At 40.4% G+C, this 68,559-nt stretch overlaps 9 protein-coding genes and 1 pseudogene across 11 annotated transcripts; 4 read left to right on the plus strand and 6 right to left on the minus strand.

The window, feature by feature from the left end:
* Nucleotides 1-702: 702 nt before the first annotated feature.
* LOC126627226 (uncharacterized) lies at nt 703-4,014 on the minus strand. The gene is made up of 7 exons (XM_050296682.1): nt 3,847-4,014; nt 2,858-3,197; nt 2,618-2,711; nt 1,939-2,060; nt 1,491-1,640; nt 1,227-1,325; nt 703-1,066 (listed from the first exon to the last, which is right to left on the minus strand). Exons 2-7 carry the CDS (start codon nt 3,179-3,181, stop codon nt 992-994), a joined length of 864 nt encoding a protein of 287 aa, XP_050152639.1. The 5' UTR covers nt 3,182-3,197; nt 3,847-4,014; the 3' UTR covers nt 703-991.
* A 5,240-nt stretch (nt 4,015-9,254) lies between these two features.
* On the minus strand, nt 9,255-16,354 carry LOC126595455 (uncharacterized). Its single transcript, XM_050261760.1, has 2 exons — nt 16,341-16,354; nt 9,255-11,587 (listed from the first exon to the last, which is right to left on the minus strand). Exon 2 carries the CDS (start codon nt 10,670-10,672, stop codon nt 9,998-10,000), a length of 675 nt encoding a protein of 224 aa, XP_050117717.1. The 5' UTR covers nt 10,673-11,587; nt 16,341-16,354; the 3' UTR covers nt 9,255-9,997.
* A 1,148-nt stretch (nt 16,355-17,502) lies between these two features.
* LOC126619193 (digalactosyldiacylglycerol synthase 2, chloroplastic-like) lies at nt 17,503-20,913 on the plus strand. Of its 2 annotated transcripts, none has more exons than XM_050287491.1 (5): nt 17,503-17,673; nt 18,091-18,458; nt 18,881-19,147; nt 19,449-19,798; nt 20,191-20,913. In XM_050287491.1, exons 2-5 carry the CDS (start codon nt 18,177-18,179, stop codon nt 20,690-20,692), a joined length of 1,401 nt encoding a protein of 466 aa, XP_050143448.1. In that variant the 5' UTR covers nt 17,503-17,673; nt 18,091-18,176; the 3' UTR covers nt 20,693-20,913. The 2 variants fall into 2 exon arrangements, with proteins under 2 accessions (XP_050143448.1, XP_050143449.1); XM_050287492.1 differs by having other exon boundaries at nt 18,119-18,458.
* Nucleotides 20,914-21,066: 153 nt separating this feature from the next.
* On the plus strand, nt 21,067-26,513 carry LOC126619202 (uncharacterized). The gene is made up of 5 exons (XM_050287503.1): nt 21,067-21,684; nt 23,102-23,358; nt 24,445-24,546; nt 25,660-25,768; nt 26,132-26,513. Exons 2-5 carry the CDS (start codon nt 23,287-23,289, stop codon nt 26,269-26,271), a joined length of 423 nt encoding a protein of 140 aa, XP_050143460.1. The 5' UTR covers nt 21,067-21,684; nt 23,102-23,286; the 3' UTR covers nt 26,272-26,513.
* A 133-nt stretch (nt 26,514-26,646) lies between these two features.
* LOC126619198 (elicitor-responsive protein 3-like) lies at nt 26,647-28,330 on the minus strand. The gene is made up of 5 exons (XM_050287494.1): nt 28,147-28,330; nt 27,452-27,517; nt 27,244-27,370; nt 27,010-27,133; nt 26,647-26,893 (listed from the first exon to the last, which is right to left on the minus strand). The coding sequence occupies exons 1-5, from the start codon at nt 28,211-28,213 to the stop codon at nt 26,807-26,809; spliced, it is 471 nt and encodes a 156-aa protein (XP_050143451.1). The 5' UTR covers nt 28,214-28,330; the 3' UTR covers nt 26,647-26,806.
* A 1,486-nt stretch (nt 28,331-29,816) lies between these two features.
* LOC126627725 (glycine-rich protein DOT1-like) lies at nt 29,817-32,409 on the minus strand. The gene is made up of 5 exons (XM_050297280.1): nt 32,223-32,409; nt 31,348-31,413; nt 31,112-31,238; nt 30,772-30,889; nt 29,817-30,506 (listed from the first exon to the last, which is right to left on the minus strand). The coding sequence occupies exons 1-5, from the start codon at nt 32,287-32,289 to the stop codon at nt 30,024-30,026; spliced, it is 861 nt and encodes a 286-aa protein (XP_050153237.1). The 5' UTR covers nt 32,290-32,409; the 3' UTR covers nt 29,817-30,023.
* A 6,583-nt stretch (nt 32,410-38,992) lies between these two features.
* On the minus strand, nt 38,993-40,948 carry LOC126627802 (16 kDa phloem protein 2-like). Its single transcript, XM_050297385.1, has 6 exons — nt 40,890-40,948; nt 40,636-40,843; nt 39,818-39,886; nt 39,562-39,688; nt 39,288-39,411; nt 38,993-39,192 (listed from the first exon to the last, which is right to left on the minus strand). The coding sequence occupies exons 2-6, from the start codon at nt 40,700-40,702 to the stop codon at nt 39,178-39,180; spliced, it is 402 nt and encodes a 133-aa protein (XP_050153342.1). The 5' UTR covers nt 40,703-40,843; nt 40,890-40,948; the 3' UTR covers nt 38,993-39,177.
* Nucleotides 40,949-44,500: 3,552 nt separating this feature from the next.
* Nucleotides 44,501-46,715, plus strand: LOC126604280 (uncharacterized). The gene is made up of 3 exons (XM_050271505.1): nt 44,501-44,819; nt 45,419-45,565; nt 46,433-46,715. The coding sequence occupies exons 1-3, from the start codon at nt 44,571-44,573 to the stop codon at nt 46,574-46,576; spliced, it is 540 nt and encodes a 179-aa protein (XP_050127462.1). The 5' UTR covers nt 44,501-44,570; the 3' UTR covers nt 46,577-46,715.
* A 153-nt stretch (nt 46,716-46,868) lies between these two features.
* LOC126604207 (uncharacterized) lies at nt 46,869-47,790 on the plus strand (annotated as a pseudogene).
* Nucleotides 47,723-59,828, minus strand: LOC126604088 (cell division protein FtsY homolog, chloroplastic). 2 transcript variants are annotated; one of them, XM_050271292.1, is made up of 12 exons: nt 59,440-59,828; nt 59,243-59,347; nt 58,948-59,018; nt 58,805-58,863; nt 58,525-58,562; nt 58,296-58,416; nt 58,096-58,164; nt 57,917-57,999; nt 48,848-48,916; nt 48,530-48,592; nt 48,273-48,393; nt 47,723-48,148 (listed from the first exon to the last, which is right to left on the minus strand). In XM_050271292.1, the coding sequence occupies exons 1-11, from the start codon at nt 59,743-59,745 to the stop codon at nt 48,280-48,282; spliced, it is 1,098 nt and encodes a 365-aa protein (XP_050127249.1). In that variant the 5' UTR covers nt 59,746-59,828; the 3' UTR covers nt 47,723-48,148; nt 48,273-48,279. The 2 variants fall into 2 exon arrangements, with proteins under 2 accessions (XP_050127249.1, XP_050127175.1); XM_050271218.1 differs by having other exon boundaries at nt 48,269-48,393; nt 59,440-59,827.
* Nucleotides 59,829-68,559: the final 8,731 nt, after the last annotated feature.

Here is a 68,559-nt window from a genome sequence, read left to right on the forward strand (position 1 = left end):
AATTGTATGGAAAAAAAAGTACATTAAGGTCAAATGAGTATACTTCAGGATATTCCCCTTGACTTAGACAAAACTTCCAAATGAGAACTACAAACATTGCTAATGAGATAGTTATGTGTACCAATTCCTTGAACAAGCTTATGGAAGGTAGACTTTGGCAGGGAAGTTGTGTAGAGGTCGGCAAGGTTCTTCGGATTGCTTGACTTCAATCTTTTGATGCTTTGCTGATGTGATCTAAATGCAATATGTCAATGCATTGACTTCGTTGATGTATTATGTGTTGGTCTAGTACATGCGGCATAATCTTCATAGATTATCGTTGGGACTCAACAATGGAAGAAAACATGTACTTTGAAAATGCTCAACAAGAGCTTTTCTGCTTTATATGTTCATTTCTCTATTTAATTTCTTTATGGTCTCGTAAATATACTGATTAACTTAGTCAAATAGACTAATTTGAGCATTGGAGAATACTGACTAAATGTATCAAGTTAGGATTCCGTCGGTAGAAGTGGATGATGAATTGGCCCTTTCACTCAGTGGACCTTCATCTCTTTGGCGAAGGCTAAGAAAAATATCCTCAAGGGTCCTTTGCATATCATGATATAACATGGCCCTATGAAACAATATTCATGACCAATTCGTAATGAGAACCCGAAATCTTTGAGGTTTCTTCCCTTTCGAAACATAAACGAATGCATCTTAAAAACTGAAATTTCATACAGTGAATTATATCTATGCAATATCAGTCAATGAGAAACTACAAAGATCGTAAGAAACTGCAAATCTCTACCATAAGATAAACAAAAGGGAATCTTGATGAGCCGCTGTTCAAAACGCTTTTAGGTTGCAACATCTTGTACAGCTACAACAGAGGCAACCGGGGAGCCATTAGTAACCCATTCCAATAGTTACAGACACATACAGAAATATTTATACATCTCTCTTCTTTCACTGCTGTTTGTTGTTTGTTAAAGGTACATCCACAGGCCTAGCGTACATCTGACTTCATTTCAGTTGAGGACTCGGGGTGTGCACGGGACTTCTCAATTAACAACTCGATTCTCTGTTAGGAAGATGAGTAGTTTCAGAAAATAAATAATTGAACACCTATAATTAAATAATTTGAAGTTTGCAAATCATTAATCAAGCAGCTATCGAGATGAAATCATTTTATTTTTGTCCGCTCCACAGAGAAAAATAAAATAAAGGGAGGGTGAAGATACCTTCACAGATTTATTGACTTCGTCAAGTTTATTAAGTAGTAAATCCCCAGGTACTATGCCTCTGCGTTCTATTGAAGCATAGCGTGGTGATGCTGACATCTGCATCATATGGGCAAAAACATGTTTAATCAATACACCATCGATCTACTTTACAAAACTGGACAGGGATTGTGAATTGAGTGCGTTGTCAATAAAATTAGAACTGAAACAAGTTTGACAAAGACGGAAAAAAGTTCTTATTGCAGCAGTTTCATCAACATATACCTTTAAGCTTTTAGATGGCGATCTCAAAACAAGAGGTCCCTCGGTCAATGATCCAGTACGAGCCATGCTTTCCCCTTCAGCAGTGGTGGCAGTAGGCTTCCAACTTACACCACTTTCTCGTATGGCTTTTGAAGCTTCTGTTATGATTACCTACTAGTCATACAACAACAAACACCCAATTTATACTTTAACATCACAAGTTTTTCAACGGTTGTAAGACTAAACAATAGTACACCACCAAAACACATATAAAAAAGAATCTGATTAATTTTGCTGATTCAAATTAGAACACAACTAAAAGGCAGTTTTAGTCACCCACTTTAACATCACAAGTTTTTAAACGGTTGTAAGACTAAACAATAGTACGCCACCAAAACACATATAAAAAAGAATCTGATTAATTTTGCTGATTCAAATTAGAACACAACTAAAAGGCAGTTTTAGTCACCTTCCTCAAACCACTAGGGTTAGAAACCCCTTGAACCTGTAGTTCATCTACAGCTGCGGCTTTTCCACATGCTATACTTTCAATTCTAAAGGTATGAATTCCATACCTTGACTGCAAGCAACCTATGCATAATGCAACAGAAGATACCATTAGTCTTTAAACTTTCACTTGTTCTGGCTACGTCATGTAGTTTTGCTAACCCAAAAGAATATTGATATCAAATTTATAATCAACATGCTAATGTGGAGATGTATGATGCAAAGTTCCAAACCAATGTGCAACTTTCCATCCATTACAGTTCACATTATCAAACTTTTATACAGTGTTAGGCACTGAGAGACCTTGTGCTCTCTGGAATTCTACTTCTAGCTGTGGTAACTTCATTTATTTCTGCATTAAATATCCATTATGCACTTAATAAACCTGGTTTTGCATGCCAAATCCTTATCCGCCACCTTTTTACAGGACTACTTACTCCCTGCATCTATCTTGTTCGACAATGCAGCTTTGGAAATATAATAGTTTCACGCTAAACACTGATGACTTGGAAACAAAATTATATGCATGAATTCAAATTGCAAACTAACATCAACAATTAAAAAGATTAATCATGTAATACATGCAGGCATATGAATCAACGGAAGTAGGTTATAGAGCACAGTAAGGCCAGTATCATTACCTTGTTCTATAATGATGTCAATCACCAGGGAAAGGGGTACATGCTTCTCAATTGTAGTGATGCCCCAGAAGGGTATGAAAGATGGCCTCGAAACCTTTGTGGAAAAAGGACGAGAAAGAGAAGAAGTATTACCTCGATGCATTGTTTTTCTTTCGTGTGATCAACGATGCGAAAATAGAATAATTCCATTTAGTTTAAAGACAATTAGAAATATGGGAAGAATTCAAGTAAGGTGTGCACCTTGTAAACTACTTCACTTGGCGTAACATATAGTTTTCGTGAGGAAACATCCTTCTGAAGAACATATCTCTTAAAGGGCAGATATAAAAGCATGATGATGCCAACTCCCCAAGCTAAAACCAGCAACAGCGATATAGAAAGCCATATAACAGTGTCATACTTAACGATATTCTTTGCAAGCTCTTCGAAGGAGGCCGTGTGAAGAATTTGCTCAGAACAGTCTGCAGTGTCAACATCATCTAACTCGGATGATTCAGCATAAGGAAGTAACCGATCCTTGGATGACCGAGGCTCAGATGTACCGTCTGCATGACCCATCAACATCTCTTCCAACTCAAAACTAGCAATCAGAAACATACAGCATCATTATTAGCACTAAAATTTCAAAGGATGTCAACTTTTTCATTTGGATGCAATGTTTCTTTCTTAACACCATAATTGCTGAAAGCCCAAAAAGGTTTATGAGAATCTGAACTGACAAATGATGACAAATTGGGACAAATAATGAGATAAAAGGGTTGCAAACTTGCAGTGCAGTATAAGACACTGAAATTATTTGCCTGAGGAAATTTCTTCTAACTCAAAGAAAAAGCATAATAAAAAAAAGCACTTTTTAAAAAGTGCTTTCTTAAAATCGAGTTTGAAATTATAACTTCCAGATCAAGCGTGCAGTTTTTTTCAAGATTTCGTTTTAGACCAAGTAATTAGCTTCCACTACAAAGTAAATAGCTTGATTATAACGCCTAATGATTAATCATCTACGTAACTTAAGCTAAAGTATTAAACTTTGTGATGATTGAAACAACGGGAAGATGGAAAAGGGCATCATTTTCCGTCGATTTTCTGGGCAACCAAACAAGAAGGAGAGTACAAAGCAGCTCCCGGATAAACATTACCGAATCAAAAAACCGAGACCAAGATAGAAAGGGAAATATAAATAAGTAAAATTGTGGGGGGGGGGGAAGGAAAACGAAAAGGGATAGTATTACCTGGAAAATTTTCGATTTGCAGAGGTCAGTCCTGCCTGAATCTGGGGATTTAGAGGATTTTATGTTGGATTTTTGGGGGGTGTTTTGGTAATTTAAGACGGAGTTGGGGTGCTCGTCAAAGCATCAGCCGAAACAACCGGTCCGACCGTTCTGTTGCTTTTTGGGTAGGAAGTTTCTTCACAGCTTGGTCTCTTCACTTATTAAGGGAGGGATTTGATTTTTTTCTATGCCGAATTTGAACCACATTATTATTAGAATGTTGTAAGGTTTAACTCACTTTTACAATCCATTATTGTAGATAATACAATTTACTTAAAAATAATAATAATAAGAATAACCATAACGAAATTAACAATTACTACACAATTAAAAAAAGATTCCCAACTATGGGAAACGATGTAATGTGCACCGTCCAAAGAGATTTTGTAGTATACTTGAAACGCAAGTTTGTTTGTACCATACTTGACCAATCCCGAAACTACCGAGCACCGGCCAACGCTATACTGTCAAGGACCCAGAAGAGTTCCCCTCCGACCAGGAGGCCAATCACTACTCGACACGTGTCAAGATTAGAAGCCAATCAGAGCGCAGCACGTGTCAACATCAAGAACCAATCATAACATGACACATGTCAATGTGACAAAGCTACAAGTTTTTCTATAAATAGGGGTCATTCCCCCACAATATTGCCTAATGCCATTTTGTGTTAAATCATTCACAAGAACTCACTAAATTGAGAGCTTGATCCTTTGTACTTGTGTAAGCCCTTCACTACTAATAAAAACTCCTCTACTCCGTGGACGTAGCCAATCTGGGTGAACCACGTACATCCTGTGTTTGCTTCTCTGTCTCTATTCATTTACGTACTTATCCTCACTAGTGACCGAAGCAACCAAGCGAAGGTCACAAAACCTGACACTTTCTGTTGTACCAAAGTCTTCGCTGATTTTGTGCATCAACATTTGGCGCCGTCTGTGGGAAACGACACTTATTCCTACTCTCTTCAGCTGTGTCAAGCTGGTTTCTATCATTCGTACACTTTCTTTTGATCAGGCATCCCTCTCCAACATGGGAAGCGAAGGAAGCCACAGCACACAGAATGACACCCCCTTGCACATAGTGCGAAACAACGAAAGAAGGAAGGAAAACGAGTTTTTCTTCAAGCTAAAGTCGATGAGTTGGAAGCTCAGAACAACAAGATAGCAATGAGGAATGAGGTCCTCCAGGAGCAATATGAGAAGCTCTTCGAGACACTCCACGAAGCTAGGCAAGCTCAGACACGCGAGATTGTTGCCCCCGTGGAAGTCAACCATCAACTGGGTGCCCTCCAACATGGAGGGTCACATGCATTCGACATAGATATCCCTGATAGGGAACAGATTACCCCTCGACTTGATAATCAACATGAGGCTTCTCTTAACCCAGTTGCTTCGACCCGAACCATGAGAAGTGGAGGGAGACACCTCTTTGCTGAAGGGGCAGAAGGATCGAAAGCCGTCTTTCGCGATTGTCGGGATTTCCTGAAGCAACGTCGAGAGAATTCCATCCATATAAGCTCAAAGATTAATGACCCAAGGATTTCTGAGAGACTCGGTCCCCTGCCACGGCCCAAGCCGGCCACCAATTTGGGGAAGGGGCAACAAGTCCCAGAGAGACATGAGGGTACAGGGGACTCAGAGGTGTTCCGACAGACATACCCTGGAAGCCAGTACAGCGAGTCCAGGGAAAAATCACATGCCCTTGATCAAACCTTCCTAATTCCAAGAGGAGATGGAGATTTACGAAAGAAAGCTCCAGTGACACATAACTCCGCTCAGGACCCCCTTGTCCTACAACTTCTTGAGGAAGTAAACAAGTTGAAGGCTGAACGTCAGGCTGAAATACCTGACTGAAACCAACCCAGGCCTGGCCCTCTTACAAGGAGGATCCTCAACACCCCCCTTCAAGCAAAGACAAAGCAAAAGCTTGGCTTGCAACTTTATACTGGAAAAGAGGACCCGATTGAGCACCTTAACCTCTTTGAATCCACCATGGCATACCGGATGCACACCGACGAAGAGCGATGTCTTCTCTTCCCCTCCACCCTCTCTAGTGAAGCTCTAAATTGGTATTGTCGTCTTACACCTGAGACGGTAGACTCATTTGAGGAATTGAGGAAACTATTTGTTTCCCAACACATTTTCCAAACCGATCGCTTGCACTCTGCAGATGACTTGTACACTATCCGCCAGAAGCCAGACGAGTCATTACGTATGTATGTTGGCCGCTTCAGCCATGAATACTCCCGGTGTGCCGAGGCAGACGACAAGACTGCCTTCAAAGCCTTCACGGCAGGCCTACGTGATTGTTTCTTTAAATACATGATCAATGCCAATACTTGGAAGACTTACTCTGAGGTGATGGCGCAGGCTTATAACCATGCCTCCGCCGAGGCAAAGACATATCAGGAGAAACCCCCTACAACCATCCTTTATCAACAAGTGGGAGGTGGAAGCCAGACTCACCTAAATGAGAAGACCTCGACTTTCCAAACAACAGTGGCACCTCCCCATGCCTTGCATAATGCTTCACCGAATCAACAGACATATCAATTTCAAGGCAAGAGGAAGGATTTCCATCCTCACCACTCTCCTTTCAGTAAAAAGAGTAAGGGACACTATCCCGATAACCAAGGGTATCGCCACAATAGCGCTCGCCCCCAGGCAGTCAATGCAGTGGGTCAAACCCGCGTCAAGGGTATCGCCACAATAGCGAGGTTTTAGCCTGCCATACTTAAGGTGTCTTACGCCTGCCGAGGCGGAAATCGTCCTTCGGGAAATACATGAGGGAGTCTGTGGAGATCATGCTGGATCTCGGTCCCTAGCACACAAGACTTTTCGCCAAGGATATTACTGGCCAACACTCCACCAGGATGCCATCAAAGTATCCCGCTCATGTGACAAATGTCAACGATATGCAACTATTCCTCATTCCCCTTCAGAGCCTCTTACTCCTATGATCAGCCCTTGGCCCTTCGCCCAGTGGGGACTTGATTTGATCGGCCCAATGCCGGCAGGGAAGGGCAAAGTCTGTTACGCAGTCGTTGCAGTGGACTACTTCACAAAGTGGGCCGAAGTAGAACCCTTGGCAACCATTACTGAGGCAAAGATAGAAGACTTCGTGTGGAAGAACATCCTTTGTAGATTCGGCATTCCCAATGCGATAGTCACTGACAATGGGCGACAGTTTGACAACAAGAAGTTCAGGTTGTTCTGCTCTAAGTTCAACATCAACTTATGCTTTGCCTCTCCAGCTCATCCCCAGTCTAATGGACAAGTTGATGCCATCAACAAAATAATCAAGCGCACTTTGAAAACCAGCTTGGACAAAGCTAAAGGCTGTTGGCCAGAATTTGTACCCCAAGTTCTTTGGTCATATCGCACTTCATATCGAACTTCAACAGGAGAAACTCCATTCTCACTTGCCTTTGGCACAGAGGCGGTTGTCCCTGTTGAGCTCGAGTAAGCAACATTCCGAGTCCAGAACTACATTCAAAGTGAAAATGACAAACAACTCACCCTCAACTTGGATTTAGTCGAGGAACACAGAAACCAAGCTCACTTGAGGAATGTCGCCTACAAGCAGCGCATCTCCAACTATTATGACTCTAGGGTCAAGCCTCGTTCTTTCAAAATAGGAGACTGAGTCTTAAAGAAAAGATTACTCTGCGACAGAGTCCCGAGTGAAGGCACACTTAGTCCAAACTGGGATGGACCGTATGAAGTCATTGGCATCAGTCGCCCTGGCTCTTACACACTTAGAAGCTCTGATGGCAAGACCCTTGGCCATCCATGGAACGCTGATCACTTGAAGTACTACTACAAATAGACTCACGATGTACAAGTGTTGAGCTATAGCCGTTCGGCATCCTATGTAATGAAGGCCATTTGGCAATGAATTCAATAAAGAGGTAATTTAGCCAACTCAGCCCTCACTCTTTTACATTCATAGCAAGCGATGCCAGAACCCTTCTCAATCAGAAAGCAATCCGTCTTCCACAGTCACTACAAAACAAGCAAATGAAGACCGTGTCAAGCGCCAAAAAAAAAAAAAAAAAAAAAGCTTCACCCGAAAAGCTTCACCTAAAAAGCTTCACCCACAAAGCTTCACCCAAAAAGCTTCACCCGAAAAGCTTCACCTCCAAAGCTTCACCCGAAAAGCTTCACCTAAAAAGCTTCACCTAAAAAGCTTCACCCAACAAGCTTCACCCGAAAAGCTTCACCTCCAAAGCTTCACCCACAAAGCTTCAACACCAAAGCTTCACCTACAAAGCTTCAACACAAAACCTTGCTCCAAATAAACAAATTTTGTTCACAAAACCCAAGATGCCCTTGAACTTGTACAAAAACACTTGGGTAAACATAAACATTTTTTGTTTTACACCCACAAGGGCCCAAAATTTTCCTTCTTATTTATTCACTTATATATGTTCCCAAACATATTATAATAGATCCAACAACAAGCCAAAGTCCCAAATTTCATAATGGACAAAAGTACAAGCAATTCATCAATAATGAAGGTGCTACAAAAATTGGAATCTGCCCCAAAATAGAAATCCAACCCAAGAGACTTTTTCTCTCTCTCCCTCTTCCGCCTCCTTTCATCTATCAAATTTCTGCAACCTCTGCTCTTCTCCAATGGAGCTGAATTTTGGACACCCTATAGTTCTTGAGCATATGAACAACTTTCAAGAAGGAACCATTTCTGTTTGAGCGACGGAAATTAAAGTGTTGAAGCTCCAAACATGATAGTCGGCTTCTTGCAGATTTCGAAGCTGTTGTGATGTTTCGAAGATCTGGAAATATTTAACCGTTAGTTCATCCTGAATTTTTGATATGTTATGAAATAGTCGATGAGGAACAACTTCAATGAAGAAAGCATACCGATCTGAACAAGAGAAAATGGAGTTTCGAAGCTCACAACAAATCTGACGGGTTGACAGAAAAATAATAACCAGTCATTCATCATACCTGAGTTTCTTGAGTTATACAGCTCCGAGGGATCTCAAATTTGGATATGTTGTAGTTCACAAGCTGAGGAACAACTTCAATGAAGAAAGCATACCGATCTGAACAAGAGAAAATGGAGTTTCGAAGCTCACAACAAATCTGACGGGTTGACAGAAAAATAATAACCAGTCATTCATCATACCTGAGTTTCTTGAGTTATACAGCTCCGAGGGATCTCAAATTTGGATATGTTGTAGTTCACAAGCTTAGGAACAACTTCAATGAAGAAAGCATGCTGATCTGAGCAAGAGAAAATAGAGTTTCAAAGCTCACAACAAATCTGACGGGTTGACAGACAAATGATAAACAGTCACTCATCATACCTGGATTTCTGGAGTTGTACTGCTCCGATGGCTCTCCCATTTGGATATGTTGTAGTTAAGGAATTAACGAACAACTTTCATGAAGACAACTTTGTGATTCGACCTACAGATGATGGTGTTATGTTGAAAAACAATTCCGGTTGTTAGGGGAAATGAAAAACAATTCCACCAAAGAAACATCATTATGATGTTTCATCATTATGGTGTTTTCATCATTATGATGCTTTCATCATTGTGATGCTTCCATCATTGTGATGCTTCCATTATGATGTTAATGCACCAACGGTTACACCTTCTGCAATTCCACTTATTCGGGCCTAGCAACCTTCATAAACAAAATCTATGAAGAAAAAGTCCGGGGCTACCACTTAGAAAACAAAAGAATGAAGTTTTGGTACTTACGACATGGACTATTAGCAAGACACCTCATTCGTCAACTCCCTCGACTAGAGACTTGGGGGACTCCCACCATATGCTACTACGCCTTGGTACTCAAAAGTTCGTGACTACTCAGTGACTTGGATTTTTCAAGTCTCCAACCGAGAAGTTTTCCTCACTCGGGAAATTAAGGGAACACTACCTCAAACTACATGCTTCACTCACAAAGCTTCAACAATACAAGTTTCAACAAAAGCAAAAATTCAAAGAACTTTATGAAGAAGGCTTTGGTGTATTTAACACAATATGTTGAAATGAAGCAAAGCTTATTTATTAATATTTTCGATAAGCCACAAATATGTACATATACATGAGTCAAAATAAACAAACAAAAGGGAGCCTTCACAAAGGTTGCTTAGGGGAAGTCTCAGCAGTCGGTAGAGCCCCAGAAAGAGAAAGCACCGGAGGGTGGTTATCCGGAGCCTCAGTACTTGACAAAACCCCAGAAGGAGGAGGCATTGGAGGTTCATCATTTGAAGCTTCATTACCAGGTACAGCCCCAGAGGACGAAGGCAATAAATGCCTTTGGAACAAACCCACAAACCGCTGATGATCAAGTAAAACCTTACCATCAGATTCCTTCATCTGGTCAAGCTTCCTCTTCATGTTTGTAGCATAGTCATGGGCGAGCCGGTGCAACTGCTTATTCTCATGCTTGAGCCCTCTAATCTCCTGTTTGAGACTCATCACTTCAGCAGCCAATGATTCAACTTGGCGGGTTCTAGCAAATAGGCGTTGGGCCATATTAGACACAGAACCTGCACACTGAACACTAAGAGCCAGAGAGTCCTTAACAGCCAACTCATCAGACCGTTTGGAAAGTAGTCTATTATCTTTGGGAGTGAGAAGGTTCCTGGCCACCACTGCAGCGGTCATATCATTCTTCATCACAGAATCCCCAACGGTAAGAGGACCAGTAGGGGATATGAAGGATGGGCGCCATATGTTGTCTGGAGAAGGCGTGGCTGTCTCTTCTCCAAGGTTCAAGTCAAAACGACGGTCGGAGGGTCCATACATTTTCAAATGTGTTGAAGAAGGAAGAGGTCAGACAAATCAAGATCTTAGAAGTGCAAGAAATGAGCTTCTACTGGTAGAGATTCAAGTGTGCTGTGGAACTTAATGCCAGCCTCTACAAAAATCTGCACTCGACGGAGCTTCAGAAATCGAAGAGGCGTTTGCTTTCTCAAAAGCTGGGCTGCTCAGAGACCACGAGGGCCGATCTCAGAAATCGAAGAGGCATTTGCTTTCTCAAAAGCTGGGCTGCTCAGAGACCACGAGGGCCGATCTCAGAAATCGAAGAGGCGTTTGCTTTCTCAAAAGCTGGGCTGCTCAGAGACCACGAGGGCCGATCTCAGAAATCGAAGAAGCACCTGCTTTTTCAGCCTCGTCAGCACCTGTCACATGCACACTCAGCTTTGCGGAAATTACGGGCAATCTGTCGAAGATTTCTGGTGAAGTAGAAAGCACGTGAATCTTACTGATCAATCACCGCTCTCCATATGCACCATCAACTCCTCGGGTACCACATATAACTTTGTCAAAGATCTCTGACAAAGTTTAGGCACGAGAATTTCGAAGTGCCAGCTACCCTACTATTACCCATAAGGGTAAAGGAACAGCACCACTGCTTGACAACTGGAAAGTCCCTATGTGTGTCGACCTCCGTGTTTTGTGGCAAGACAGGTTGGCAAGAACGACCAACCTTTACTCACATTCGAGAAAAGACTCCCAACATAATTACTTTCTCAAAAACCGGAGTAGCACCGCTTTCCGAATCTCGAGAGTCAGATCCTCGACGGGATTGCTTGTTCGAAAACCGAAGAGGCACAACTCTCAGAACTTCGAGAGCCAGATTTCCTTAGATAAAGCTTGTCTGTAATCTCCACACGTAATATCAGCTTTCCAGATACCACATACCACTTTTTCAAAGTGCTCTGACAAAATTAAAACACGTGAAGCTGGCAGCTCCCACTACATTGCTGTGACCAAGAAGGGTAAAGGAATAGCATTACTACTTGTTATTGGGAAATCCCTATATACATTGACCTCCCTCCTCAACGGACAGGCAAACCTGCAAAAATGCTCAACCCTTTCTCACATTCGAAAAGGCACCCTCAACATAACCTCTCGAAATACTCAGCTTTATTTCCCCCCGATAATACCTCAGCAAATAAGCCACACCAAGAATAAGAGTATCTCATATCATCAGGGTCGAAAGCAAGAGTATCCCATATCATGCTTTCTCCCTATCTTTGTCTTTGTCCTTGTCCACACCTGCAGGATAAGGAGAAAGAGAGCAGTCAGTCGGAACCTGAAATCAAACCTCCAATTTGGAACTGACTGCCTGGAGCCTTTGCCTGGTTGCTTACTTAGCATTGCTCTCGAGTACTCATCCTCAACTGCTGTCAAGGTCACGAATTCCACCGGCAAATACCTCATGACAGTTGATCAGATATTGGCTCTTTACACTGAAGCTGCCAAGCGTGGATGAGTCACTATGAAGGAATGTTCTGAAGGACCATTTAAATGCAAAGGTTGCACACCACTTCTGCCATGCAAAAGATTGAAGCAGAAGGTTCAACGGTGAGCTGAAACAGATCACTACAGCACGACACCTTTCCATACCACATTCATTATTCCGTCAACAGCAAAAGTATCCCATATCATCAAGGTCGAACGTACTCTAGATTTGATGGACTTGTTTTGACCCTCAAATTTTTGAGTCGGCCTTATACTCTGAAGGGCACCAGAAAACCCTCCAGCACAGTTCAAGAATAAGCTTGTGGAAAGTTACTTCTTCAAAAGCAAAAGTATCTCATATCATCTCTTATCCATTTGCTTCTCCTTATCCTGGCAGTTGAATGAGAGACAAGGAGAATGAGAACAATCAACCGGAAGCCGACGTCAAACCTCTGATCCTGGGTTGCTTACTTGGAAGTTTGACTGCTTACCTTGTCTGTCACCTCTTTCGGCAGATCTCCTAGCTCGGCGACTTGGGGGACTCCTACTATAGGGTTTGTATCACACTTGACTAAGCCCGAAACTACAACTAAGCTTCAAGTGAAATTGATACATTACCTTGTGCGTCAACATCAGCTAAGTACACCATTCCCGGATGGAGGAAAGGTACTTCCAGAGAAGGGCAGATGAAGATCAGACCACACTTCGGTACTTAGAAGTTTCGTGATTACTCAAGGGATTGGATCTTGCAAGTCCCCAACCGAGGAGTTTCCCTCACTCGGGAACTTAGGGGAGCACTGTTTGTACCATACTTGACCAATCCCGAAACTACCGAGCACCGGCCAACGCTATACTGTCAAGGACCCAGAAGAGTTCCCCTCCGACCAGGAGGCCAATCACTACTCGACACGTGTCAAGATTAGAAGCCAATCAGAGCGCAGCACGTGTCAACATCAAGAACCAATCATAACATGACACATGTCAATGTGACAAAGCTACAAGTTTTTCTATAAATAGGGGTCATTCCCCCACAATATTGCCTAATGCCATTTTGTGTTAAATCATTCACAAGAACTCACTAAATTGAGAGCTTGATCCTTTGTACTTGTGTAAGCCCTTCACTACTAATAAAAACTCCTCTACTCCGTGGACGTAGCCAATCTGGGTGAACCACGTACATCCTGTGTTTGCTTCTCTGTCTCTATTCATTTACGTACTTATCCTCACTAGTGACCGAAGCAACCAAGCGAAGGTCACAAAACCTGACACTTTCTGTTGTACCAAAGTCTTCGCTGATTTTGTGCATCAACAAAGTTCAACATCATGCGTCATAAGACAAGTTTTTACATCATATTAAAAAACAAACTTTATATTAATTATTATGATACATAGTGTATCAGTTTGTGTTTATAGTACATAAAAAGATTTCTCCACCGTCTAAACAAAAAACTTATCATTTAATGGTTTCTCTTAAATCGATACCTCATACTTACAACAACTACACACGTAGTTTGCCCAAATTCTGCAAATTCTTCTATAGTAAAACCCAGTTAATAAGAACTGTTCACTAACAGTTAAAAATTCTTCTCCATGTCCCGTTCCTTTCTCAACTTGGAACGGTTAAATTATCAAACTGCGCATGTTATCCACGTGTCGATCATCATGGATGGCTCTGCTTCGAGTATAGACTATGGAGCCAAAAAATAATCAAGAGGCGACACGTGGATTTTTAGGTGAAAAGAACAAAATTATCCTCGAGACACACCGGATTTCCTACACTTGAGCAGTGGAGAATCATCCATCAACCGAGTCAAGAGTGCTCAAAATAGGTAACAAGTTCAAATTTATCTCATCCATATTTACTCCATATCCTCTACAAGGAAATCATTCCATAACCTTCAAAACCTTCCATATAAATTAAATTAATTAGGCTAATTAATGGATTAATTACTAATTAATCTATTAATCACCAAATTAATCACCATTACACCCCAATGCTCTATAAATAGGACTCCATTTTCTTTGAAAGACTCCAAAAACTCTCTAAACATTTTTCTCTCTAAATTCTAACTTTGGCATCAGAGGTTCTTCGGCCAAAGCCTCCCCTCATTCATCGTGGATGCGTGAGGCTTTTGGCCTTGACCCGAAGGTGTTAATTGTTTTGTAGGTGCAATACTGTCCAAGATCAAGAGTCACACACTCATAGAAGACTCTCGCATAAAAATGTTTTTTTCTATTTTCTAGTTCACTTGCATTTTTTTTATACGTTCTTATTATTAGAATTTTTTTATTTGCAAAGATTCTTTGATAAAACATAAAAGAGAAATACAATGGCTAGAAATTTAAAAAATTTCATGAGTGAAAATTTCAATATTCAAGAAATGGGACCGCGGCAATCCACGAGACTAAATGTGATCTTAGGGGGAACGGCACCACCACCACAAGGTTTCACCACGGGAACCACTGCGGTGGCTACCACGATAACCACCCGTGGCGAGGTCCATGGTATCACCACTACCATGACCCACGTTGTGCTACCAAAGCAAGCCCAATGCGTTGCCAAGCCGAGTCCAAGCCTAGCCCTCACGTGCATCATGCATCGAGCAACCCACTCTTGCGGCCCAGCCTGCTCATACCGAGCAGCCCACTCTCGTGGCCTAGCCTACTCCCGCCAAGCAACCCACTCCCGTGGCGCAGCCTACTCCCGCGGCCCATCCTGCTCCATCCGGGCAGTCCATTCCCGTGGCCCAGCCTTCTCCCGTAGCCTAGCTTACCCCCGTGGCCTCTCAAGCAGCCCAAGTCGGCCCAAGATTATCTTAACCATCTAGACCTACCATCAAGCCGGGGGCATTTTCACCACATTTATTTGCAGATTTGACATTTCCCAACTCAAATCTCGCGCCCGGAGCCTACCACACTTCCACTGCTCAAAGAGGCACATTCCTTCCAAGCTCTTCCAATCTAAATGACAAACAACACTTGTCTCGACAAGTCATAGAGTTGACGAGCGTCCTTGCACAACAGACAAGTTTGGTGAATCAACTCTTGCAATGCACCGAGATCCAACGTACCTCGGATGAGGTGTCCCGAAGTAGGACAAAGGCAGATGAACTTCTCCACCAGCGTCCCGACAAGCAGCCCATCAACCAACCACGATCTGAGCGTTCTGGCAATTTACACTCTCGTCTGGATCTTTGGGATAGCGTATACTCTAGTCTTAGCGCACGAATGAGCATGCATTCCCGATCAAGCACATGGACGAGCATACAATCGCGATTGAAGTCACACTCTGATTATCAATATAAACAACCTTCCAGGCGAAGTGTTCATTCACAACTAGGCTCGCAAGGAGTATTCTCCACCTCACATTGAAGTAAGCAGCACGGTAGACGGAGAGAAGCAATCACTCAATCAGACTCAAGTTCAACTGACAGCTTATGAGCAGCATGTTTACCTGCCAGGAACATGCCACATGCACCGCAGCCGAAACCCATAGGTCACGACCGGGAACAGCCAAAAGTTCCATTGCCCCAGCAGAGGCAAATTCAAGAAGAAGTTGGGAGGCTCCTAACTGAACGATTACACAATTTCCAACGTAACTAGCCTGTTGATGATGCACTTCAACGAGACATAACCAACATAAGCATGTCACCATTCATGAATGAGATTGAGCGGACATATCCACCTCGCGAGTTTACTATGCCTCACTTCACTCCGTACAAGGGAGATGAAGATCCGGATCGTCATCTCAAGCACTACCATGATTCTCTACAGGAACAACGACGCACTTATGTGCAAAATTTTTGCCACAACTCTACAAGGCGAGGTTCAAGATTCTTCGATGAGTTTATTGATAAAGGTATTGGACGCCATTGATGAAGATGGTTTTTTTCTGGATTTTAAAGTATGGTTTCTTTTCTGGGTTTTGAGGGCAAATGGCAAGAGATTCGAGAATTTTGAAAGTGTAAAGTTTGGACGAAGGAAAGTTGAGTATTTATAGGCATTTTGGGAGAAAGATCAACAATTTGGTTTTTGAATAATGGGGGGTAAAATCGATGGATAATTAAAGAATCCAGGTGAAGGGACCGAAGAACTTGTGGATTGAGGATGCACGTTTGCGTGTGACGGTGAAATTAATGGCGAATAGACGTTTCGATAGTTGCACGATTCGAATGTCATTATTAAAAACTGACGAGTGAGCTGAGGAATTGCCACGTGGTAGGACATCTGACAAAATTAGGATTGTGTAATTGTGTTTCATAAATGCACATGAGTGGTTGAAAAATTCGAGACGTTTTAGTGCCTTTCAGAGATATGCCAAGGGTTTGATTTTGCTTCTTCAAGGTCGAAACTCGGCCAAGGATTGTAGGTCGAGGACCTCAGAAGCAAAGAGGCAATGTTTGGGCCCAAAATATTTTGGGCCGAGTTTAGGGTTGTTCTTGGCCTAGTAGTCTTTTTCTAGAATTATCGTGGGCCGTCTAGTTATCGTGGGCAGTCCAATCAGGATTGGCCGAATCCTATTGCAAGACGGATTGGTTTAGATAAAGATAAAGTAGTCAAGACCTAATGCAATAAGGAGTCTTAATAGGCTAAGGATGTTGAGACTCAGGAAATGAACTTAGTTTGTTAAAGGAGGTTGGTTTGAAGTCTTAATGGAATTAGGATTGACCGAGACCTAATTAGATTGGGTTGAGGAGTTCTAATCTGAGTATGGTTCTAGCTCGGCCATGAGAGGGTTTGCTGCTATAAATAAGGAAGGGAGTGCATCATTCAAGGCACACTCCAATTCAACACACAAATTGCCCTGCGTAAACCTCTCAAACACCTTGAGATTTTTATTTTCTTTTTCAGCCAACACATCTTCAATTTGGATGAATAGCATTGTGCAAGCAACCGTCGACATCTTCAGTTTGGATAAACAATACTGGAGCCGTAAAATCAGCGGACCAATGAGCACCTTCGGTTTGGATAAACAGCTCTGCTTCAAGACCGACTAGTTATTTATCCAAGTCTCAGTCGACAAGGATTTTCGAGTCCTTATTGATAGAGATCATCTCATTAGCCTTCTCGGCGAAGTGAGGTGTTGCAGGATACTACGCTCGGCACATTGAAAGCCGAATTTGATATTGAACTTCACAAAACTAGCAGCCTTGTCTTCAGGCTCTAAAACCCGAAGGCCGAAACGTGTTTCTTCCTCAACTGCAGTCGCAAGATCAAGAAGTCAGCAGCGAGCCCAACGCGACAACAAATGTCTAGGGAGAGTTTAAATGACAGGTGTTTTAATATTGGATCATGTCTTTGGAGAGATTTTTTTAATCTGACTGGTGCACAATAGTACATCACTTGTCACGGTACAAATAGAAAAATATCTGATGTCTTTGGGTCAAACCGCGTGAAATTCCACTGACGGATACCGTATATTCCCTCTCCGCCTCCTCCACTTAACGTATCCAACCAGGCAACCAACTTTCCTGTCCCCTTCCCCCTCTCTCTCTCTGCCTGAAATCCCTTCAAAACCTGAGCTTCAATTCCTCCCTTTTTCCCGGAAAATTTATAAGGTACTATTTTCCCAGAAACTTTTTAATTTTATATACTTTTTACGCTTTTAATTTAATTTATGAAATTTCTGTACCTGTTTGTGCTGTATCGTTCGAATTAGGTCGCTTTGATATTGCATGTTGGATCATAGAAATTTTGAGGATATCGCCGAATTCTTGTCTAATTTTATCCGTCTCGATAAAATTTAATCAAGTATTAACCGTAAATCATACTTATAATCAATGTTTAATTGTCCCTTTTGTGTGTAAAAGAATCATATAACTAGGTGTGATTGGAAATTAGTATCGAATTCGCAGCAAAGAATACAAACTATGCTGAAAATTACCTGGGCTGCTTCGATTTTTAATGTGTTGCAACGGTCATTGTTCGTTATGCAACTTGAGTGATAGATCATGTTTTTTTTTTACTTACTGCAGTTTACAATCTGTTTGGTCAAATTGATAGAGAGTGCTGAAGTAGTGTACAGAGCTGATTGGTTTTCGCATGCATTCCTGATGATTGGATGGATCAAAAGCGACATATTGCGATATTTACTACTGCAAGCCTTCCATGGATGACTGGAACTGCCGTCAACCCTCTATTCCGTGCAGCCTATCTTGCAAAAGATGGGGAGAGACTTGTCTCTTTGGTTATCCCTTGGTTATCGTTGAAAGATCAAAAACTAGTATATCCTAACAATATCACATTCAGCAGACCTACGGAGCAGGAGGCTTATGTCCGTCACTGGCTTGACGAGAGGATTGGGTTCAAATCTGATTTCAGTATACTTTTTTATCCTGGAAAGGTATATATACCCAAAGATTTAATACAAGTACAAGCCAGTTTACTTGCTAGTCAAGGGTTTCATAATATAAAAGGAATAACTGTGTATCCCTTTAAGGGGAGGCTGCGTGGCCGTCCATTTTTCTTATTATTGAAACCTATGATGTTTTGAGAAAAAAGAAAGTGTCATATTTATTTAATTTCCGTTTTTGATCTTTCATGTTCTGTTCAGTCCAATACATTATGAGTTTAATAACTATTAGTCTATCTGGTGGTGGAAGCCCATGTCGTGAGTCAACCTGGGTGGACATCCAAGTTGACCCATCTTACCGTGACCTATCCAATATTCTCCTTTGTCTTACTTTGGTACCTTCAAGGATGTCTGCTGTTTTGTTTCCATTCCTTGTGTAGTAGTACCAACTTGTGACATCAATTCTATCACAGTTTTCCTTAGATAAAAGGAGCATCCTCGCTGCTGGAGATATTTCAGAAGTAGTCCCTGATGAGAATGCAGATGTTGCCATCCTTGAGGAGCCTGAGCACCTTACATGGTTTCATCACGGGAAGAGATGGAAGATTAAGTTCCGGCTGGTTGTAGGAATCATCCACACCAATTATTTGGAATATGTGAGAAGGGAGAGGAATGGAAGAATGCAAGCATTTCTTCTTAAATATATAAATAATTGGGTTGTCGGAATATATTGTCATAAGGTACATCTTGATAAATATTAGTTTTCTTTATATAAATTATTTTTGATAGTGAATAGTAATATATCTTTTGCTTTCCTTCATTTATTTTATCTAGCCTCTTCTAGCTTTTGCGTTAGACTTGGTAAATATGCGTTTCAAGTTGTTACTGTCTGAGAACAAAGCTGTGCTGTTAGTTTGTTGTATCCTTTTTATAAGTCTGCCTATGATTGATGATGATGAAGTTTGAGAGAGATGAATGCAGATATCATTGTCATTGTCTTGCTATACATGCTAACCAGATCTCACCTATGCCGTAATGTAGGTAATCCGGTTATCTGCCGCCACCCAGGATTATCCTAAATCCATTGTTTGCAATGTTCATGGAGTCAACCCAAAATTTCTGGAGATAGGCAAGAAAAAGCTAGAGCAACAACAACATGGAGTACAGGCCTTCACCAAAGGTGCCTATTACATTGGGAAGATGGTATGGAGCAAAGGCTACAAGGAGCTACTCAAGCTTCTGCAGGATCATCAAAAGGAATTAAATGGACTTGAAGTGGATTTATATGGGAGCGGGGAGGACTCTGATCAAGTTCAGGAAGCTGCCAAAAGATTGGAACTGGCCGTTAGAGTCCACCCTGGTCGTGACCATGCTGATCTTGAATTTCACGAGTAAGCTTCCTTGCTATCTGTCCAGCTTCCTCATAAGCTCAAATTCATTTTGTCTAAATTTTTAATGACATTCAGAAAAAGAAAGTTTAGTTGTCAACATTGCATTACACACGATCAATAATTCTTGTGGAAAACGGTTGTCCTTGACCAATCGTTTCTTTTTCTGGATACTGAAATGATAGGATGGCTCACCCTTATTATACAAGTACTGTATTTATTCTGGGGGTTGAAATTGAATTAGTCTCATGGTTATCAGTGGGCTGTTCAAGGGCAGTTTTATTACCAATTTGTACCTTTCTCTTTCCAAAAATACCTCTATTCATTTGAGATGTTCTCTTATAGAGATGATCGGCCTGGTTGGATATTGACAGATTATCCTTGTACTTTTTCAGTTATAAGGTATTCCTCAATCCAAGCACCACGGATGTGGTTTGCACAACCACAGCAGAAGCATTGGCAATGGGTAAAATCGTTGTATGTGCCAATCACCCCTCAAATGAATTCTTCAAGCAATTCCCAAATTGTCGAACATATGACAATGCTGATGGGTTTGTTAAGCTCACACAGCAGGCGCTTGCTGAAGAGCCTGCCCAGCTGACTGATGCACAGAGGCATGAGCTTTCATGGGAAACTGCCACGGAACGATTTCTAAGGGTTGCTGAGCTAGACCAGGCTTTTACCAGGAAGCTATCAAAAAATCCTTCAAAAAGCTTTATGTCTACCTCATTAGGTGCTTGGAGTACAATGGAGGATGCATCAGCATATGTGCATCATGTGGCTTCTGGTTTTGAAACAACACGGAAGATATTCGGTGCAATCCCGAAGAGTTTGCAACCAGATGAGGAACAATGTAAAGAGCTTGGGTTTGCCATGCCTGCAGGTAAACGAAATTGAGAATTGGGTGGGAATCGAGTGATAATTTATACAAAATACACGAGTCGAATTATGTTCATGTTCATTGTTGCGTATAACGTCGTGTTTAATTTGTCATTGTTAGTCTTTCTGGACAAGAGGGAGGGAGAATTTGCATTTGTAATTATAACTGCAATGTACGTATACATTGTTGTGGATACCATTTACGTTTAATGCATGTGGTTACTTGGTATTTTTCATCACGCTAGACTGTTTATGCAGCAACAATATTTGGACCGGTGCTATAACTGCGTCCTATAGGCTGTATTGCTCGCTCTATCCTGCTTTTCTAAGGACGAGGTAAAAAGAAAATGTAGTTACAGCCAAATACAAAACTAAAGCAGACAAAAGTCGCATAAACAACTATAAACCCCGCATCACTCAAACTAAGCGTGGTCTTAAGGAAACCCTAGCAAACTTATGACAACCCATTTGGGGCCATGGACGTCAATGTAACATGGGCTTACATTTGGGTAATCCAGTTCCTGCAACTCCAACTTTTATGGCGACTGAATCAAACACAAAAATATAAACTTTCTCGTGACTCTCTACGTAAAGCTCTTCCTCCTTCCTCAAAAACCTAGATCTATAAACCCCACATCCACCGGCCTTTTCAACTACTAGGAGCGGAAATTACACCGATTATTTTCAAGGCCGAAATAAGTCATGCAACTACGCAAAATTTAAGTGCAAGTGGTCCTCACAACAGTAGTAGTGGAGAGAAGTGTTCTCCTTGCACTGCCGCGTGAGTTCGAACTCCGTCGGGGCATTGTTACAAAATGTGGCCCACGTACCATTCCGGAGGCCGATCCAACGGTGTCGTTGCGTGGCGTTTTGATGTAGGGGTTTTAATTCCCACCGACCCAACACTTGAGCTGTGCCGTTCAACTGTCAACACAGCAAAGTTACGGAGCAATCTCTCATCTCTGTAAGCTCGCGGATCATGAGGAAGAAGAAGAAGACGAAATCCGAAGGTAGAACCGAACCCTCTCAATTGTATTTGTCTTAGTGTTGTTGTTACTCTTTCTGTTTGGTTGCCGAGAAAATGGTGGCCAACGGTTTCTAATTGATCGGGAAGAGAAAATTTAATTACTCTCTCCCATATTGCTTTGTTTGGTTTTTAAATTTTTAATGTTTCATGAAACTTAGTAGTGCTCCTAGAAAAAAGTTGTGTAGAAAGTTAACAGATACTACTTTCTAGTTTTGGTGTGTATTGTTAGAACATATTTGCATATATGGAATTGTTATGGAATTGAATTGATTTTTCATTCTGTTTGATTGCATGATTGTGTGTGTGTGTGTGTGTGTGTGTGTGTGTGTGTGTGTGTGTACATATATATATATTAGTCCAATTGGAGGCAAGAGGTATTTGAATTTAATCCGGATTCCAGATTCCGATCTTTATTTGGTGTTGTTCAACTCATTTTTATTTCATGGGACAAGAAAATCTAGTGTATGTTGTGGCAATTCGTAGCAATTCAGCTTTTATGAAGTGATTATTGCTTTTTTGGGTTTTGGAATTCAGCTGTTAAGACTAATGGAAATTTTTATTAAGAACTTCATGAATGTTAAGGGTTTCGGGTTTTGTTTCTCACTTGGTTGGCTACTAGCTATCTTGAATGCAGAATTTGGAAATTGTTAATTCAAGTGTGCGTGTGTGTGTGTGTAAGAATTTAACAAGTGGGTGTATAAGAAATCAAATGTGTTTTGACATTGATGGATTCTACTGTTTTTATGTACCCCAGTTAAGCTACTCATATCTTATAATTTTCTACTGGGCTCAAAGTGTTGCCTATTGATTCCTTTCGTGGTTGTTAACCAGTTTAAGACCAGAAATGTGCATTGTTTTCTTTATATACTTATTTGGTATGCAACACATAAGTTTTCGGATTTCTAAACTCAAATATCATAAGGGCCAAAATGTGAATGTTTCAAAGCTTTGGTCATTTGTTTTTGGTAGTACTTTTGCCACTATCATGCATTCATCGCCCCTTTTGAATGTTTGAATTTTCTTGTGAATGGTGCGCTGTTTAGTTTGTCATTTCCAGTTTAAGGTCAGAAATGTGCATTATTTTCTTCATATGCTTATTTGGTATGCAACACATAAGTTTGCGGATTTCTAAAGTCAAATATCATAAGGGCTGAAATGTGAATGCTCCAAAGCTTTGGTTATTCGTTTTTGGTAGCACTTTCGCCTCTATCTTGCATTCATCCCCCTTTGAATGTTTGAAATTTTTTTGTTATTCATTTTTGGTAACACTTTCGCCTCTATCTTGCATTCATCCCCCTTTTGAATGTTTGAATTTTCTTGTGAATGGTGCGCTGTTTGGCTTGTCATTTCCAGTTGTTCTACTATATTCTTACGGAAAAATTAATTCTCTCTATTTTCAGTTAAGTTTTGGCCCCTCGTCCAAACACACTGAGAAGATGGGAACACGTGGACTCGGAGGCATCTTTTGTGTTTATCGAATTGCCATTGCAATGCCTCGTTGTTATCGAAATTTAAGTTTAAAAGGAACCTCAAGCGGAGTGGAAATAGAAGGGAGTTTATTCAGAGCGCAGGAGCGGAAACATCAATGGAAGATAAGAATTTGGAAAAGCCAATTCCTGAAGGGTGGGAGTTGAAGGACGAAGGCTCCAAAACCTCGGTAATTAAACACCTGATTCCCAGGCTCTCATTTATGTCTACTGATTTTATTCGGTTCTAGATCTGAATTTTTAACCAATCTTATGCTCTACACATGCATGAGTTCCATTACTGCTGTAATATGTTTCAGTTTTGGTAGTATATTGACAGCTGATGTAATTCTCCTTTTGTATGAACTCCTAGTAGTTGAAATTTAATTTAATTTTCTATTAAACCGAAAATGCAATTGGTTTTTTTACTTAACAAAAATCTCATTTATTTCTCTAATCTCAATCTTCTTGTGATTTAGCATAGAATTTTCATCTGCATAAGATTAGTAAATTGGGAAGTGAATTCTGTATTTGGTGTTAGATCAACTTAGCAAATTTGGTTTAAATCTTACTGCACAATACTTTATTTTTTAGTTAAAACATACATGTTGGATTGCTTCTTGAATGTTTGATGGCGCTGTATTTGGTGGTTTCTTCTTTGATAGAAGTCTTGCCTCTGTGCACTAATTTCACTCTTCAGAGTAGCGTTTTGTGGAGTTTCAAGAAACGTACCCTTAGTCATATGATGCTAGGGTTCTAAGCCATCAATTTTTGATGGTTTGAACAGAAGCTTTCTGTTACTGTTTTCATATAAATATCCAAGATCTTTAATCCATGTTAAAGGAGTCCTTAGTCAAGCATTTTCCATAAGTGAGCATAATTGTTTTGATATTTCTTTCTTTGTCATCTTGTGTGCTTGTGCTTGCGAATAGATGAACATTTATGTAGCTTGCAGGCCCATTTCTTAACTTTGATGATACAAATAAATATTTTTGTCAAGTTATTTGCGCTATCTTTACCGGTTTATGTAATCAATAATTGATTTGGCATATTTAGCCTGATCAGTTCTTTGATTGTGGCATGCTTTTCTCCATCATGAAATGGCAGTAGACAACTTTCCACTTTCTTGGCTTAAAATATAAAATTACCTTACTTAGAATGGCATGCTATTTTTCTGAAAGCAAAATTTATGAGACTTTAAATGTTTGTGTTCCCCACGATGTTTCAACTGGTTTCAGAACTGAGTGATTGCTTGTTTTAATGTTTCGATGTGATAGCACTACTTGTGTCCTGCAACTGGTCAGCATTTTTCAACATATGAAGATCTTATGCGATATGTGAACTATGCAAAGGAGAACAAGCTTTCAATATATGCACCGGTGAGTTTTATCGTTGTTGCTTTGCTTCTATAAACATTTAGTCTTCTTCGTTCATATTTTCACGTCTCATACATTGTAATGATCGCTACCTTGAGAATCTTCACATTACTGTTCATAATACATCTGGGAGACTTGATGGACTTGGTAATGGATGAGTTAACGGGACATATTCAAGATGATATTCCTTGGTGTATACTTTTTGCAGACAATATAGTGTTGATAGATGAAACTCAGGAAGGGGTAAATGCGAAGCTTAACCTTTGGAGAGAAGTGTTGGAATCTAAAGGTCTTTGCCTAAGCCGATCAAAGACAAAATATATGGAGTGCAAGTTCAGTGCAAATAGAGGCCAAAATGAGTTAGGGGTGAGGATCAGAGATCAGGAAGTACCAAAGAGCGATTGTTTTCGCTACCTAGGATCTATCTTGCAAAAGAACAGAGAATTAGATCGAGACCTCAACCATAGAATACAAGCTGGATGGATGAAGTGGAAGAGTGCATCTGGCGTATTGTGTGACCGCCGTATGCCACTGAAGCTCAAGAGAAAATTTTATAGGACGGCAATAAGGCAGGCGATGCTGAATGGCACGGAATGTTGGGCGGTGAAGCATCAACACGTACATAAAATGGGTGTAGCGGAGATGAGGATGCTTCGTTGGATGTGTGGGCATACAAGAAATGATAAGATTAGGAATGAGGATATCCAAGGTAAAGTATGAGTAGTCGAAATTGAAAGAAATATGAGAGAAAATCAGTTACGGTGGTTTGGACATGTGCAAAGAAGGCCTACTGACGTTCCGGTTAGAAGATGCGGCTACGGGATAGAGGTCCAAGGCCGAAGGGGTAGAGGAAGACCTAGATAAACTTTGGAAGAGACTGTAAGAAAAGACTTAGAGTACTTGGATCTAACAGAGGACATGACACAGAATTAAGTGCAATGGCGTTCTAGGATTCATATAGCCGACCCCACTTAGTGGGAAAAGGCTTTGTTGTTGTTGTTGTTTGTTGTTGTTGTACTTATGGGACCCTCTAATTGTACTACATGAAATTATGTAGAAGCCGTATCAGACATGCTATACTGTCAGACGTTGTCTTACTCATATATCCTCTTGTAGGATTGTAAGTTCAACAAACTGAAGAGGAAACGCAGGAAGAACAAACCTATCTCTTTAACCAGGAAAAACTCTGGCGGTCAAAGCTCAAGGCCGCTGCCTGTGAATCTGGGTAAATTTCTGAACTACAATGTGTTTGACACCTCCTTTTCTTTCTCTGTAGTAAGTTATAAGAAATAGTTTGTTTTTAATAGGATTGAACTGCAAGGACCCTTTGATTTGTTCCGAAGCTTTGCACGTATCATATCGTCAAAGTTGTCTTTCTCTTGCACTCAAACTTGAAGATATATATTAGTTAAAGATCATGTGATAACATTAAAAAAATGCTAGCTTTCGCTTGTACATTACGCATTATATTGGTGTCTACAGAAAAGAAAATGTTTTATCTGGAATGTATTGCCGCTGGACCGCTGGTTCGCTTGGTAGTGTTTTGTGTTACCTTCTCATGATTTATTAATTGCACCATCTTCTTCAGGTAAAGAAAGAGAGGAAACCGCCAACCCTATGGAAAGCAATGATACTGGGAAGGACACTGAAGCTGGTGAGGCTGGTGAGGCTGGGAAGAAGAGCATTCAAGCTGGTGACCTTGAAGCATCAGAAGCTATGAAAGAATAAGGCTCCGAGGTTATCGATTTGTCTCTGCAGGGTGCGGAGTATTCACCTTTCTGTTGATTGTCGGATTGCTCTTTTCTCCGGTTTCTTCGGAATAATGCACTTCCAGTTTGGTTAATTCCTGAATTTACTTTGGTTTGGTATTTTAATTTTAGTCTTGTATGCATTATGGCATGAGAGGCCAACGATTCATAATAAAAACGAATAGAAGGGACAGATTGTTGTTTCAATCTGATTCGATCCAAGGTGTTTTGGGATTAACTTTCAAACAAGTTATTTGTTTTGACAACTTATTTGTTAAGAATTTTGTCTTGTGTTGAGCAAGAATGTTGGATTGAAAACGAAAGATAAAATTCGAACGCCATCAAACAAAGAAACTACAAAAACAATCGAAATCAAACTACATAAACTTGACTGATTATTTCGGTCCATCAAACAAGTTGAGGCACATATAAATATGTAGGTTTACACACTGAAACACACCAAATTAGAAACCTCCAACATGATTGAAGCTCCTCCATCCTCATCCGATATAGCTCTACTCCTCCCCGTAAGACGATTGTTTCCATCCGCCATAGCTCTCCTCGGTCTCTCCATATCCTCCAGAAGGAATGTTGTCGCTTCTCTGCAACAATGAATACAGTCAAGTTCCAGTGTCTGAAAATACTGAACACGAATGCAGAAACAAAACAACCAGACGAAATTTAGCACACTGAGCAGCGAACTTTTGGGAAGTAATACCTCAGGCTCGGGAGTGAATGTGAGTCCGATTTTGATCTCTCCGCAAAATTCTTTGTCCTTGTTGACAACATTGTATGCAGCTGGAGGAAGGCTTCCTTCAGTGAACACTGGCTCTAAACAAATGCTGCATATAGGCCACACATAAGTTAATCAGACCAAGGCAGCACCAGACAGAACAGGGTGCAATTTTCTTTCGAGTGACCGCATACTAAAGAATCATAATGAAACACTCACGTTGCTTCTCCCACAAAATCATCTGCACTGAAGTTATCCTTCTCCATGATTTTCAAATTAAGTTCGGAAACATCATCTGAGACGGTGAATAGAAAGGTTTCATTCCATTCTGGTGTAGATCCTTGCCCTGCAGCATGCACAAGTTTTAAGCAACACAATTTTTATTGCAGCAAATGCGCCGGAATGATGAAGATGGCTAGAACTTTACCTGAGACCACATTGCTGTTCTTCTCTTGGGTTTTTACAGTTAAGATGACATAAGGATCCATGTCAGCTGCTCAAAAAGTATTCAACCCCATTAGTATACACATAATTAGCATATTCATAAATTCAATGCAGACAGATTTTAGAAGGCAACATCAGGTTCAGATCAAATTATGAAACAATCTACAAAAATGTCGTTTCAACTTAACCGGAATTCAGCCGGATATATGTCCTAATGATATGGAAATTAGCACTCAAGGATCATAAACTCATAAGGAAATGTTGATCGGGTCTTTCGCTATGCTAAGAGTGGATCAATTTTAAGTAAATCCAAATAAACATGTCAAAACACAAAAGTAATACTGATGAGAAAAACTAGCAAAAAGTTTACGATCCCTTCCTTACTATCGCTTGTATCAAAAAGTTTATTTTCTACTTCACTTTGCATTAGTATGGATCCATGAAAAGGGATCAAGAACTTTCATGGGATTCATTATTTTGGGTTACTGCATCAAAGACTCAACTAACTAGCAAAACTAGCAAAGAGCAGAGATCCACAGATCGGTCAGAAAGCAACCCAGAAATGGTTTTATACAATTATATATAGAAAAATGATCAGCGTAAACTAATGTTGAAGATCTAAGGTTCATGAATAAATATTACACATACAGAGACAGAGTGGGGATAGAAAATAATTACCCATAAAATCATTGTTGTCGAGACCCTTGGCTTCGACAAGAAGAACTTCAAGCGTTCCAAGAGGCATGTTTGGATCGGATGAAGATTGAAATCAACAGAAAGAGACAAGACCGAGTTGTTTGCAAGTTTGGGTTTTGCAGTTTTATAAGCTGCAATTGCTTTAGGAAGAGCAACTCATTGAGTCATTGGCTTGTCAGCTATTTAAAGAGCTTTCAGGAGTTACTAGTTACCATCTTTTACCAGTTTACCAATTTACCAATCCTGTCTGAATCTGAATAGGAGCTGACTTTGTTCACTTGGATCGGTTTCTACAAAATATGGCTTCCTGTTTTCAATTCTTAAGTAACCTCAACTGAAATTTATTTCTTTGTGTTTAGTTATTACACTTGTTCACTGAAAATTTTAGAATGAATTGACGATAGCATGAACCTGGTGAATGAACGTTTGGATGTCACAAGACAACTAATTTTGTTTCGAAAAAGCTTCGTGTTCAAATTCTATCAACAAAAGGTTGATATCTATTTGTTGTGTGCAATTTAAAATCTTGTAATGGGACTATTCAAGCTAACTGAGAAGATTTGACTCAAAAATGTTATCTTTGAATAATTTTAGACTTATAGCTTAAGTAGTTAGAGCATTTACCGTTACACTCGTGATAAGAATTTCGTCTTGACAATTTTTTTTTAATTAAAAGATTTAGAATAGCTTAAGCCTTAAGGGATTGGTTGCCAGTGGACCTAATACATGAATGATTTGGTGTATGATGCAGAGAATTGTGTTAAGAGTAAACAAAAATGTCAAAAGCACATGCCCGTGAAGGTCATACCTTGAAAATCTTTGTAGTGCCAAACATAAAATACCTCATTGGATGCTCTTACAAGAGACCTTCAAGTATGCTCTGTTTTTTTTCACCCCTTTTTTTTAAGTACTTTACGCTAAGGCCTACTTTAATCCTTGAAATAAAACTCAAATTTTAGATTCTAAACTTACCCGAACTTGCTCCAACATTTGGGGCAAATATGAATTAAAACTCAAAACTCAATTATGGGCCAAATTTAGCCCAGGATTCTTCCTGGGTTAGTGGGGCTCGTTCATCATATATGTATATTATTTTTAGTTTTATATTTATAAATTAATTGAATCCAACAGTTAAGATCTAATTAGATGAAATACAACAGTAAAAAAAATATCTAACGGTCCAAATTTAAATCAAACGGCTAAAGTAAGTAAAAGAATTCTTTTATGTGTTTCATATTCTTTCATAGTGTTTCACGAGTTTCATGATGTCTGTTAGTGATTTTTCAATATTTGTCGGAATCTAAATATTTTTAGGTTAAAATGTTCATAGAATTAAATTATGATAGTCTACCTAATTTTTTTTTTCTTTTAAAAAAGTTATTTTAAGAAAAAATTAGCCTAAATTCATTCTTTAATGATCTGGGCTAAAATTTTAACTCATAAGGGTTTGAGCAAAAAGTTATTTCTGGGTTAAAACCTAAATTTTCTGGGCTAAAAATTTTAGGTTTTAGCCAAGGGTTGGAGATGGTGTAAGGGGAGTGAGAGTTCGACTACGCCACAGTGGACAACCTAATTTAGTATCGAATTCATCATCTACAAATTTTGAACTTAAAGCCTTTCACTTGCAACGCACTGACTATAAAAACATGGAATACAATAATACAACTTCATAGATGCACATCTCACACTTTAATTATTCGATAATATCATACATCGTAACATAGTAAAATTTTCGGTCCACATGTAGAAAGGAACCTCGAACAAGATTAAAGCATTTTATTCTTTTATTGTCCAATAAGACCGGGCATCTAAATGATGATCAATCATACATTACAGTACTGTCAATTATAATAATAAACTCATCCTCTGTATGCGGAGGATTCTTTCCATCCACCAGAGCTGTCCTCAGATTTAGATGATTCTTTCCATCCACCACCACCGCCACCATAGTCACCACCACGATCGCCATAACTACTACCACCACCACCCAGGCCACCGCCGCCACCATTACCACCACCATGATCACCATAGCCACCGCCACCTCCACCATAGCCACCTCCGCCTCCACCATAGCCACCGTCACTTCCACCATAATCACCGCCGCCACCACCACCACCACCATACCTTTCCTCACCTTTATGTGATCCTTTCCTCCCACCACCACCACTATTGCCATAGCCGCCACCACCACCTCCACCATAGCCGCCGCCACTTCCACGGTAGTCACTGCCGCCACCACCACCACCACCATACCTTTCCTCACCTTTATGTGATCCTTTCCTCTCACCACCATAGCCCTCCGAGTCACCATAGTCTCCAGAACTGTCGCCGTGGCCGCTTCTCTGCAATAACAACAAAGAAAATATGCAGTGGGTCATGGGATAGTAGCAGTGCCTTTCCACATCAAAGATAAAAGTTGTGACAAAATTAAAAGAAAATGATGAACAAAAATGACTTAAAGTAGAAAAAAGGGCATCCATCTTTTCTTATAAATGTGAGATGCTGATCCAATCAAGTCCCAATTAAATCAGGTCTTACTTTTAGTCGTATCACAAAATTAATAAGTTACAAGTGTCTCAACAACTTTTGATTGCTGCGTAAAATTACCTCAGGAGTAAAAGTGAGTCCAACTTTAATCTCTCCACTATATTCCTTGTCCTGATTGACAACATTGTATGGAGTTGGTGGAAGGCTTCCTTCAGCGAACAACGGCTCTAAAGCAACCCTACATTAATTAGGCATAGGCCAAAGGTTAGCTAATTAAACATTTAAAGTAACACACATGTGTCACATTATACTGTGCTAAGTTATTTCTACAAGTACATTTTATTTTTACAAGGATAATTGTCGAGCACTAGTATTAGCTTGATCAGACTAACGCTTGACAAACAAAAACTTAGAAGTGCTTTTGAATCATAATTAAGGGACGAAAAGGAGAAGTACTCACGTTGCTTCTCCAATAAAATCATCAGAGCTAAAGGTATCTTTGTCCATTATTTTCAAGCGAAGTTCATCAACATCGTCGGAGACTGTAAAGGAAAAAGTTTCGTTCCATTCTGGTTCAGATCCTTGCCCTGCAGCATGCATGCATGTACAGATTTGTTTTTGTTGTACAATCAATTGATAACTGTATTCTGCACACCAATGTAACCCTTGACGGTGAAAGATATATATGGAAATTACCTGAGACGACGGTGCTTTTCTTGTCTTGGGTCCTTACAGTTAAAATAACATAGGGATCCATGTTACCTGCTCATAGAAAACATTCAACCCCATCATCCATACAGGCATACATACAGTTAGCAACTTAATTAGCATTCAGAAACTATATGTGGAGACAAATCTAAAAGAAAAAATCATAATAATCTCAATGATTACAAATAAGCAGGAGATTTGTGGCTGACCCAGGGATGGATTCGGTAGTCACGTAATGAGAGATATATGAAAAGTAGGTTATATTGACGCGTATATGTAAGAATCTCTGCGTACAAACACCTCCATAATATAATTATGTTAGCAGATCATCTGATTTGTTACTGACGGCAATTGTAGATTGATTACAGGATAATTAAATCCAAATACCCGAATATCAAACTGACATTAAAACAATTTGATCACATAAATACAGAAAAACAGGAACATGGGAAAATAGAGAGAATTTATATATCATCATTTAAAATTTACTACGGCTCGATGTGAAGAGATTATTTTTGGGATACTGAATCTATAATCCAACCTTCTACATTCGAAGACATATATATACATACATACATATATATATATATATACACACACACGTACATGTACATGTATTCGATACACAGACATGACACATGAAATTAATTAAAACATGTTCATCTGGCCTGGAAAAATCTGTAACAGCTAGCTAGCATTAGGTATATGGACAGCCAAAAATTTATGAATTCAGATTTGAGATCCACAGAAGATGGAGCAGAAATTAACAATGCAAGTGCAACCCAGAAATCATTTCTCTTATGCATATATATTTGTTTTCTACAAATAATATTGAAAATAAAAAAGAATTAATCAAAATTTACCGAGAAAATCATTGTTGTCGAGGCCTTTGGCACTGACAAGAAGAACTTCAAGCGTTCCGTGAGGCATCTTTCCGATGAGATTCCGATGAGATGAAATTATCAACACACCCAAAACAACACAACACAATACAACAGACAATCAATTCATTTATATATTAAGAGGGTGAAAGTCTACGATGTTGTTACATTTCTTACCAAGCCCGGCTAATTAGGGGTTGACAGGTTCATGAGATACTTCTGTTCCCATATATAAAACTACATGTCGTTTTCATCTCTCCGTCCCTCCACAACAATCATATGGTGACAACCATGCGTATATGTTTCTAACCTATTCTGGCTGGTGACGTTTTTAACATATGCATGTATTTGGACTCGGAATTAAATGACAAATATCTGCTAATAAGAAAAAACAATTAATTGATATAAATTGTTTCCAAATGCCAGATAATTTGTTGCATTTGATAAATTGGTGGCTTAGGATTTCCATGATTTGCTGAGTAACTCTAACTCTGACATCACTCCTAGGAGTGGTTAATTAATTTGTGAAAAGTGCTTTTAAATCTTTAGTTTTAATCTTGTTTTTCTAATACTCTTAACTAGCTGAGCTACAAATCCCTAGTAATTTGTAACTTAATTTTAATTTGAAGTGAATACCTAGTGGTCTGGAACGGATTCGGAGTCGTCAGAGTCCTCAAGGCGAAACCTAACATCTATTCCATTACGGTGGGGGACAAATCAGTGGCTCATCGAACACTTGAAGGTAACCCTTTGGTTTGTCAAGGGTTACACATTCTCGGTCAACCCTTGGCTGCTTTACCACTCACTAGATGACATAAAAGCCGACCGGGCAATCTATTAGGTTCAAGCCCACAGGATTCCTCACAACCTTTGCACCAAAAAGAATGCCTATTGCCTTGGGGAGAAACTCGGGGCTGTCTTGGAAGTGGAGGACCTAGTGGGTGAGGGTTTTGTGGATTCCTGCACATGCACAGTGATTTCGACGCCATTAAGCCTCTGCACACTCGTGTTCTCTTATTGTGCCCCACTTCGGGTACCCAAGTCGTTAAGCTTAAATACGAAGGTCTCTTGTAGCTCTATTTCTCCTGTGGCCAATTGGGTAATTCTAAGGGCTGCCTATGGAAAACGTTGGTGGGTTGGTCTGGTGATAGCCAGTTCTCTACTTAGCTACGTGCCTCCCACACCTCACTGGCCACAACTTTCCTTTTCCCCCATTCTTCCCCCTTCTTCCCGATGTCCAGCTGCAACGAGTGCCAACGAACGCCACTAGTGACGTAAATGGAACTCGGAGGGCGACTTCTATGGCCTTCCCGACGAAGCATGGGAAGAGTCGGCCAAACAATTCATGGCGAGGATGAAGTATTAGGAAGATGTCAAACGATCAACCACTTGGATCGATAAAGATAAATCATGAACAGTGTCTGCCACAAATTGGCATGACACTGACGCTGGGTGCGACACCTCTGTGACCTGTCAAAGCTTGGCATAAGTTGTTGTGTACATGTGTTGAGCATCCCTCATAGACCTCGAACACGTGTGGCACCCAGACAGTTTCGGGACCCAATTCTCTAATAGCTTTCTAACCATTGATGTGAATCGACTTTCAAAAGACAAAGTGTGGTGTGATGTAGACAAGGTACCACCTTGGGCCCTTTTGAAGTCGAATATGCTACTCTGTGAGCCCCAATTCTTTGGGCCTGAACTCGAGGCTGAGGTTGAGCCCAACTTGCTACATTAAAATGTGGACCAAACCCACCACGTGTTACCTTCAACTCAACCCAACTCCTTAGTGAATCCAATCCATCATGTGACAGAATTTGATGTCCTGACAGGCTTATCTCCTAAGAAAGCTCGAGTATCCTACAATCCCAAACAAGGGAAGCTTCTTTATCTTTCTAACACTGCAATCAGGGGAAATAAACAACATCTAAAGGGAAAGGCTGGCTCTGTGGGCTCTCGTGGGTCAATGGTCAGGTCGGCGGTCCCTTCATATAAAAATCTTTGCAAGGTTTGCATCAGCCCTTCTAAGGAACTTGAGGAAGTTAAGACATCCAGTTGGTTGGGAAGGAAGATAAACTATGATTGTCTCTATGGTAAATCGGTGGCGGCTGAGCCCATTCAACCCTGCTGACAGCAATGAGAGTATTGTTCTGGAACTGTTGGGGGCTTGGGAACCATCGGACAATTCTAGCCCTAACAGGGCTTATCCAACAATAAGCTCCCACCATTGCATTTTTGTGTGAGTCCAAATGCAATGGTCCTGCTATCATGGCTCTCAAAGTTAAACTTGGTTTCGATTTGGCTTTTTGTGTTAATTCGGTGGGAATGTATGGGGTTTTGGTCTTAATGTGGAATCTAGCGACCCCATTACGGATCATTTCATCTTCCCCCAACCATATTGACACAGAAATCGATGGTTATGGTGACATTGATCACTGGCGCCTAATCAGTTTTTATGGTCACCCTTAAACTAGTCATCGCTCCAAATCCTGGTCGTTGCTCCATTATTTGGCTGCCCAATCCTTGTTCCCCTGGATCTATGGTGGGGATTTCAATGAACTTATGCACCTAGATGAAAATGAGGGTAGGGGGACCAAGCTCATCCACCAAATTCTGAATTTCCGACAAGCTATTGGCAACTACAACTTAGGCGACTTGGGTTTCTCTAGGGGAAAGTTTACCTGGATGACCAATTGCCATGGTGGCAATAAGGAGCACCTCGATCGAGTCCTCACGACGTTTAACTGGAAATCCAAATACCATTTCTCTGTGGTGCACCACCTCTTACCCAGCAAATTTGATCATATATCACGTCCTCTCTTTCGCTTCAAAGAGATGTGGACAAGCACAAGGGATGTGAGAATGTCATCTGCCAAGCTTGGAGTACCCCAGTGACGGGCATTCGTATGTTCCATATTGTGAGAAAATCAAGGTGGTTCGTGTGGCTCTCCTAAAATGGCATCATGAGACGTTTCGCTCATGTATGGTCAAAGCTAGGCTTCTTTCTTTATCAGCTACTAGCCAAGAATCTCATCGTTGAGAGAGCTAATCTACTATCCCAGCTAGATGTTTTCCTCTTCCTCGATGAGTCTTACTGGCGGCAACGTTTCCAATGCACATGGTAGAAAGGTGAAAAATCAAATTTGCAGCTTGTTGGATGCTTCGAAGAACTGGACTAAAGGTGAAGGAAATATTGAAAACATTATGCTGGATTACTTTTCCAACATCTTCAAGTGTCAACCTGGTGGGAATGAGGCGACAAAATTATTTGAGGTTGTGGGTCAACAACTCGATGATGAGATGTTTTCGACTCTCAATACTGGTTTCACTGATGAGGAGGTCAAAGCTGCCTTGTTCCAAATGGATGCCTTGACTACGCCAGGCCCAGATAGACTCCCACCATTATTCTACCAATAGTTTTGGAACGTTATCGGCTCTGATGTCTCGAAGGCGAGATTCATGGAATCCAGGAAAATGCTCAAGAAAATCAACTACACTTACGTCTCTCTCATCCCGAAATAAGCAAATCCCAACGAGATGTCCCACCTTCGCCCTATTAGCATTTGCAATGTCGTCTACAAAATTGCCTCCAAGGTCTTAACCAAACATCTCAAACTAATCTTCCCTTAGATTATTTCCCACCATCAAAGCACTTTTGTTCCTCGACGCTTGATTTCAGACAACACCATCATTGCCACAAAGATTGCCCACTTCCTTTTCAAGCTTAAATGAGGCAAAAAAGGCTTCATGGCTATGAAACATGACATTAGTAAGGCATACAATCGTGTGGATTAGGGGTTTCTGAGAGGTATTCTGGAAGCTATAGGCTTCCCTCCATACTAGACCAATCTGTTGATGCAATGTGTAAGCACTGTTTCACATTCCCTTATCAACAGGTCTCCTCGCGGTTACCTTCACCCTGCAAGGGGCTCCAGCAAGGCGACCCTTTTCTCCCCTTACTTATTCCTCATGTGTGCAAAAGGCCTCTCGGCTCTGCTCACCAAGTTTAACCGTGACGAGAGAATTTAGGAGATCTCCATTTGCCATGGCACTCCGTCGATCAATCACCTCATGTTTTGTGAATGATTGCCTGCTCTTCACCAAAGCGGATGTTGACAATTGCCTCCATATTGCAAAAGTTCTAAAAAACTTATGAAGAGACCTCGAGTCAATTTGTTAACTTTATGAAAAGTGCTATTTGTTTCAACCGCAATATCAAGTGTGTCAATTAGGATGGGCTCAGTTGTCTACTAGGGGTGGATGGAGTGGACAAACACGAGAAACATCTTGGTCTTCCTACTCTAGTTGGCCAAAATAAGCAAGTATGTTTCAGCCATATCAAGGAAAGGCTTTGGAAATGGTTGCAGGGCTGGAAGGGCAAACTTCTGAGCTCAACGGGTCGCGAATTGCTTGTCAAAGTCATCACCCAAGCTATTCCTCTCTATACCATGCATTGCTTTCTCCTCCCCAAAAGCTTTTGTGATGATCTTAACTGCATGGTTACAGCGTTTTGGTGGAATGGCGTCGACGATTCCAAAAAGATTCGCTAGATCTTCTGAGATAAACTTTGTGCCCCAAAATCAAAGGGTGGCTTAGGTTTTAAAAATATGTATGCGTTCAATCTCGGCTTAATCACCAAACAAGGGTGGAGACTCATCCACAAACCCCACTTTTTGGTGGCTCAAACCCAAGGCAAAGTATTATCCTACCAGCAACTTCATTTAAGTATTGTTCGATGCAATGCATCTTTTGTTTGGAAAAGTATCTGTGCTGGTAGGCTCATTATTGAAGGGGGTTCCCATTGGTTGATCGATTCGGTTGCACTACCAAAATTTGAGAGGCCCGATGGTTACCTTCCCCTTCTCAGTTCCAAATTTTCTCACCCAAACCTACGAGCTGCTGCCTCACTTTTGTGGACTAACTTATTTGTCATCAATCTCACCAATGGAACCTTCCCCACCTTAAGTGTCTATTTATATAAAAAAGAATTAGGTACTAATCATAAAGACTTTTTAGCATATCTGAAGTCAAGGATTTTGTCGAGACATCATCCCCACCAAATCTGCCCTTGACAAACACCATGTGCATACTGATCTAATGTGTGTGCTCTGCAACAACCATGTGGAATCCCCCTTCTATCTTTTGCAGGATTGTTGTTTTGCCTCATGTTCTTGGCTTTCCACTTCCATTGGCAAACCCTTTTCTGATTCACATGTCCTCTTTGTTTTTTATTGGGGGCACATCCCTGGCTTCCTCTCTCAATCATCAAAATTTCGAATTGTGCTTGATGGTGTGGTGGCAGTTGTGGGGGGAAAGAAATGATATGTTATGGAAGGGCACGGTTGAGAAACATGATGCTCTCATGGCCAGGGCCAGAAGCTGGTGGCTCAATTTTCAGAAAGCTCTTAAGGTGGACCACCCCTCTCGGCCCCAAGCTCTTGCCTCTGCTTAGACTAAAACTCCACCGAGATTCCTCAAAGTAAATGTCGATGGTGCTTGGATGGAGTCACTCAAATAGGTGGAGTTGGTGCCGTAGTCTGTGATGAGCACAGTAATTTTGATGCTGCATCTACAAAGATTTTTTTGCATGTTTCCTCACCTCTCCTAATCGAAGCCTTTACGGTTAGAGAAGGGCTTTTGCAATTTTGCTGGCGATTCAAATGGGCTTACATAACATTATTATTGAGAGCAATTCTCTCCAGATCGTCTCTGCCATGCAAAAGGGTCCTCCGAATTCGTCCCTCATCGGGCACATTATCGAGGATTCCTAAGTTATGCTATATGTGATTACTGGAGCTTCTATTACTCATACACACCGCCAACATAATGAAGCTGCTCACTGTCTTGCCCGTTTTGCCTTAACCGGTCCATGTGAATATTCACATGGACCAGTTAAGGAGCATTTGAATGTCTTTGGTTCGAGGAGCATCCCGAGATTCTCATGGATGTTTTACTCTATGATTGTACTGCCTAGATTTTCTGGTTTTACTAGCCCACTCTACTGATCTGTTACTCATCTTTTATCAATGAATTAATGCCATAGCTTTCCAAAACAAAACAAAAAAGTGAATGCCCGGTGGATATAACATTCTCAAAAGATAACATGTATGACTCAAAAATATGGCTGACAAATTAAGAAACTCGGCCACTAAAGTTTTTCTAGTGAAAAATGTCATCAAACTCAAAAATTTGATCTTTAATTGAATACACTTCTAATTCGTCACTAATCATTCCCATCACGAAATCTTAGCTAGTTTGCAAGTGCTTTGTGGACAAGTATGCGTGTGTATCCATTGTCAAGTTCATGGTTCTTTGACGTCTTTCCTTGTGTACCTTATTGATTTGTGCAAAACGCAAGGCCTGTAATGAATAAAGCCATATGTGTGTATTGCATGGTTGGCATTGTCCAACTCTCGTTGGTTTAGAGCATTTTCAATAGAGATGCAAATTCAAGATGCGAAGAAAAAATTGGTAGGTTTGAGAAACAATAACTTTGAATAATTGAATGATGAGTTTGGCTAACGACGGTTCTAATAGGGGACCTTTCAAATCTTGATTACGATAATATGAAATGTTACTGGCACTGCAAAAGGTTTCAAAAACCTTCACGTGTGCACACATTTGAATTTTAGAGTGCCAAGAACATCCCTCTTATGAAGGCAAGCATGAGTTTGGAGTTCCAATAACATTTCCAATATGAAATCAAGCGACGCTGAGTAAAATTAACTGAATGTTCGATTCTGCCAAATAAGTTGAAGCACATAGATATCAGTCTAAACACAAAAACAGTACACCAAAAGGGAACCTCAACATGACTAATGCTCTTTATTTGAACACCTAGCAGCTAAATGAGCATCATACATTGCATTTTAAATCACCAGGTCATTCCTAGAAAGATAATTCTTTCCATCCACCATAGTTATCCTCATCATATCTTCTAGAAGCTGCTTCTCTGCAAAAACAAATTGTCTATTCACCACACACTACCTCGAATCTAGTCAAAAACGGAAGTTTTGGTTAAGTTTGGTAAGCTATAAACATTGATACCTGAGGCTCATGAGTGAAAGTAAGTCCAATTATGATCTCCCCGCGATATTCCTGGTCCTTGTTGACAACATTGTAGGCAGTCGGAGGAAGCCTTCCATCAGCGAACAATGGCTCCAAAGGAACGCTACATTGACCATAGATAAATTAGACATCGAACCATACACGTTTTACATAGCTTCACCAGAGATAGAACACTATAACAGGGTGCAAATAACTTTTGAGTGACCTTATAAAGATGGAAATGAAAAAAAATGACAAATTTTTGAGTACTCACATTGCTTCGCCAACAAAGTCATCCTTGGTAAAGGTATCTTTGTCCATTATTTTCAAACGAAGCTCAGAAACATCATCCGTAACTGTGAACAAAAAACTTTCATTCCATTCAGGGTCACATCCTTTCCCTACATGTATGATTTTTAATCACAGTTAATCGGAGACAACACCAGATGGATCCGATCGGAATGTGCACAAACAATATATATAACATATATATATATATATTTATACAAGGGGTAGCTACAACTGTATACCTTTAGCCACGGTGCTTTTCTTCTCTTGGGTCTTCACAGTGAAAATAACATAGGGATCCATCTTATTAACTGTTACAAAGTATTCAACCCATGACATACATACATTAATTAGCACTATTCAGAAATCAAATGCAAACAAATTTAACTGAGCGGCGTGTTCAAATCAGAAATCAAAATAACATATCATATATATAGACGAAAAATTGCTTAAAAACCCTTTAAGAAAATGATTTATGCGCAACATTTTTCTCCTTTTGTTCACCCTTTTTCCTCGTTCTGGCCATCAGATTGAATTAATCAAACAAAAACAATGGTAATATTGAAAAAGGTGTGTGCTTGTCATTTGGGTATCTTTATTCTCTTTTGTTTTGGGAAATGTATGTTCATCTTTTGCCGATTACAGGAAAATGAAATGCATCTACCAACATATAAGCAAAATACAAACAAATGGATTAGACATAAAGATCATGCTAGTGAGGAGAAAACAAACACCAGAAATAAAATCATATCTTTTCTGCATCACTTGATATTACCAAGAATCGGTGAAAAGGGACTTTAAAAAATTGATGATTTTTTGTTTGGGGTATTCAATCAAATATTAAACTAATTTTGCAAACATGCATACACAAATGCATACATGAACAACAACAAAAGAGCTCATAAAGCCTTGAAATTAACAGCATCCAGCTGATAGAAGAACCAAACAATTCAGATCTGCAGATGGTAAGAAGCATAAATTAAAAACCAAACAATGTTCACCAAAAATCATTTCAGTTGATTAAATCAAAGATTCAAACATGAGAGAGGGAGAGAGTTACAAAGAAAATCTTTGTTCTTGAGGCCTTTGGCTTCAACAAGAAGGACTTCAAGGGTTCCGAGAGGCATCTTTCTTTGGAGTTTGGAATTTGTTGGATGGAAAGAGAGTGAAGCAGTGAGGGTGTTAAAGTAGTGAAGGAATGGTGCAGTTTTCAAGTTTCATGTGACAATTGTACTTGCATTTCTGACTCCTCCAATGCATGACGAAACCTTGGCTGGATTTCCATTTATTTATTTATTGAATGCATGACGAAACCTTGGCTGGATTTCCATTTATTTATTTATTGACGTTTCTTACCAACTTCCCAAGACCACCGTTTGACTAGAGGTTGACTGCCACTCTTCATTTCTCATTCCAAATTCTCAATCTTTATCTATAGTATCTATTAATAAAACACTATTTATCAATAAAAAATTAAAAAAAAAACTATTATTATATTCTTCCATGATAATTGAGAAAAAAATATTAGAAGAGTTGCTATTTTCATCCCCACCATGACCAGCCCTCTTTAATTTTAAACTCGATATGGTAAGTTTTTTTTTTTTCTTTTGGGCCCCATGAAAAACTGCTCCATATAACGGGAATTGATTTTCACATTTTCTTTCTTACCTAATATTTGGGCCTAGATTCTATAAACCCCACTTCTCTCTTGTTGGTCTGCAACCCAGCTGATTAAAATAATAATTTATTTTTTAACCTAAAGCTCCATACTCTTTAAGGTCGTTTCCTAAACTTTCACACAAAAGGTTCCGAAGCTACCCATTTTTATTATTTGTTTTCAATTTCTTTATATATATTGTCTTGTATATATTGCGTTTGTTTGTAGGTAAAGTTCATAATTTCGAACTCAAAGTTCGGAAAAATGTTATAGAAACTTGAAGTTTCTTAACACGCACCAGTCATGTTGAGATTCGAAGTTCTCCATGATTAATCCGTTTAAACCAAAACATGTTGTAGAACATAAATGTTCTAATTTGGATGCTTATGATGATTTTATTTTCCATAGCACCAATCACAATCTTGTTCCCTACATTCAGCAAAATGTCGAACCGCAACAAGTTTGATTTCACTGATTTGGATGTTTCAAACAAAAACTATTTTATGTGGATATAAGATTTGATGCTCCACTTGACTACGAAAAGCTGCGAAACCATTGAAGCCAACTATGGCATAAAAGAGTTGAATAAGCCTCAGCCATGCTTTATATTCAAGGATTTATGCCTGAAGCATTATAAATGGAAATACCTCATTGAGGAGGATTCCATGGCTCTTTGACTCGCTCATATAGACCGTTCCTATCATGAAAAGATGATCTCTTACCCGAAGCAAGACATGATTGAAACCTTTATGTCCATGAATAGGTAATTTTGAAGTTTATATCCGATCGAATTTTGACTAGAGAAAAAATTTATTGTCTTTCTATGTCTCTAACTTGCTCTTGCAGCAGCAGTGCAGAGAGCAAAAGTTTGGAAAATTATCGAATTTGATTACTACCACACCTGTGAGAAAATGGTACCCCAGCAATTCGACTAGGAGATACCAAACTGTATAGACTCAACTTCGATTAAAGACTACTGAATGATGGTACCCTGCTTCGGGAGGGATACACCGACATGCATGCTCTGCTTCAGCATAGTTGCACCGAAAGGTATGCTTTGCCTCGGCAAAGGTTGAACAGACTCCTCCAGTTTTGGCTGGAACCTCACGAAACCACGTCTGGGTCTGTCTTTCTCTCACACTCACGATCAAGCTTGTTTTTAATATATGGTAGAATCAAGGCCTGCCAAAGGGTGACATCATACCCAAAACGTGATTCCTTGGTACCTATGACCTAAAACTTCAAGAATAAGGGACAATATTCAGAACCTTAACCCTGCAGTATCTACTTCCGTTTTGACAGAAAAAATCATTGGTTATGCACCTTTTCGTAATTAATCATGAGACTAAGTTTGCTCTACCTAACACATTTGGAAAAGCGAAATTTTGACATGGAAGGCCACGTTGGCCTAACCCCCTAGTACATTTGGTTTACTTTGTGAACAATTTCTTATGTCCCCAAATTTAAGTTTGGTGTTTGGATATCATTACTATTCTCAAATTCGAGTTAGTTGACAAAAGTTAATACATGCGACTAATCCAATTAAATCATGCTTAGGTATATTTTGTGGGGCAGTTAGCGATCTAGTTCTATGTGCTAACTTCATACCTAATCACCTTCCCGACAACCCTTTTCAGGCTTATCCAACCTGATTATGAGGCATGGCACTGCCCATATTATGTTGTCCAATGATTTAACTTTAAGGGAATCCGCTTTTGAGCTTTAAGGATATTCGAGTTACTATTGGAACCACTATAGAAAATAGAGTAAAATTCTTTTTGAATAAATCCTAAGTAGAGATAAATTAGGAATCCTTTGAGATCTAGAAAATCTTTCCTATTATACTTTGTTTTACTTGGAGAGAAAATTTATTTCCTCCTTATTACTATAAATAAAGGCACAAGATCTGAAGACTAACACACAACATTCCTCAATCCTATTCTCCATCTCTTTTTCTCTATTGCCGCACCTCTCTTTCCCTTAGTTAATTTAGGGGTGTGATATTCACACACCCCTTTTTACTTCTCTCACACCCGGATCGGATGAATTAAAGAATATCAAATGACAGAAATTAATAAGGGATGTGAGAGAAATAAAAAGGGATGTGGATAACACACCTCTTAATTTATAGGCCACAACGTACATGACATAAATTGGAGCATTTTTTTTTCTTTTAAAAAAATTATGCAAAGAAAAGTTTGAATTAAAACGTTTTTTTATTTATATTAATGTTTTTTAGCCATGTGACACTTATGACACACATCTAAATCTTAGGGTGTTATACTGAATTTAAAATTTTAAGAAATTAAGTAAAACTCGAGCTAAACTAAAGGAGGTGAGGGGTGAAATAGTGGACTAAACCTTATAATAGACTAGTAATAATATGGTTTAAAATCACTTTTGTCGATCCAACTTATCAATGAAGATAAATACTAGGCCTAATCGGATAAATGGTCCCCGTGGTGATAAGGTATTCGGATGATAGCCCCTGTGGTAAAAAAATTCGGATTTAAACCCCTGTGGTCTAAGTCTGTTAGGATTTATGCCCTTCTGTTAAATAATGCTGACGTGGCTGCCAAATGTCTGCCACGTAGCAAAAATAATATTTTTTAATTTTTTTTTAAAACCTGAATTTTTACAAAAAAAAAAAAAAAAAACCCCAGAAACTCCCCCCGCCCTCCGCCCGTCCCCCCCCCCCCACCGGACTTCTTCTCCTTCTTCTTCCCGCCGGAGGCCAGCTCCCCCCCCCCCCCCAGCCGCGCGACCCTCCTCCCTCTCCTTCTTCCTTCTTCTTCTTCTTCCCGCCGGTCTCCCCGCGCGACTCCTCCCTCTCCCTCTTCTTCTTCTTCTTCTTCTTCTTCTTCTTCTTCTTCTTCTTCTTCTTCTTCTTCTTCTTCTTCTTCTTCTTCTTCTTCTTCTTCTTCCCGCCGGAGACCAGCTCCCCTCTCGCCGGAGCCCTCTCCCCGCGCCCTCCTCCCTCTCCATCTCCCTCTTCCTTCTTCTTGTTCTTGCAGATCTGGGTTTTTTTGTTTTTTTTGTAAAAATTCAGGTTTAAAAAAAAATTATTATTTTTGCCACGTGGCAGACATATAAATCCTAACAGACTTATACCACAGGGGTTTAAATCCTAACAGACTTAGACCACAGGGGTTTAAATCCGAATTTTTTTACCACAGGGGCTATCATCCGAATACCTTATGACCACGGGGACCATTTATCCAATTAGGCCTAAATACTACTTGCAAAAAAAGAGTAACGGTTGGTAACATGCAGTTGGTTGAATAGTTTCCAAACGGACAGGAGCAAGAGGAGCGTAGCTATATAGAAAGAAAACAAAGATGGCGAAACCCTCCATTGCAATCACTGAGAGCTTCGCTTCCGAAGCAACAATTGCAGACGACATTCCTGGGGAAGATGTAATCAGAGTTCTGAAATTTCTCCGAGGAGTTGGAATCTCGGACCCTGTCCCAGATGAGTTCGATGCTAAAAAGGATACCTACTCCGACATCATTCGTGACCTCCTCAAGCCCCTTCACATCTCCCCAGGCCGTGTCACCTGCCTCGTATCTGTGAAGCCTGCTGTCACTGTAATCTATCTTCCCCTCTTTATTTTTCTCTTTTTGTTTCAATTTGTAATTTTCAGTGGTTCTGTTTGGTTGCTGAGAAAATTCTAGGTATGGGTTATTTATACCCAAAAGTGGGGAAATTGGAGGAATAGGATTGGACCCTTTCGGGATGTGTTTGATTTGAATTGGGTTTTCATCGTGTTTTTCTATCTGGGTTTGACTAAATTGAGCTGTGTTCTTGCTTGCTTGCTGAGAAAATTGCTTGATTTAATGGTTACTTGTATAACCAGTTCAAAATTAATATTGATAGAGGCCCATTCTATTAGCTTGTATGATTGGGACTTTGATCTTATACAAAGCAAAGTAAGATGCTTTGTTAGACCCCATTTCAAAGCTATTAACATCGTCATCAAATTCCACCATTTTGCTCACTAATGTGTAATTGTATTTCAATTTGATGTCTGTTTCAATTGTTCTTGTATTTGGGTGTTTCAGTTGTTCTTGTATTTGGGAGAAAAGAAGATGCCACTGAACGTCGGGTTAATTTTCATATGTTTTCGTCGTCTTTGAAACCTAAGTTACCTAACAAATGTAAAGATGTTTTGTTCATGAATCTGCAGAATTTCTATTCCGGATTTCATGGAGGAGCTATTGCTGCTGTTGCTGAGGCTGTGTCCATGGCTTGTGCAAGAACTCTCGTGGCTAAGGATAAGGAGCTTTTTCTGGGGGAACTAAGCATTTCTTACCTCTCTAGTGCAACAAAGAATGTAAGGCCCTTAGAATGTACATTTGTTCCTTTAAATGTAGATATATAAAGTTTGATGCGCATGCCAAAATAGAATTGAAATGAATTCAAAGCTTTACTATGATTGTTTAGCTGTCTTCATTGGAAATCGAAAGGTCGTCTGAGGCATTTCAAATGGTAATGGTATTGGTGTAGAATGACTAGAGGAAGAAATTAGGGATTAGGATTTTGTTGGCACTTTAAATTTGTAAATTGTGATGAGGGATTTGTACCTTCTGTGTGCAATTCCTTGAATGTCAAAGGTCTGCCTTTCGTGCGTCTTGGTGCAGAGAACTTATATTTCCGGCTTTCTTGAGTCATTTCTTCTTTTTATTTGTAGAATCTCTTACTATAAACAAAATAAAGAGGTTGCTCGCTGTACTTTGAATCCATTTTCTGAAGATGGCAATGTGGAATTGCCTTATCACAGAAAGTTGTACCAACTGAAATGGGCCAAAAAGTGGGATATACAGACGGTGCTAAGTTTCCGAACCTTAAACAACATAATTTTGGCCGTCTGATACTTGATTGACTCAGGCCGACGGTGGTTTTGAACCCCACAAACTCTGTTTAGGTATGGGTTCCAAGAATAACTGCCCTACTTGCACGCAATGGTTCCAGACTCTAATGAAGATATTGAAAATTTAATCAGGTATTCAATTTGTCATTGGACATCGGTTTAAGGTGCAATCAGCTAACCGAGACATGATAAGAGAAATATCTACGTTATCCAGTATTGGCAATTCAGTAAACTGAAGTTTACACTCGTGAATCTTGTTTATAATTTGCGTTGTTCATGCTGTTGGTTTCTCTCTGTTTTGATTTTTACTTACCAATGGGACTTTTACAGGAAGAGGTGATAGTTGACGCATCTGTTGTGCGGAGTGGAAGAAACCTCAGCGTGATAGCTCTTGAATGGAAACTCAAGAAAACTGGGCGTTTGGTTTACGCTGCTCGTGCTACCTTCTACCACACGCCTGTTGCAAACTTATGATTTCTATAGCACATCTTGTCAATTTGCTGCCATCTGCATGGTTATTCCGATATAGACCGCTATTCAGTAACTATAAGATCAATTATATATACGTGTATGCATACGATTACGTGCAACGGGGACATGAAAGTTCTTTTCATATCTGTAGTGTCTTTGATTTCATACCCAGCAACCATATTTTGATCGTTGAGCAATTGGTACTGTTCTATAATTTGAAGGAAAGGAGACCCAAAGAAGTGTGTTTTAAGAGGAAAGCAAAACATAGGGTTGGGTTCGGTTTCAATCGATTTGGTTCGATTTTTCAAATTCGGTTTGATTTTTTTGGGATTCGGTCCTATTTATCTTTACATACTCTGCAAAAAACAAGACAGCTGTTGCAAAATTATATTTATTGATGGGTTTGGTGTTTCGACGCGTCATGAACACAAAGATGGCAAAACCTTCCGGTGCTTTCTCTTCCACAGCAATAATTTCTGAGGACTTTCCTCCGCAACACTTGAACCAAGTTGTGTGTTTTCTTCATAGAGTCGGGATTTCTGACCCTATCCCGGATCGTTGCAATACAAAAGACTACCACTCCGCCTTGATTCACGGCATCCTCAAGCCTTCGCACATCCGAAAAGGCCGCGTCACCTGCCTTGTCTCCGTAAAACCTGCTGTTGCTGTAATATTTCGCTGCTTATTCTCTCCCTTCTTCGTTTCAACTTTTGCTTTTCATTTTGTCATGAATGTGCAGAATATCCGCGGGGGATTTCACGGGGGAGCTATTGCTGCTGTAGCTGAGACAGTGTCGATAGCTTGTGCAAGAACGGTAGTGGCTGAGGATAAGGAGATTTTCTAGGGGAACTGAGCATCTCCTACCTCTCTGCACCAAAGAATGTGAGTTAGTCCACCATAATCCCCAGTCGTTTCTTTCTTTCGGATTGACCAGTATTTCATCTGAAAAAGAACATCGACATTACGCTACAGGCGGAGCTGATAGGTGAAGGATCTGTTGTGAAGAGTGGAAGAAATCTGAGCGTGATAGCAGTTGATATCAAACTCAAGGAAACTCAACAGTTGGCTTACACTGCTCGTGCTACCTTCTATCACACGCCGATTGCAAAATTATGAATTCAGAGATTAAAATTGTCTAACACATGATCATCTTATCAATGTTTATGGCTTAGGATTATAGAGTTACTCTGAAATAAGATCCACGACGTCTTTAAATTCGATTATGACTACAAAGTGATATCACAGAGTTGCACCAAAATAATATACACTGACAAAACATCGGAGGAGAAAATACATTCGAGTGGATGAGAAGATACAACCGCCCAGCAGCCTAAGGCTTCACAACTTTGCATCAACTCTAAGCCTTACCTTTCATCCTACATCACCAATATAGCGGAAAGTAGCAGCACTTCATGTGCAGTAATGATCATCTCAAAACCAAACGTGTGAGTTTCAACTAGGAAGTCTCATCCTAACCCCGTTTTTCCCCAATCGGATTAAATGGTTGCTGTTATTGGCTCAGTACAGGGATAAACACCGACCTCCAGCACGCATATATATGGGGATTCAGGAGTTCTATACAGTGAGAGAAAAACATCTGATAAAAATCACTAACATCTACTTGCATTGAAAAATAATAATATCTGAGATCAGAAGAGTAGTCAGTCCCTTGACATATGAGACTGGCACACTCACCTACATTCGGACTATGAAAATATGGCATTGACAAAGGCCTCTGCATCAAACGGTTGGAGGTCTTCCACGCCTTCACCAACACCCACAAACTTTACAGGGATGCCGAGCTCATTCACCACGCTGACCTAAAGTAGACGCAATCTTATGATTAGTGAAGGCTAAAAAAACTTGAGAATTAAGTCTTGAAACAACAGAAGCTACATCAATATCTCAATTCAATAATAGATCGAAAACTATACGGGACAGAAGATTTGAACATACCACACAGCCTCCTCTAGCAGAACCGTCAAGTTTTGTCAAAATCAAACCAGTTATACCAACAATCTGTCAAATATTTACAAGGCAAACAATCAAAACATGAATGAAGTGGCACAAAGAATTAGAGTACAAATTAAGGGCAAGATATTCAATCAAATATCCAAGTTCTACTCTAACTGACAAAATTGGAATATAACATGCTGCACCTAAACACGAACACGAAAGGAACAAACTTAAACATTCTTGAGAGGTGAGACAAACAAGATCATGCGAGGAATAGCCAACCATCTTAATCCAGAAGGTAAAGGATAAGAACATTACTTCGTTGAATTCTCTTGCTTGTGGAAGCATGTTTAAACCCGTAGTCCCATCCAGAACTAGTAGGATCTCCTGCATGTATTAAAAGAAATATTGATAGGCACGTTTAGAAACATGGTACACTAGACAGATTGTATGAATTTGGAGAAGTTACTAGATATCTCAACAAATAAAATGGGTACATACAAATCAAAGAATAACAACAACAACAACAAAGCCTTTTCCCACTAAGTGGGGTCGGCTATATGAATCCTAGAATGCCATTGCGCTCGGTTTTGTGTCATGTCCTCCGTTAGATCCAAGTACTCTAAGTCTTTTCTTAGGGTCTCTTCCAAAGTTTTCCTAGGTCTTCCTCTACCCCTTCGGCCCTGAACCTCTGTCCCGTGGTCACATCTTCGAACCGGAGCGTCAGTAGGCCTTCTTTGCACATGTCCAAACCACCGTAACCGATTTTCTCTCCTCTTTCTTTCAATTTCGGCTACTCCTACTTTACCTCGGATATCCTCATTCCTAATCTTATCCTTTCTCGTGTGCCCACACATCCAACGAAGCATCCTCATCTCCACTACACCTACATGTTGATGCTTCACCACCCAACATTCTATGCCATACAGCATTGCCGGCCTTATTGCCGTCCTATAAAATTTTCCCTTGAGCTTCAGTGGCCTACGACGGTCACTCAACACGCCGGATGCACTCTTCCACTTCATCCATCCAGCTTGTATTCTATGGGTGAGATCTCCATCAAATTCTCCGTTCTTTTGCAAGATAGATCCTAGGTAGCAAAAACGGTCGCTCTTTGGTATTTCCTGATCTACGATCCTCACCCCTAACTCATTTTGGACTCCGTTTGCACTGAACTTGCACTCCATATATTCTGTCTTTGATCGGCTTAGGCGAGGACCTTTAGATTCCAACACTTCTCTCCAAAGGTTAAGCTTCGCGTTTACCCCTTCCTGCGTTTCATCTATCAACACTATATCGTTTGCGAAAAGCATACACCAAAGAATATCATCTTAAATATTAAGTTCGTGATCTTCGCTAGATTGCTCCGGTCATTAGTGTGGATAAGTATGTAAATGGATAAAGACAGGAAGCAAACACAAGATGTACGTGGTTCACCCAGATTGGCTACGTCCACGGAGTAAAGGAGTTCGCATTAATTGTGAAGGGTTTACACAGTATATAGGTTCGAGCTCTCCTTTAGTGAGTACAAGTGAATGATTTAGTACAAATGACATTAGGAAATATTGTGGAAGAATGATCTCGTAATCACGAAACTTTTAAGTACCGAAGTGTGGTATCGTCTTCACTTGCCTTATCTGTCTCATAGGTAGATGTGGCATCTTCTTTGGAAGTACTCTTCCTCCCTCCAGGGGTGGTATCTTTAACTGGTGGAGATGCACAAGGTAATGTATCAATTTCACTTGACGCTTACTTGTAGTTTCAGGCTTGGTCAAGCGCGATACAAACCATGTAGTAGGAGTCCCCCAAGTCGCCGAGCTAGGGGATCTGCTGAAAGAGGTGACAGACAAGGTAAGCAATCAGAGCTCCAAGTAATCAGTCCCAGATCAGAAGTTTGATTTCGAGTTCCGGCTGATTGTTATCCTTCTCTTTATCTTGCAGGTAGCATGAAGGATAAAGAGAAGAAAAGGAGAAAAGGTGATATGAGATACTTTTGCTTTTGAAGAAGTAACTTTCCACAGGCTTATTCTTGAACTGGGCTGGAGGGTTTTCTTGTTTCCGCCAGAGTATAAGGCCGACTGAAGAATTTGAGGGTCAAAACAAGTCCATCAAATCTAGAGTACGTTCGACCCTGCTGATATGGGATACTTTTGCTGTTGACAAAGTAGTGGATGTATCGGCACGTGTTCTGTTGCGCTTGTCTCCACATGCTTCCTTGTATCCTTCTCACTTGCCCTATTTGTTCCTCAGGCAGATGTGGTATCTTCTCGGGAAGCATAAGATGTTGAAGATGAGTACTCGAGAGCAATGGGGTTCCAGGTAGTCAGTTCCGGACTGGAAGCTTGATTCCAAGTGCTGACTGATTGCTCTCTTTCTCCTTGTCTTGCAGGTAAGAACAAGGCCAAAGGAAAAGACAGGGAAAAAGCATGATATGGGATACTCTTGCTTTTAACCCTGATGATATGAGATATTCTTGCTCTAGTGTAGCTTGTTTGCAGAGGTATTCTCGGGGGGAAAGAAAGCTGAGTATTTCGAGAGGCTTCGTTGGGAGTGCCCTCTCAAATATGAGGAAGGGTTGAGCATTTTTGCAGGTCTGCCTGTCCGTTGAGGATGGAGGTCAACATATATAGGAGTCTCCCTAACAAGGAGTAATACTATTCTTTTACCCTGCTTGGTCATAGCACGGTAGTGGGAGCTGCCAGCTTCACGTGTTTTAACTCTGTCAGAACACTTTAAAAAAGTGGTATGTGGTATCTGGAAAGCTGATGTTACGTGTGAAGATTACAGACAAGCTTTATCCAAGGAGATCTGGCTCTCGAAGTTGAGAAAGCGGTGTGAGGATTACAGACAAGCTTTATCTAAGGGGCTCTCGAAGTTGAGAAAGCGGTGCCTCTTCGGTTTTCGAACAAGCAATCCTGTCGGGGATCTGTCTCTCGAGATTCGGAGAACGGTGCCTCTTCGATTTTTGAGAAAGCAATCTTGCTAGGAGTCTGGCTCTCGAGATTCGGAGAGCGGTGTCTCGTCGCTTTTTTAGAAAGTAATCATGTTGGGAGTCTGGCTCTCGAGATTCGGAGGACAGTGCCTCTTCGATCTTGAAGCAAGCAATCTTGTTGGGAGTGTTTTCTCGAATGTGAGTAAAGGTTAGGCCTGTTTACTAGTCTACCTTGCCACGGAGCACAGAGGTTGACCCACAGGGACTTTCCAATTATCCAGCAATGGTCCTGTTCCTTTTACCCTTGTGGGTAATAATATGGTATCTAGACCTTCAAAATTTATGTGTCTAAACTTTGTTAGTGCTGTTTCTTTACTATTCTTTTACCCTTTTTTGGTCATAGCGATGTAATGGGAGCTGCAAGCTTCACGTGTCTAAACTTTGTCAGAGATTTTTGGCAAAGTTATCTGTGGTACCCGTGAGCTGATGTTGCGTGTGGAAAGTGAATGATTGAACATTAACATTCACGTGCTTTCTACTTCACTAGAAATCTTCGACAGAATGCCCGTAATTTCCGCAAAGTTGAGTGTGCATGTGACAGGTGCTGACAAGGCTGAAAAAGCAGGTGCCTCTTCGATTTCTGAGATCGGCCCTCGTGGTCTCTGAGCAGCCCAACTTTTGAGAAAGCAAGCGCCTCTTCGATTTCTGCGATCGACCTTCATGGTCTTTGAGCAGCCCAGCTTTTGAGAAAGCAAACGCCTTTTCGATTTCTGAGCAGGTGCCTCTTCGATTTCTGAAGCTCCATCGAGTGCGGATTTTTATAGAGGTTGGTATTAAGTTCCAAAGCACACTTGAATCTCCACCAGTAGAAGCTCCCTTCTTGCATTTCTAAGATCTTGATTTGTCCGACCTTTTTTCTCTTCAACACCTTTGAAAATGTCTAGCCCCTCCGATCGTCGTTTTGACTTGAACCTTGTTGAAGAGGCAGTCACGCCTTCTCCAGACAACATATGGCGCCCATCCTTCTTATCCCCTATTGGTCCTCTTACCGTTGGGGATTCCGTGATGAAGAATGATATGACCGCTGCGATGGTGGCCAGGAACCTTCTCACTCCCAAAGATAACAGACTACTTTCCAAACGGTCTGATGAGTTGGCTGTTAAGGATTCTCTGGCTCTCAGTGTTCAGTGTGCAGGTTCTGTGTCTAATATGGCCCAACGCCTATTTGCTCGAACCCGCCAAGTTGAATCATTGGCGGCTGAAGTGATAAGTCTCAAACATGAGATTAGAGGGCTCAAACATGAGAATAAACAGTTGCACCGGCTCGCTCATGACTATGCTACAAACATGAAGAGGAAGCTTGACCAGATGAAGGAATCTGATGGTCAGATTTTACATGATCATCAGAGGTTTGTGGGTTTGTTCCAAAGGCATTTATTGCCTTCGTCTTCTGGGGCTGTACCGCGTAATGAAGCTCCAAATGATCAACCTCCGATGCCTCCTCCTTCTAGGGTGCTGTCCAATACTGAGGCTCCGAATGATCCCCCTCCGGTGCCTTCTCTTTTTGGGGCTCTACCGACTGCTGAGACTTCTCCTAAGCAACCTTTGTGAAGGCTCCCTCTTGTTTGTTTATTTTGACTCGTGTATATGTACATATTTGTAACTTCTTAGAGATATCAATAAATAAGCTTTGTTTCATTTCAACGTATTGTGTTAAATACACCAAAGCCTTCTTCACTAAGTTCTTTGAATTTTTCTTTTGTTGAAGCTTGTATGTTGAAGTTTTGTGAGTGGAGCATGTAGGTTGAGGTAGTGTTCCCTTAATTTCCCGAGTGGGGAAGACTTCTCGATTGGAGACTTGAAAAATCCAAGTCACTGAGTCGGGTCGGCTATATGAATCTTAGAACGCCATTGTGCTCGATCGTGTGTCATGTCCTCCGTTAGATCCAAGTACTCTAAGTCTTTTCTTATAGTCTCTTCCAAAGTTTTCCTAGGTCTTCCTCTACCCCTTCGGCCCTGAACCTCTGTCCCGTAGTCGCATCTTCTAACCGGAGCGTCAGTAGGCCTTCTTTGCACATGTCCAAACCACCGTAACCGATTTTCTCTCAGTTTTCCTTCAATTTCGGCTACTCCTACTTTACCTCGGATATCCTCATTCCTAATCTTATCCTTTCTCGTGTGCCCACACATCCAACGAAGCATCCTCATCTCCGCTACACCCATTTTGTGTACGTGTTGGTGCTTCACCGCCCAACATTCTGTGCCATACAGCATCGCCGGCCTTATTGCCATCCTATAAAATTTTCCCTTAAACTTCAGTGGCATACGACGATCACACAACACGCCAGATGGACTCTTCCACTTCATCCATCCAGCTTGTATTCTATGGTTGAGATCTCCATCTAATTCTCCGTTCTTTTGCAAGATAGATCCTAGGTAGCGAAAACGGTCGCTCTTTGGTATTTCCTGATCTCCGATCCTCACCCCTAACTCATTTTGGCCTCCATTTGCACTAAACTTGCACTCCATATATTCTGTCTTTGATCGGCTTAGGCGAAGACCTTTAGATTCCAACACTTCTCTCCAAAGGTTAAGCTTCGCATTTACCCCTTCCTGAGTTTCATCTATCAACACTATATCGTCTGCGAAAAGCATACACCAAGGAATATCATCTTGAATATGTCCTGTTAACTCATCCATTACCAATGCAAAAAGGTAAGGACTTAAGGATGAGCCTTGATGTAATCCTACAGTTATGGGGAAGCTTTCGGTTTGTCCTTCATGAGTTCTTACGGCAGTCTTTGCTCCTTCATACATATCCTTTATAGCTTGGATATATGCTACTCGTACTCCTTTCTTCTCTAAAATCCTCCAAAGAATGTCTCTTGGGACCCTATCATACGCTTTTTCCAAATCTATAAAGACCATGTGTAAATCCTTTTTCCCATCTCTATATCTTTCCATCAATCTTCGTAAGAGATAGATTGCCTCCATGGTTGAGCGCCCTGGCATGAACCCGAATTGGTTGTCCGAAACCCGTGTCTCTTGCCTCAATCTATGCTCAATGACTCTCTCCCAGAGCTTCATTGTATGACTCATTAGCTTAATACCCCTATAGTTCATGCAATTTTGTACGTCGCCCTTATTCTTGTAAATAGGCACCAAGGTGCTCTTTCGCCACTCGTTTGGCATCTTCTTCGTTTTCAAAATCCTATTGAAAAGGTCAGTGAGCCATGCTATACCTGTCTCTCCCAAGGCTTTCCACACTTCAATCGGTATATCGTCTGGGCCCACTGCTTTTCTATGCTTCATCTTCTTCAAAGCTACAACCACTTCTTCCTTCCTGATTCGACGATAAAAGGAGTAGTTTCTACACTCTTCTGAGTTACTCAACTCCCCTAAAGGAATACTCCTTTCATGTCCTTCATTGAAAAGATTATGAAAATAACCTCTCCATCTGTCTTTGACCGCGTTCTCTGTAGCAAGAACCTTTCCATCCTCATCCTTGATGCCCCTCACTTGGTTTAGGTCCCTTGTCTTCTTTTCCTTTGCTCTAGCTAGTTTATAGATATCCAACTCTCCTTCTTTGGTATCTAGTCGCTTATACATATCGTCATAAGCCGCTAACTTAGCTTCTCTCACAGCTTTCTTCGCCTCTTGCTTCACTCTTCTATACCTTTCACCATTTTCATTGGTCCTATCCTTGTATAAGGCTTTACAACATTCCTTCTTAGCCTTCACCTTTGTTTGTACCTCCTCATTCCACCACCAAAATTCCTTTTGGTGTGGAGCAAAGCCCTTGGACTCTCCTAATACCTCTTTTGCTACTTTTCGGATACAGCTAGCCATGGAATCCCACATTTGACTAGCTTCCCCCTCTCTATCCCACACTCTGGGTGATTACTTGCTCTTTGAAAATTACTTGTTTTTCTCCTTTTAGATTCCACCATCTAGTCTTTGGGCACTTCCAAGTCTTGTTCTTTTTTCTCACTCTTTTGATATGTACATCCATCACCAACAAGCGATGTTGATTAGCCAAGCTCTCCCCCGGTATAACTTTGCAATCCTTACAAGTTATACGATCCCCTTTCCTCATTAGAAGAAAATCTATTTGTGTTTTTGACGACCCACTCTTGTAGGTGATTACATGTTCTTCTCTCTTCTTAAAGAAGGTGTTGGCTAAGAAGAGATCATATGCCATTGCAAAATCCAAGATAGCTTCCCCATCCTCATTTCTCTCCCCAAAACCATGGCCACCATGAAAACCTCCATAGTTGCCTGTCTCCCTGCCCACGTGTCCATTTAAATCTCCTCCTATAAATAACTTCTCCGTCTGAGCAATTCCTTGCACCAAGTCTCCAAGGTCTTCCCAAAATTTCTCCTTCGAACTCATATCCAACCCTACTTGAGGTGCGTACGCACTAATCACATTGATGAGTTCTTGTCCTATTACAATCTTGATTGCCATGATTCTATCTCCTACCCTCTTGACATCTACAACATCTTGTGTCAAGGTCTTGTCCACAATGATGCCAACACCGTTTCTCGTTCTATTTGTGCCCGAATACCAAAGCTTAAACCCTGAGTTTTCTAGATCCTTTGCCTTAAGACCAACCCACTTAGTTTCTTGTAGGCACATAATATTTATCCTTCTCCTCACCATAACTTCCACTACTTCCATAGATTTTCCCGTTAAGGTTCCTATATTCCACGTTCCTAAACGCATTCTACTCTCTTGAACTCTACCCTTCTGTCCTAGCTTCTTCACCATCCCCCGTCTAATAGGATCAAAATACTTCTTTTGTGTGTCCTGTGTAAAGTTGATAGGAGCATATGCTCCCAAACAACTTTGAGTGGAGTCGTTCGAAAAGAAGTTTCTATGGCCCCCTTGCTGATTTAACACTGCATCCAGGTGCCGATGGAGATACAGCGACCCTTGCTCACTTATCACTGTGCTCGGGCCACACAGCGCGCCACTTACGGGTGACGTCCTAGCTTTAGCGCGATTTCGTTCTGGATTCATTGTCATAAGGATTCGACGTAACTGTGGAGTGCCGGCTGTCGACTACCTGACGCCCTCCCCCTCCTCCTTTATCCGGGCTTGGGACCGGCAATGTAAGATAAACTTACATAGGCGGAGTTATACAAATCAAAGAATACACCAGACAAAACTGATGAGTATGGTAATGGAAGGCCTGAATAGATTGATTCATATATCAAACAATTGAAAGGCCCAAGTGCCAGGTACAGCATAAAGAGGTTATTTGAAATATGGCATAAAAAAGGAAAGACACACAGGTGAATACAGCAATGAAACCTGTAGCATGTGTCATGAGTTGCAACTTATTACTCTCTGTGAAAGCTATGATTATCATAGAGATACAAGTAAACATCTGCAACGAACACTAGCTGGAAGGCTTGAGAGCATGAGAAAGTAGTTGAAAGGTGTTCCTTGGTTTAATCCAATAGAAGGTTTCTGGAAAAAATATATCTAAAATTTCCCTCAGCTATCACTTTACTAAACTTGATTTTTCCATTCACCATAAATCTCATTCATGGACCGTATTGGTTCCATGGACCTAAATGCAACATCTTGCAAGAGCTATTTCTCGATACATGATACACTATCAAAGAACATAGTCTACTCAGAAATATTCTGTTCATTGGGAAGTCCAATGTTTTAAAAGGCTCGCCTCAGGGCGCGCCTAGGCGGCCTCTGAGGCTGGGCGTGAGGGTTGCTGCCTCTGTTTTGAGGGAGTGGGCGGAAGGCGTCGCCGGAGCCGCCGAGGTGGCAGAGGCGGGCCTCAGGGTGTCCAGGTGACTCTGTTTGGTGCGATAGCAAGTGCCTTCGCCCATGAGCGGTAGGTCTCGGGTTCGAGACTTGGGAGCAGCCTCTCCATAAATGGGGGTAAGGTTAGCCGACATTCACCTCTCCCAGACCTTGTGTAAAGCGGGAGCCTTGTGCACTGGGTACGACCTTTTTTACTCCCATACCCAAATTTTGGGTAGGGTTTTAACTACCTCATACCTTTTCCTTGCACGATCATCTCTCTGCCTTTTTTTCTGATTTTTATTTTTTTATATAATGGATGTGTGCTGTGTGCATTGTTATGTGTGCTCATTGTGCTTTTTATCCTCTATTTAATATATATATATATATATATATATATAACATAATATATGTATATATATGTGTGTATATATATTTATAATATATGTGTGTGCTTAGGGTGATTGTTGATTAATAATCTTTTTTTTTAATATAATATGTGTACGCTCAATGTATATATTAAAAAAATTTAGGTCCTTTGAGGCTTTGCCTCACGCCTAGGCCGGGCTATCCCTCGGACACCTCGCCCACGCCTCACTCTTTTAATACACTGGAAGTATCACATGCCTAGATTTTCGAATTTGATAATAAAAATATGATAAAAGTGTCCAACAGCCGAGCTTACATTAGGAGCGCCAGGCATGACTTTCGTCACAGCTTTCTTACATGCAATCAACTCTTCCATCAAGCTGTAATTAGTGTGCAGACCTGAAATTATATACATTAAGTGCAGAGAATCAGCTAAGCTCACAAAATTACGTAAACAGTTCAAGAGGAGTATGAAAGGTTCTCCGACAAACTTACGTCCGGAGGTGTCACATAAGACAACATCATAACCTTGTTCTTTCCCTGTCTTCACAGCCTGAGAAATAACTATTCAGAAAGCACTTAAAGACTGTATGTCAGTAGTTATACCACGCTAAATGAATTCCACAGACAAAAATTCTAGAAAGGAAAAGAAAATATAAGCTCATCTCTCTGTCCAATCAAAGTTGTCTACCTACCTGATGCTGCTTTGGCCTTCTCTTTTTCAGCCACAACAATCTCACACCCAGTCCTCTCGGCCCATATCTCCAGTTGGTCACCGGCAGCTGCTCGAAAGGTATCCCCTGCTGCCATTAATACCTGGCCAATTAAAAAACGCAAAGGGATTTAGACCACAACATGTTTTACTCGCAAAAGACAAAGCCCATTCACTGCAACCAGGACAATCAACAGATGAAAACTTCTCACCTTTGCCCCTCCATTCTTCAATCTATAAGCCAGCTTTCCTGCACGAGGATAGATGATCAGATCATTATCAATCTTAATGGGCCCTTAACCACTTAAACCACAATACAATAAGAAAACAGACTGCAAGCAGGATTTATGTAGTGGATATGTCACTACTGTGTTCGTATTAAAGCTTTCTCGACTGAAGGTCGGCTCTCATGTCCAGTAAATTTTGCCCAAAAATACATGCCATTAGATTAAACCGGTTGGATACATGATACACACTAAGTTCTATTCTTACCAAGAGATGTTGTCTTCCCACCTCCATTAACGCCAACAATCATAACCACAGCCGGCTTCCTGCATTACAAAACATGCACTCCAAAATTGAAGACAACGTCTAAAAAACCAACAGAATCTCTAAAACTCGAAAAAGCTCGTGACCTGTATCCGAGTTGAAGTTCAGTTTTCCCTTTAATAGTTAACAAGTCCAGCACACTTTTCTTCAACGCATCCTACAAACATCCCGATTGCGATACCACATTATTACATTTCACGTGCATACCAATTAACTTAAAAACATTCCAATCGATTCCTCAGACAAATTTATATACCTAAATCTTATATAATGGGGCAAATTCAATTACTCTTCGGAGAAATAAAAGCAAGACAAATCATACAAATAACATTCGAATGCTAAAAGGCAATGTTAAAGTTCTTGTCAAATGTTAGGATTTACCTTAATTTCGCTTCCAGATTTAAGCTTCCCAGCAGCTATATCCTCCCTCAGGCTCTCCACAATCTTAATCGTAATTTTCGGCCCGAAATCGGATACCAGCAGTGCCTGAAACCGAAAACAACAGACTTAATTACATTTTCCCGGAAAATTGATGGTAATATATTTTCTCAAGAAACAAACAGGGATAGATAGAAAACCTCTTCGAGTTCGTCGAGGACTCGATCAGTGTCGGCGAGGTTCCAGTAGAGCAAGAGCTCGTCGACGACGGCGAGATTATCGCGAGTCTTTGAGAATCCCGAGAAGAGCTTATCCACGTCGCTCTTGGCCTTCTCCTTGATAAGCCTTCCGAGCCGGGTGAAGAACCCGGTCTCCCCAGCCCGGCATTTGAACCGGGAATGGTCGGGTCGGGAAGGGGCTAGCAGGAGGCAGTGGTGCTGAGGCGGTGAAGTTTTGGAGAGGAGTAAGAGACGATGAGGGAGAGAGGAAGGCAAGGTCGACGCCATCGCTGTTGAGCTCTCAGAGCTGAGACTGGAGTGTCTTTGATATCGGATAATGTGGTAAATTTTGCAGTGGGTCTTCTGTGTTGGCGCCTTTGGAAACGTCGTCGTAATAGGCGGGAAGGAACTAATTTTAATATATCAAATTATATAAATGTCACAGAAATATATATATATACTTTTTTTATTAAAAAATGAGGAAAAGTGGTGGCAAGCCACAATTATACAATCCTTTTGGATCCAGAGAGACTATAGAGAATTTCACAAAAATATTTGGATTGTAGACATATTTTACAGGTGTTTGGCTGAACTATTCGATGTTGTTTAAGTGAACCAATAAAACCTAATTCTGCATCAAACTTACAATTTACACCCATATTATTTTTATTTAAACAATCAATATCACTTTAAACCTAAATTTACTACCTAAACTACTCTTACAAAAGATAATTCAATTTATATATATATCTTTAAACCCAATTCATAGCAGTTGGCAATCCATCATGCAGGTTAAGGTGCTTGGTGGATGGGAAGGTGAGAGGAAAACAGAGAGACAAGGATGAGCAGTCGGACGAGCGGGAAGAAAGGGGTGGGGGTGGGGGTGGAGGCGGAAGCTGCCATACAGTCGATAGGGTTGGGGGTACGATTTTGACATGGACTTGAAGCTCAAATACTGTTAGAGGCAGCAACGTCAGGACTGACAGTCGGCATATAATGCAGTGATCATCGTCACTCACATTCGAACGTGGAACCATATGGAGTCATGCATCCACTAATCCACGAGGCTATGAAGAAGGCCAGTAACGGGTTAGGAACCAAATTAAGAATATTGGGAGCAAAGTTCACGTCTTTGAGGGACATAGTTTTCAAAGAGGGAAGAAGCTTGCTGTTACTTGCTTCTCCTGCTGTAGCCTGCAGGCTCCTCGTGAATATCTTTCATGACATTATTTTAATAGAAGCCTTATAATATTGATAAAACCAAGTCATGTGTACAAAATTACTAAAAAGACAGAAACATGAGCCCAATATTTGCCAAAAGAGTTTGTTTGTTTGTTTGTTTGTTTGTTTTTTATGAGAGCATCTTAGAGTTTTAGTTGAAATATAACGTAAAAGAAAAATGGTAAGGGTTTGATTATCAAGTATGCTTTTATTGATAAATTTTATTTTTATTGTTAATTTTATTTTGTACTTGATGGTAATTACAATAGAGTAAAAAGACAATTCACATCTAAAGTTTAAGTTGGGTCTAGATTGTGGTTATATATGGGTTCAAATGAAATTTCTCAACCAAAAAAAAAAAAATTAGGTTGTTTACTTGTAATTCTACATAAGAACATATAAACATATTGTCGGAATCGGTAAAAGTATTATGTAGCGTCTATCGATTTATTACAGCTATGACTAACAATCTAAGTTTAAATTGATTTTTTTTTTTTTTTTGCAAAGATAATCTTTACATAATGACATATAATATGAAGGGATCTAGTCATAAACACAAAGTTTTGTGAATCGGCTACAAAGTGTTCTAAGAATGACTTTCTTCAGAATCTTTAGTAGTCAAGTAGTGTTCATTTGCATTTAACAGTTAAACCAAAGCCAAAAATTATTCCAAGGAGGGTCAATCTTAAATAACTATAAGGAGAGAGTATAATAACAAAAAATCATATAAAAATCCAAATCCTTTAACAAGAAACAGTATCACCCCAATAAACAACATATAAACAAACAAAAAAAATGATATCAGCTAATTCATGGTGTTTTGTCCATAGACAATTGCAAAGTTAGAGTTAAGTGATTCCTTTCTTCTTCTTTTTGTGTCGAAGTTAAGTGATTACCTAATTACATGATTCATTTGATTCAAAGAATAATTAAAAAGAGGGATCCATCTTGAAGATGCCAAAAGCAATGGGCAAAGAGGGGACATGACACATCCCACCCTAGAATGTTCACGTGTTCATCCGAATCATGATGTGCTGACCATCACTCGGAGGGTGACGAAGCCATAAAGTAGGGTTGATGTGTAAAAGTGAGGATAAATTTAAACTTTAAATAAATAAATCAGAGTGCACAACGTGATTGGGTGGTAACCCTTATTACAAATCGTAAAGTTCAAAGCATAGTGCAGAAAGATAAAAGTTGTCTCATCTGTAATGATGATTATTTAATACATAAGCAACCTAGTACACCCACGAGCTCAATCTATACGTCCTGGAGGGGCGAAAAACAAAGGTGAGTGGGCCTAGAAAATAAAGTTTTCTGAAACCTTTTTGAAAATATGTAACCTCTCGCTGTAAAACAAGTACATGATTTTCCAAAGTAATAATATAATAATAGGTAGTAGGAAACCCTGTAGCACAAATGAGTTAAAGGATATAAGGTGCTACTAAGAAATATCTCATCATCAAAACTCAAATAGCTATCATAAAATTGCAAATCCTGAAAATCATTAAAAATTCACTGCTATGAAAATCACTGCTCATTATCTATGTAGGCACTCAAGTCATATAAAAAGTAGTTGCATCAATAGGCTGGAGGTAGGTTTTAATGAAATATTCCAAAGGAAATATTCCATCCTCAAAAGGAATATTCTGTTAAAGTTAACAGGCAGTTAACAAAATATTCCCTCCAATTTCAGAAATGGGCATGGGCTGGAACAAATGCCCAAATGTTTGGGTCGAGTTTAGGCATAGGCCCTAAAAAAGATCTGGGCCAGTTTTGCGGATTCGGGTTAGGGTTAACGGGTCATGGGTTTTGGCCGGTTCATGGATCAAGTTTTGGGCTTCTTTTTTTTTTTCTGGTTTGTCAGAAAATCTGGGGAAGATTCAAATGCTCCATTCGGAGCCATTTTAAAACCAAAATTGGCCCATAATATATCAAAACAAAGCTTAGGACAAAAGGAATAAGATTATACCTATTTCAAGGCCAAAATTTGGTAGGAGATCATCAGAAAATGGCCTGAAAATGACAGCCTGAGTTCGAGTTCTTCGTTTTCGTCGGTTTCGAAGTGGATTTAGGCATGCAAGGCCAAACCTGTGGCCTAAGGGTAGTGGGAAGTCGTCCTACACCTTCAAACTCAACCACAACAACAAGGTTTCGTCGGGTTTAGCTTGGAAGAACCTACAAATCGTCGAAAAACATGGTGGGTTAGGAACCATACTTCCAAACGGGTGGAAACATGCATGCATGCTAGTAAACTACATAAAAAAAAAAAGCTCATGAACACAAAGATAGTGACAGAAACATCACATGGGTTCAAGATTGAGAACTCAAGCTCTCAGCTTCAATGGTAGAACCTCGCACCATGCACTGATGGCGCATGCAAGGCCATGGTTGGGTTCCTTGAGCTCCAAGGATTCCAAAAATAATATTTTTGAGCTTGATTTGTTGAAGGTTTGAAGAGGAAGGAGAAAGAGAGCTCACGGAGCTCTAGAGAGAGAGAATGATAGAAGAGAGCTGGAAAAGAGAGAGCGAAAGAAAGAAAGAAAAAAGAAAGAGAAAAAGAAAACCGGCTAAGTGGGGGGGGGGGGAAGGAAAAGTGATGGGGAAATGATGTTTGATGGATTTTGAGAGGAAAAAGGCTTTTTAAAAACTAATAAAACCATTATTTTAATGCCACTTTCATGCCTTTGAATTCCCATAAGAAACAAGTGCAGGCTTTTACATTGCACGAAGGTTGATTTCCTATTCCAAAAAAGAACCCATGCAGTGGTGCATGCTGCATAAGGAGAAAATTCCAAGTTTTGAATTTGTAGCAGGTATTTTTACACAATTTCGAACGTAACTTGTTCGTTATACCTCCAAATTGAATGCCGTTTGCGGCCACATGTTCGTAAAAATAAGTATTGTTCAGAATTAGCGAAAGAAGAATGGGAAAGTGAAAGGAAAATTAAGGTCCACATGGAAAGCTTACGTGGCATCTCAGTGGCATTTTATAATTTCATTGCTACCGAAAATAAAATACATTAAATTTCGGGATAGGATGTCCCAATCTACCCTCCTTAAAGAAAATGTTGTCCTTGAAATTAACTACAACGAAGTTTAATTGAAAAAATGGATACAAGTCTCTCATGCGTTTCTCCGTTTCCCAAGTAGGCTATTCGACATATTTGTTTCTTCAAAGAACTTTCACTAGAGTGACAGTCTTGTTGCGCAAAGTTTTCTCTTTCCAATCTAGGATGGTCACTGGTGTCTCATTGTAAGTCAAGTCCGAGTTGATCTCTATTGGCTGAATCAGGATGACATGTAAAATATCAGCGACATATCTTCGAAACATAGACACATGGAAGACATTGTGCACTTTAGCCAACTTTGGTGGTAAGTCGAGTCAATAAGCCACATGCCCAACTTGTTCAATAATCTGGTAAGGACCAATATATTCGGGACTCAATTTTCCTCTCTTCCCAAAGCGCACGACTCCCTTCCATGGTGATAAATTCAAAAAATGCCTAATCACCAACTGCGTAAACTCGCTCGGTGGAATGCCCGTCTGCAATGCTCTTCTGTTTGTCATGTGTCGTCTTCAGGTTGATCTTAATTGTCTATATGTTTTGAGTCATCTCATCCACCAAATCTGGACTTAATAAGGCACGCTCTCTAACTTCTGACCAACATAGTGGCGTTCGACACAGTTTACCATACAAAGCCTCAAATGGTGCCATATCGATACTCGAGTGATAGCTGTTGTTGTAGGAAAACTCCATCAGTGTTAGACGCTTATGCCAATCATTACCGAACTAAAGAACTGAGGATTGAAGCATATCCTCTGGTGTTTGGATGGTTTTCTCATATTATCCATTGGTCTGAAGGTGATAGGTTGTACTATAAAGTAAGTCTGTACCCAAAGCCCAATGAAAAGCTATCCAAAATTTAAAAGTAAACATGGGGTCACGATCAAAGATGATGCTAATCGGAACTCCATAGTACTTCACAATTTCGAAGATGAAGAGTTCAGCCAGGCTATCCAAGGTGTAGTTTTCTCAAACGGGTAGAAAATGAGCGATATTTGTGAGTCGGTCAACGATCACCCAAAATACCATCATATCCTCCACATGTACCATCATATCCTCCATATGTACGAGGTAGCTTGTACCAAGAAGTCCATGGTGATATTTTCCCATTTCCATTAAGGGATGGGAAAAGGTTGCATTAACCCAAATGGTTTCTTCTTTTTCTGCCTTAACCTGCTAACAAATCAAGCACATGCTTACATACTCAACAATTTCTCTTTTCATGCCAGGCCAGTGGTAGAAAGGTCAAATGGTATGATACATCTTTGTGCTCCCTAGGTGCATAACATAAGCTGATATGTGTGCTTCATCAAGAATCTCCTTTTTCAGCTCTTTTTTACTAGGCACAAACATTTGGTCACCTTGCATCAGCATCTCATCTAACCGTCGAAGTCTCTAATCTCTTATTTTCCACTAGTAACGGCCTACATTAGCGCCAAACACTCTGCATCACTAAATTATATAGCTCGAACTCAATCCACAAGAATTGGTCGGACCTGGAAATGAGCAAGTAATGCTCCTTAATGGTCGGTGTCTAGGCTCACACATGTGCTCTGTTAGAATTGGAAGGTGAATACCTCGAAAGATGCTGACTCTTTCATGGTGCAATCACAGTCACTTATTAACTTCATCCATCGCCGCTATCAGAGGTTCAGTTACTTCTGAGTGAAAATGTATTTGAGGCTCTTATGGTCAGTAAAGATTCGACATGTTTCCCTATAGAGGTAGTGTCGCCAGATTTTTAAGGCAAAGACAACTGCAGCCAGCTCTAAGTCATGTGTAGGATAGTTCATCTCATGTGGTTTCAGTTGATGGGAGGCATAAACAATGATTTTAATATGATGCATCAACACACAGCCCAAACCATTTAATGAAACATCACTATAGATTTTGAAGTTACTACTATTGTCGGGAAGAGTAAGTACATGTGCATGAGTAAGGTAGTACTTTAACTGCTGTAAATTATTTTCACAGTCATCATTTCATTCAAATTTAACGCCTTTCCTGGTCAACTTTGTGAGAGGTAAAGCTATGGTGGAGAAATCTTTCACAAAGCGTCGATAATAACTGGAAAGATCAAGGAAACTTCATATCTTAGTGACATTTTGCGGACGTCCCGAGTTCTCAACTGCTACAACCTTTTGGTGATCAACAAGAATACCAATAGTTAAAATTATATGCCCAAGGAAAGATACTTGTTTCAATCAGAATTGGCACTTGCTAAACTTCGCGTATAACTGAGCTTTTTCAAAACTAAGCACAAATGTTTAACATGCTCAGCCTCGCTTTTAGAATAGATGAGTATGTCATCAATAAAAACAATGACAAATCTATTGACGTACGAGCGAAATATCTGGTTCATTAAATCCATAGAAACAGCTGGGGCATTCGTTAACCCAAATGGCATCACAAAGAACTCATAATGACCATATCGAGTTCGAAACGCCTTCTTGTGAACATTATCACTTTTGATCTTCAATTGGTAATAGCCAGATCTAAGATCAATTTTGGAAAATATTCGAGCACTGTGTAGTTGATCTAAGAGGTCATCGATTCGAGGTAAAAGATAATGGTTTTTAATCACTACTCGATTGAGCTGCCTATAATCAATGCAAAATCTCAACGTCTCATCATTCTTCCTAACAAATAAGACTGAAGCTCCCCACGGGGAAGTACTAGGATAGATGAAACCCTTATCTACGAGTTATTGTAACTGAGCCTTAAGTTCTCTTAACTCTGCAGGAGCCATTATGTAAGGTAATAAGGAAATTGGGTTAGTACCTAGAATTAGATAGATATTGAATTTTATCTCCCAGTCAGGTGGAAATCCAAGTAGATTTTCTGGGAAAACATCAGGAAACTGGTTGACCACGTCGACATCCTCGAGTCGTACAGAGTTATCTTCCTCTACCACAACGTTCGCCAAGTATCCTTCACAACCCTTCTTCAACATTATTTTTGCCTTCATGGTAAAGATAAGTCCATGCTTCAATTTCCAGTGTTCACCAACGAAAGTGACCATTGGAAAACCCGGTCGTTGAAAAGTGACTACTTTATTTCAACAATCCACCATGGCATAGTTTTGACTTAGCCAATCCATTCCTAGAATCACGTCAAAGTCTACGAGCTCTAAGGGAATGAAGTTAACTGGCTTGATTTGATTTGCAATGATGATAAGGCATCCCTTATACTCCTACTAAACAAAGCACAAATCGCCACTCAGCATAGCGATGCACATGTCGTACCCAATAGAAGTACCTTTGGGTTGGGTTAGTTGAACAAACATATGGGATATTATCAAGTGAGTAGCACCTGGATCAATAAGTATTATAGCAAAGTGGCCAAGAACGTTTAACGTACCTATGATCAAGTCAGGGTTGTTATGCGCGTCTTGATAAGTGATGTTGTTGACACGACCATGAATGTGTTATGCTCTTCCGTGGCCTGCTCCCCTATTGCCTCAGCCTTGGTTATTATGTCTATTTGTTCCACCACTGTTAGACGAATCTCCAAAGTCCTAGTACTAGTCTCTACCGTACCACTGGTGTCCAAATTCCTGGTATTGTGGCATATTCCGTGGATATTTCATAATGTTCCTGGTGTAAGGAACCATAGAAGCGGGATACTGGTTGATTGGTGGTTGGATAATAGGCTACTTCCCCTTAGTAATTGATGGTTTCACTATATGCAGGCTATCACTGAGGCCCTTGACTCAAAACTTGGGAGTTGCTTCTGTTGTCTCTGTGGACACTAGTTGGCTCTATGTCTTCGCTGCCCACAACTGTAACATGCATTACTTCCTTGCTTACACTCACCATAGTGACAGGTATTGTACCGAAAGCAGTTTTGAAGACCAGAGTTATTAGAGGTTTCCTGCGGACAGACTCGGGAACTCCTGCCATATCTACCCCTAAAGCGAGATGAGCTGGAGTTAGACCCTCCACTGGACGATCCAGAATTATAGCCACTCCTCTTGAATGACTGGTTCTGGTGAAGGCCAAAAAAAGACTGACCACGGTTATGCTTCTTCTGAGAACTTCCACTTGCCTCATTAATTATGTCGCTCGGGCCATTCTCAGATTCCTCGATTCGTAGCAAAGCCTCGTAAAATTCCTAGTAGGTAGTGCATAGAATGCTCGACGCTAAGGATCGAAGTTGTTTCCGTGTCCCCTTCTTGAACTGAAGTAGCATCTCAGAGGGATCATTGGCGATTGTAGGACAGTAGCGGGAAATGTCAGTAAACTTCATGTGGTACTCTGTCACCATCATGTTACCTTGCCTCAACTCTATGAATTCGCTTCTCCTTCAGGCTTGGTACTCCGGCGGCAAGTAGTTGATCTTAAAGCGGGCCTTAAAGACTTTCCAATCTTGCTTTTTAGCTTCTTGTAATTGATCCCTCTTATAGGCCCACCAAGCCTCGAGTTCTTCCCCGTAAAAACAATGTAGCCGTATGTGCCCACTACTCTTCCGGAAAATTATCTTGGAGCTACATGGCCAAAAAAGTCTTCTATACATGCTTAAACCATGTTTTTGCCTTCTCAAGTGCCTTAGAGCCAAAGAATTCTTTCACCTTGAGGCCCCCGACGATCTCAATGAGACTTTTGTTTGAGGGACGAAAAACATTTTGTAAGGTGCCGGGGATGGCAGCTCCAATATCCGCGAAGTCTGGAAATACAACATTTGTACGTGCTCGACAAGAAGGCATATTCTGGCATCGGAGATTTCAACAAAGATTAGTGCTTAACATCAAGTCTATGATGAGTGCAAGACCGACTACAACCATGCTTTGATACCAAATTGACACATCCCAACC

The sequence above is a fragment of the Malus sylvestris genome, chromosome 1 (assembly GCF_916048215.2).
Source record: "Malus sylvestris chromosome 1, drMalSylv7.2, whole genome shotgun sequence".
In the NCBI taxonomy this organism is placed as follows: Eukaryota; Viridiplantae; Streptophyta; class Magnoliopsida; order Rosales; family Rosaceae; genus Malus; species Malus sylvestris.

Bases quoted from the DNA above. Each gene is read 5' to 3' on its own strand.
- LOC126619198 (XM_050287494.1), bottom strand. From the start codon at position 28,213: ATGCCTCTTGGAACGCTTGAAGTTCTTCTTGTCGAAGCCAAGGGTCTC. The intron at 27,518-28,146 runs GTAATTATTTTC...CTTTTTGAGCAG, and splicing joins CGACAACAATGATTTTATGG to CTGACATGGATCCTTATGTC. The intron at 27,371-27,451 runs GTAAAGTTCTAG...TGCATGCTGCAG, and splicing joins GAACAGCAATGTGGTCTCAG to GGCAAGGATCTACACCAGAA.
- LOC126619202 (XM_050287503.1), top strand. From the start codon at position 23,287: ATGGAAGATAAGAATTTGGAAAAGCCAATTCCTGAAGGGTGGGAGTTG. The intron at 23,359-24,444 runs GTAATTAAACAC...TCGATGTGATAG, and splicing joins ACGAAGGCTCCAAAACCTCG to CACTACTTGTGTCCTGCAAC. The intron at 24,547-25,659 runs GTGAGTTTTATC...ATCCTCTTGTAG, and splicing joins AGCTTTCAATATATGCACCG to GATTGTAAGTTCAACAAACT.
- LOC126595455 (XM_050261760.1), bottom strand. From the start codon at position 10,672: ATGTATGGACCCTCCGACCGTCGTTTTGACTTGAACCTTGGAGAAGAG.
- LOC126627226 (XM_050296682.1), bottom strand. From the start codon at position 3,181: ATGTTGATGGGTCATGCAGACGGTACATCTGAGCCTCGGTCATCCAAG. The intron at 2,712-2,857 runs GTGCACACCTTA...TTTTCCACAAAG, and splicing joins CAAGTGAAGTAGTTTACAAG to GTTTCGAGGCCATCTTTCAT. The intron at 1,641-1,938 runs GTGACTAAAACT...TATGACTAGTAG, and splicing joins ACCCTAGTGGTTTGAGGAAG to GTAATCATAACAGAAGCTTC.
- LOC126627725 (XM_050297280.1), bottom strand. From the start codon at position 32,289: ATGCCTCACGGAACGCTTGAAGTTCTTCTTGTCAGTGCCAAAGGCCTC. The intron at 31,414-32,222 runs GTAAATTTTGAT...TTCTATGAGCAG, and splicing joins CGACAACAATGATTTTCTCG to GTAACATGGATCCCTATGTT. The intron at 31,239-31,347 runs GTAATTTCCATA...TGCATGCTGCAG, and splicing joins GAAAAGCACCGTCGTCTCAG to GGCAAGGATCTGAACCAGAA.
- LOC126619193 (XM_050287491.1), top strand. From the start codon at position 18,177: ATGGATCAAAAGCGACATATTGCGATATTTACTACTGCAAGCCTTCCA. The intron at 19,148-19,448 runs GTACATCTTGAT...GCCGTAATGTAG, and splicing joins TCGGAATATATTGTCATAAG to GTAATCCGGTTATCTGCCGC. The intron at 19,799-20,190 runs GTAAGCTTCCTT...GTACTTTTTCAG, and splicing joins GCTGATCTTGAATTTCACGA to TTATAAGGTATTCCTCAATC.
- LOC126627802 (XM_050297385.1), bottom strand. From the start codon at position 40,702: ATGCCTCTCGGAACCCTTGAAGTCCTTCTTGTTGAAGCCAAAGGCCTC. The intron at 39,689-39,817 runs GTATACAGTTGT...TCATACATGTAG, and splicing joins GAAAAGCACCGTGGCTAAAG to GGAAAGGATGTGACCCTGAA. The intron at 39,412-39,561 runs GTGAGTACTCAA...TGGTCAATGTAG, and splicing joins GACTTTGTTGGCGAAGCAAT to CGTTCCTTTGGAGCCATTGT.
- LOC126604280 (XM_050271505.1), top strand. From the start codon at position 44,571: ATGGCGAAACCCTCCATTGCAATCACTGAGAGCTTCGCTTCCGAAGCA. The intron at 44,820-45,418 runs GTAATCTATCTT...ATGAATCTGCAG, and splicing joins CTGTGAAGCCTGCTGTCACT to AATTTCTATTCCGGATTTCA. The intron at 45,566-46,432 runs GTAAGGCCCTTA...GGACTTTTACAG, and splicing joins TCTCTAGTGCAACAAAGAAT to GAAGAGGTGATAGTTGACGC.
- LOC126604088 (XM_050271292.1), bottom strand. From the start codon at position 59,745: ATGGCGTCGACCTTGCCTTCCTCTCTCCCTCATCGTCTCTTACTCCTC. The intron at 58,165-58,295 runs GTAGGTAGACAA...CTTTCTGAATAG, and splicing joins GAAGGCCAAAGCAGCATCAG to TTATTTCTCAGGCTGTGAAG. The intron at 48,394-48,529 runs GTATGTTCAAAT...CGTCTACTTTAG, and splicing joins CTGCTAGAGGAGGCTGTGTG to GTCAGCGTGGTGAATGAGCT.